The 72,089-nt window shown below is 38.4% G+C and overlaps 2 protein-coding genes and 1 pseudogene across 2 annotated transcripts; all 3 read right to left on the bottom strand.

Moving 5' to 3' along the window:
• Positions 1–149, bottom strand: part of LOC126719558 (probable beta-D-xylosidase 5) — a 9,916-nt pseudogene extending 9,767 nt beyond the window's left edge.
• A 25,214-nt stretch (positions 150–25,363) lies between these two features.
• On the bottom strand, positions 25,364–28,155 carry LOC126719556 (beta-D-xylosidase 4-like). Its single transcript, XM_050422091.1, has 6 exons — positions 27,919–28,155; positions 27,530–27,835; positions 27,265–27,434; positions 26,959–27,059; positions 26,088–26,861; positions 25,364–25,971 (listed from the first exon to the last, which is right to left on the bottom strand). Exons 1-6 carry the CDS (start codon positions 28,138–28,140, stop codon positions 25,364–25,366), a joined length of 2,181 nt encoding a protein of 726 aa, XP_050278048.1. The 5' UTR covers positions 28,141–28,155.
• A 34,607-nt stretch (positions 28,156–62,762) lies between these two features.
• On the bottom strand, positions 62,763–65,554 carry LOC126719555 (beta-D-xylosidase 4-like). The gene is made up of 6 exons (XM_050422090.1): positions 65,318–65,554; positions 64,929–65,234; positions 64,664–64,833; positions 64,358–64,458; positions 63,487–64,260; positions 62,763–63,370 (listed from the first exon to the last, which is right to left on the bottom strand). Exons 1-6 carry the CDS (start codon positions 65,537–65,539, stop codon positions 62,763–62,765), a joined length of 2,181 nt encoding a protein of 726 aa, XP_050278047.1. The 5' UTR covers positions 65,540–65,554.
• Between the last annotated feature and the right edge of the window lie 6,535 nt (positions 65,555–72,089).

The raw sequence follows: 72,089 nt of genomic DNA, 5'->3' as shown, positions 1-72,089 counted from the left end.
CGCCCTTAGCGGGTTTGTGGTTGTGTGGTTACGTCCGATGCCCATGAGGCCTTGTTTGGATGTAACCATTTAGGACACATCGCGATGATGCCGGTTGTTTCGTACATACCTTTCCCCTTTTCCATCCCATGCGATGATATGCTTGCCATGCTTGTTTGTGCCACCTGTTCGCTTTCTATGCATCTTTACACTCTTACTTACATGTTCATGCATGAGTCTTACTTGCTAGTGTGTCGTCCATGCTTCAACACAATGAAGTTATGGACATTTGATCCAAACCTATATTTGTCCCTCAAAGACACCACCTTTTGTTCGTTTTCTTGCTTGTTTGTCTTCTTGCTCACTTGCTTGCTTTCTTGATTCTTTGCTTGCCAAGCCTATCATGCTTGTTCACTTTATGCCTTTTCATATGCTCTTTGCATCTTTTCCTTCCATTGCTTGTCTGTTGGTTTCTTGTCTTTGCCTTTGCATGTACACACATAGAGTGAGGACGTATGGAGCTAGGGCACAATTTCCCAAGTGCAAGCAAAAAGGGCACGGATGCGAGCATGTAGATATAGGCCAAGTGGCAAGGTTTAGTAGATTTAGGAGTTTAGTTTTCCATTTTGGTTTTGTAATCTTCAAGACCCCTTCCTTCCTCCCCCCTCTCTCTCTTAGATGGGTTGTATTAGGTATATCATGCCATGTACCATTCATCCTCATCTCTAGAGCATGGTGACCCCTGTTTACTTTCCTGTACCTATATTTTGGGGCATGCTTTAGGGATGTAGGCATTTACTTTCCTGCTCTATGCGATTTCATCTTGCATGATGTATGTGTGTATATATATATATATATATATATCTGCTTGCCCCTTTTGGTGTGATTGTCACAGTCCATGTCACCTAAAGTAAAGCAACACCTAATTTCTGCCGCGAAAATAAGGTGACATGTCGTAGAATTTTTTCCGTGGAAATCTAGTACTTTGCCAAATGCCTTAGGAAAGCATAGATTGGGACCACACCCATTCAAAAGCCAAACCTCAAAGCCCTCTCATGCATGCAAAGCCCCGAAAGCCAATGCCAAAACCATGTTTTACTGCCAATCTTTGAAAATTAAGGTTTTATCAAAACAAAGGACTGCGCTTGGATAGGCGTTGTGTGGTGCTTAACACGTTTCCCACACGTAACCAAACTTTCGGACCTAAGAATCAAGATTTTTTGTTATCCATATTAGATTAGGAAAAATCCCCTTTTTGTTAACCTAGGATTGGTAATTAAATCAACTAGAAACAAGTGACCAATCACACCTTAGAAAAACCCAATAATTGGTGGCGACCTCACTTACCTTTGGTAATCTCTTAAAAGTTGGCCCAAAATCCCGCCCTAATGCCAAAGATAGACCTACCTTCCTCCATCGAGAGAGAGAGAGCACCCGAAGCCCCGTGCAAACCATGCCACATACTACACATGCGCACACACGCAATTACCATTGAGAAGGACCTTTGCGCGTGTGGGAGCGTCGCCATGGCAGGTGGTTGAATGAAGGCCCGTGAGGAAGACGGCGGTTTTCTGCTACCCCGTTCCGATAAAGGCTGGGCATCGACAGACTAACAACTCCACTAGGGATCGATGAGAGTTTAGCCTTTAGAGCTTTCGATAAAACCATAATCTTTGGACATTGGCTTTCAAAAACACAGATATTGGCATTGGCCTCCAAGGCTTTCCTTTTTGAAAAAGGCTTCTACTATATCTTGGTAGACTATTTTCAAAAGAGCAAAAAACGTTTTCCAAAAAGAGGTGAGGTATTTTCATGGGGCTTTACAACTTTCTTCATATGCTTTACCGCTTTCCTTACATGTTTTACAGCTTTCTTTTACATGCAAACATAGGGTAGCAAAATTTAATTTCCGCTACACCCTTATTTGCTTTCATATATATATATATATATATATATATCTATTGTGTTTTGAAAAAGTCTTTCCCCTTTATTTAGGATTGCATGACATATATACCTTTTTTTTGAGCCAAACCTGGGCTCCACACTGCTGGCATAGTCACATCTCTTTGGGGATTTCATCACCCCATCTACAAATGCCCAGACACAAACATCGATAGTGTTACCCATAGTTAGATCTGGGGTTGACTTTGTAGGCACGTCTGGGTCCATAAGTGGACAGGTGTAGCTAAAGAGGCCCTTTCAATCCTTCCTGCCCCACAACTTCTGTGAAGGAAGGGGTATGGCAATTGAGTCCCCCTAAGATAGGAACAACCTACCAGTTAAGCCTTTAGATATAGTTGGCCTAGTTATGTCAAACCTGTGAGGACTAGATCAATCCCAGAGCCCATTAGGACTAGGTGAAGCCCAAAGAGTGAACATCCATGCCTAGGACTAGAGGTTAGGGGAAAGTGTTTTGTAATAGGTGCGCCCTTTTTGCTTACGCTAAAGAAATTGTGCTCTACTCAGGTTCTTTCTATCCTACTTGCATAGCATCCATGAATAAACCCCTTAGGAAAGCAATCCTGTTGCTTATACATGTTAGATCACACCCTATCCCTAAGGGTTTACAACCCAACAAGGGCATTCATGCATACACTAAATGGTCCTGTCACCTAACTGTGTAAAGATAAAATTTGTGGCAAGTAGCCGAAACTCCACTCAGGAGGAAATGCTGCCGAAAAACAGTCAAGGCTCACAAGACATCACAAGTTCAAGAATTCAAGGGCTCCCCCAAGAGATCCAAAGGTCTAAGAGATCCGTGCTATCCAAGTTACCAAGAGCTTCCCTGAGAAGTCCACATTGTCAGAAGCTGAGCTCTTCCTCATAATCGTATTTACCTGTGTTGTAAAAGGCTCACTATTGGAGTCAATGAACCCAGCATTGTAAAAGCAAATGTTGTAATCAAAAGAAGGGTCTTTCCTGCATTGTTGTGCATGTCATGAAAGTTTCAGTTACTTGCCAATCTCGTGCATTAATCTTTCATCATAGTAGAAAGTTGCTATGATAAATACTCGATCAAAGGTGCAAAGCCAAATTTTTCTGAAAATGGTAGGTGCATGTTAAATAGCAAGGGCATAAACTAACTTGATTTTGGTGTTGTGTTTCCACATTGTCAATGCACCCCGTTTCTTTCACCTCCCATTATTTCTTAGGGTCAAAAGATTGCTAAAACGAAATAGGCTAAGCTACTGCCACACTATGATCCCATCGTCACTAGGTCTCGTGCAAGAGAGATGTCTACTAGCAGTACTTCTCCCCATGAGGAAAATGCTCAAGAAATTGCTCTTCTGAAGGAGCAAATGGTAGAAATGATGCGTATGATGCAACAACTAGTTGTAAGAGGAGGAAAGAACTCCTCTAGCCATAGTTAGGGAGGTCCCTGAACCGAGAGTGAAAATCAACTCCCATCAGTACAAGATCAAGGCCACAATGTACCGCCCCAGGGCAATGACTAGGAAACAGATCCTTCTAAGGACAAGAACCCCAAATCATAAAGGGCTCTAGCACTCATGGAAGCGTTGGTCTAGACAATCTAACCAACTTCCTTCAGGTCATTATGCCTCCCAAGTTCAAGGCACAAGAGTTTGTCAAATACGATGGTACTAGAGACCTTTGCGCACACTTGCGCATTATTTGTAGGAAGATGGCTCCCTATAGGGATAATCACCCTTTGCTTTGCTAGATTTTCCTTGATAGTTTGATTGACCCCACGGCCACATGGTATGCGAGATTGGAAAAGACCTCTAGCTGGAGAGAAATGGCCAATTATTTCTTGGAATACTACAAGTTCAACACCGAGATAGCTCCCGAACGCACAGTCCTTATAAGAACAGAGAAGAAAAGTGGGGAGTCTTTCCAAGAATATGCCTAGAGGTGGCATAAGCTAGCCCCACAAGTGCAACCCCCCATGATGGAAAATGAGGTGATCAAATGGTTCATTGACAACCTCAAGCCTCTTTATTACGAAAAGATGATCATCACCCAGGTCACTCATTTTGCTAGCCTCATCCCTATTGGGGAGCGCATTGATGAGGATATTAGGAGCAAGAAGATCATGGATACCGAGTCTTTGAGTTCCATGATCGAACAACAGGTTAAAAAAATGACCGGCCGTAAGACTAAGGAAGCCGATGTTTATATGGTCAATAATGCATCAGAAAGGCCTAGCAGTGTTGCTTTTGCATATGCTACCCCAGTTGCTAGACCTTACCAGCAACAGGCTCAGTCTACTCAAGCACCTAACCGAGCCTTCAATCAGAGAGGGAGGCTAGACCCACCTCGTCCCCTTAAGAGGGAAAACTGAAAGTACACTCCGTTACCCATGCCCATGGCAGATCTCTATGCTTACCTACTAGAAAGGAAGCTAGAGACCTTGATGTTTTATAGGCCTAGAGAAGGCCCTCCATCACCTGGTTTTTATCCATCCAAGAAGTATGAACACCATTTTAGGGCTGAAGGGCATACCCTTGAAGAATGTTACCATTTAAGGGAGCGTGTCCAGGATCTCATTAACAACAAGCTAATACAGTTCGATAATGTAGCCGCTCCAATATCATCACTAGCCCTTTGCCTTCCCATCAGGAAAGGAATGTGAATGCCATCATCACTGTAGAAGAAAGGGTTTCGAATTTCTCCTCATCGTCATTCCATGGAAGGCTATGCTCTGAGCCTTGATCCAAGAGAGCCACCTTGATCTTAAGGGTATAGGAACCCCGGGATTTGATTGGGGAAGCTGCTCATTCTGCGACAATGAAGATAGTCATGCCCTGTTTGATTGTAAAGTTCTCCAAGCATAGGTGTAGAGTCTAGCCAAACATGGTATCATCTGGATTGAAAGGGAAATAATGCGAAGAGGTGATTGCATGGCAGCCAACCTATGTCCTCTAGTTACCCAGTCAGGAGCCAGTTGCAATGCTATATCAGTTGGGTTAAGGAAGGATTAGGACAAATATCTATAGAAATGCCTTGGTAAGGTTACTTTAGCACCTCCCTCTTCAGTAGTCATTAAGGAGATAATAGAATCACCTGCATATTCAGGGTCATCAAATTCAGGAAAAAGGCAGGCCTCACCAACCATCGAGGGATTCACTCCTCTAGTTCTTGCATTGCCTGCAGTCACAGGGCCAACTTCATCATCAATTCAGGAGGGAACCGCTATTGCCCCTGCTATCTGAGGTTTTGATCCTTTCATTCTACCAAAGCCTGCCTCAGGAATCTCTGGGGTATTCGGCTTAAAGGCCCTTGAGGCCATTCTACTAAGGCCAATGGTCATTAGTCCAAAGACGTTCTCTATAGCACCCAATTTGCAAACTTAGGAGGGTGTTATCATTTGCATGTTGAAGTCATTCCCTTATGAAGATAGCCATCATGTGCCTTGGAAATACGATGTGTCGTCCCTTACGAAGAGGAGGTCTGCTCCAATATCTCTTTGGGTTTGTTTAGCCAAACCCGTCAAGAACAAGGTCACAACTAAAGAAGCCAAGGAATTCTGGAAAATTATCAGAAACTTAGAGTACAGCATGATTCAGCAGCTAAACAAGTCACCAGCTTAGATCTCCATCTTGGCGCTATTGCTATCCTCTGATGTCCACCGCAAAGCTCCCTTGAAAGTCTTGAAAGAGACATGTGTTCCTACAAGTGCCACAGAATCTTCCTTTGAGGATATGGTCTCGACGGTGTTGGCCACCAACCAGATTTCCTTTACAGATGATGAGCTACCACCAAAAGGTAGAGAGCATACTTTGCCCATGCACATTATGGTAAAGTGTGAAGATATGATCGTCGCTAGAGTACTGATTGATAATGGATCATCCCTGAATGTTTTCTCGATGCCTACTATAAAGCATTTGAATGTGGACACCTCTCTTATCCGCCCTACCATCATGATCATTAAAGCCTTCGATTTCACTTTCCAAGAAATGAAAGGCAAGATTGAATTAGCAATTGGAACTGGCCCCATGTTTTTCATGGTCAACTTCCAAGTCATCAAGGTGGATTCCCCATATAATATGCTCCTAGGGAGGCCTTGGCTACATGCAACAGGTCCAGTTGCTTATACCCTTCATCGGAGATCAAGTTCCCATCCAAGGGTTCTTTGATCACTATTATGGTTGAAAAACCCCTGACTTTCTTCAAGGAGACTTTTGTCCCCTATATTGGTGCTAATGCCTTTCTGGAGGTAACTTTTCATAGTTTCGAGCTAGTCTCCATGATTTCCAGAGCTTTAAAACTCAAGTGGGTATAGCCCTCCGCTACTATAATGGCTGCCAAAGAGATGCTCAAATTTGGCTATTAGTTAGGCCAAGGCCTCGATGCTGTAGGACATAGGAAGGCTTCTTTAATTGAACTCTTGGACAATAAAGGAGGTTTCGGTCTGGGCTACAACCCCTCCAATGAAAAAATTTTCCAGGCTTCCAGAGGAAAGAAAAGGAGGTGCATTAACCAAGGGATGTATATTCCCCACATCAGGGTTACTTTCCGGCTCCAGCCGAGGTCATCAAATCAAAAATGGCATAGGAATCATGCGAGGAGGAATCAGAGCTAGCTTGTCTCATCCGCTTATGCCATAATGTCCCTTGGGGATGATCTGACTTCTACCATTTGGCCCTGTGTGCTAGGCAAGATAGTAGGCCATTGGACCATCAAGCCTACTTTATGGTTGCACCGGCTGAGTAAGGAGTATTCCATCATCGTGTGGTTGGGGTCCTCTAATTGCCCGAAAGAGTTGGAATAGCATATCTAGTTTGTTTTGCATATTTATTTCCTATTTCCTACATTCCTTGTTTGCATTTTCCCAGTTTATTTTTTATTTTTTTTTATAAAAGTTTCCATTTTTATCATTATCAGGCATGAACTTTGTTATCCCCCTATCTATAATCCATTAATGAAATTATCTAGCATATGATTTAGGAAATCCTTGCATTTATCTCTTTAGTTGCTTTCCTATAAATATGTGTGTGCAAATTGTCTTATGTTTCTCTGTATATGTTCCGTTCTATAGGATCTATTCTAATTCCCAAGCAGGTACATTGTCCTGTTGCCATAACGAGGATATTGATGACATGAATGAGACAATAGAGTTGGAGCATGATATTGAAGGATTAGAGGAAATTCCGAGTTTGCCTCATGATATTTGGAAGCTTTGAACAGAGAGAGCGAAAGGTCCAAGCCCAACATAGAAGAGATAGAAGTGGTTAACCCTGCCGACAAAGGCATGAATGAAAAGCCCGTCAAGATTGGGGTAAACTTTCCTAAAGAATTGAAACATAAGCTTATAGCGCTACTTAAGGAATTTAGAGAGATCTTCGCTTGGCCCTACCAAGATATGCCAAGGTTGGATACTGAGATTGTCGTGCACAGAATTCCAGTTAAGCCATAATGCCCTCTAGTGCGGCAAGCCCTTTGAAGGATGAAATTTGAGATTGTTTTGAAGATTAAAGAAGAAGTAGAAAAACAATTGAAAGCTAGTTTCCTTACTGTGATAGCCTACTCAGATTGGGTCGCCAACATTGTTCTTATGCCTAAAAAAGATAGGAAAGTATGCATGTGCGTCGACTATAGGGATTTGAACCAAGCCAACCCCAAGGATAACTTTCCATTGCCACATATTGATACCCTGATCAATAATATTGCTACTAACGTGTTCTTCTCCTTCATGGACAGGTTCTCAGGCCATAATCAAATGAAAATGGCCGAGGAAGACAAAGCTAAGACAACATTCACCACTCATTGGGGAACCTATGCATATGATGTCATGCCATTCAACATAAAGAATGCTGGTGCTACTTATCAACAGCCATGGTAACCATGTTTCACAATATGATGCAGAAAGGGATTGAAGTCTACGTGGACGACATGATCATGAAATCCCACACTGCTAAGGATCATTTGGTGGATTTGAGAAAGCTGTTCAAGTGCCTATCAAGTACAGGTTGAGACTAAACCCTAACAAATGCGTCTTTGGAGCTAGTTCAGGGAAATTGCTTGGCTTCATAGTTAGCCAAAGAGGAATTGAAGTGGACCCAGAAAATGTCCAAGCCATCCAAGATATGTTGACACCGTAAACTGAGAAATAGATTTGTAGCTTCTTAGGCAAAGTCAATTACATAGCTCGCTTCATAGCACAATTGACTGCCACATGTGATCCATTGTTCAAGCTCTTGAAGAAAGACACAACGATAGAATGGACAGATGAGTGCCAAGTGGCCTTCGACAAGATTAAGCAGTAGTTGTTGAACTTTTTGGTTTTGATTCCCCCGACCCTAGGATATCCTTTAATCCTTTACCTAGTGGTATAAGAAACCTCTATGGGCTGCATGTTAGGCCAAGTGGCTGAGCTTGGCTAGAGAGAAAGGGCAATTTACTACCTAAGCAAGAAGTTCACTAGTTGTGAGACCAACTACATTGCCATTGAAAAGATGTGTTGCACCCTAGCGTGGGCATCATGCAAGTTGCGGCAGTATATGCTCTACTACACCACGTGGCCATTTCCCGCATGGATCCCATTAAGTACATCTTTGAAAAGCTAGCTCTTACAGGGAAGATCTCCCATTGGCAAATGTTGCTCTCTGAATTCGACATTGTATTTGTGACAAGAAAGGCCATCAAGGGCCAGGTCATAGCCGATTACCTAGCGGACCAGCCACTGAATGATCCAAAAATTTCAAAATCCCTCTTCCTTGATGAGGATGTCATGGCACTAGAGCTAAAACCAAACAGTGTGGAATCGTGGCGTTGGAAGCTTTATTTCGATGGAGCTGCCAATTCTTCTGAAAATGGAGTGGGATCAGTCTTAGTTTCCCCCAAGGGCCAGCAAATCCCTATTTTAGTCAAGCTGAATTTTGATTGCACCAACAATGTCACAGAATACGAAGCATACATAGTTGGCCTGCAAGTGGCACTAGAGTTCGGCGCCTATGACTTAAGTCTTTGGAGATTCCTTGTTGATCATCTCCCAAATAGAAGGAAAATGGCAAGCCCAAGATACCAAGTTGATTCCTTATTAGAAATGTGTCAATTGCTTGATTCCGAAATTTTGAAACATCACATTTGCTTATATTCCCCAAGCACACAACCAATACGCAGACGCCTTGGCAACATTGGCTAGCATGGTTAAGTTATCAGAAGGAGATGATATGTGGCAATTGTGCATAGAAGTTCGTGGCATTCCAACCTATCACATGAACATCGAAGAATGCATGAGTGTCGAAGTTGAAGCTGACGGAAAGCCATGGTACCATGATATCAAGGCTTATATCAAGAATAGTGAATACCCGTTCGATGCAATAGACAGTGAAAAGAAGTTTATCCAGCGCCTGGCCTACCAATTTTTCCTGAATGGAGAAGTCCTGTACAAAAGGAACCACGATTCTACCTTTCTTTGATGCATAGATGCCTCTGAGGCTAATCATCTGCTGGAAGAGATGCATAAGGCTTACTCAGAGCTTATACCAGTGGGCCCATGTTAGCCCACAAGATTATGAGAGTTGGTTACTACTGGCTCACCATGGAAAATGATTGCATTAAACATGTGAGGACATGCCACCGTTGCCAAGCCTATCAAGACAGGAAGAACACTCATCCTCAGCCATTGCACTCTTTAGCAACACCACGGCCCTTCTCAACTGGGGTATGGATGTCATCACGCCCGTGAGTCCGAAAGCTTCAAATGGTCATGAGTACATCTTAGTGGCCATTGATTCATGAGTACAGCATCAAATGGGTGTAAGATGTTTCGTACAAAAGCCTCACTTAAGTTGTGGTAGCTCAATTCTTGAAACATAACATTATTTGCTGTTACGACGTGCCAAGAGAGTTCATTACAAATAATGGGTCAAACCTAAATGGGAAAATGATCCACAACTCTGCCAGCAGTTCAAGATCGAGCATAGAAATTCGGTTACCTATTGCCCTTAGATGAATGGTGCAGTGGAAGCCACTAACAAGAACATAAAGAAAATCTTAGTGAAGATGACAGACACATACAAGGATTGGCAAGAGTACGTGTCGTTTGCTTTATGCACGTACCGCACTTCTATTCGTACTTCCACAGGTGCGACCCCATATTCATTAGTATATGGCATGAAGGCCATCCTCCCCGCAGAGGTAGAGATCCCGTCTCTCAAGATTTTGTCTTAGAAAGAGCTGTCAAAAGTTGAATGGGCTCGATCCCAATATGACCAACTGAACATGATAGATGAAAAGCGCATGACCACAATGTGCCATGGACAGTTGTACCAACGCCGCATCAAGCGAGTGTTCAACAATAAAGCTAGACCCAGGGTCTTCGAAGAAGGCGATCTAGTCTTAAAGAAGCGCAAACTAGGCCATGCCTGATCATAGAGGGAAGTTTGCCCCAACTTACGAGGGCCTGTATGTGGTAAAGAAGGCTTTTTTCTAGAGGAGCCTTGATTCTACCCGACATGGACGAGCATGACTTCAATATATCCATCGATTTTGATGACATCATACTGTACTTTACATGAAAAATCCTCTCAGTGCGCCTCATTCCTATATTTTGATGTCAAAAAAAAAAAAAAAAAAAAAAAAAAAAAAGAACAAAAAATGTGTAAAAAGGTAGATTGAAAACCTGAAAGGGCGGCCTACGCAAAAGGAGAGCCAAAAGAAAGTAAGCGTGAGAAAATATAAAAGGTAGATTGAAAACCCGAAAGGGCGGTCTACACAACAAGAGAGCAAAAGAAAGAGTGTGAGAGAGTCTGCTAGATTGAAAATCCGAAAAAGCGGTCTAGGCAAAAATTAAGGCAATTAAAAAGTCAATTGAACTACATGATGAGCTGATCCTTCCTAGTGGAGGTACGTAGGCAGACGTCTTGGTTCGGTCACATCTTAAAAGAAAAATCAGTTAGCTTGGCCTACTTGAACTTCTGCTCAAGATCAGAAAATTAGATGGATCCAGTGTCCAAGACAAGATATGAAGACACCTCCGAGATCGCTCTCTGTCCACAATACTGCCACGACCCTGTGGTCTACTCAAGATGTTCTAGCTCATGCCAATGGGAAATGTACCTCAATGGGAAAAGAAAAAGATCCATCTAGAACAAGATGTATCCTTGGAAAAATAAGATATTGATATGCATGGATTTTACATCTATCACTTATTTGTATAATCTAGCATTTTCAAAGCATTTGCCTGCATAATCATTAACATGCCTGTATTGTGCCATTCCATTTCTTCCATACATTTTGGTATCAAAACATGAAATCTCATCTCATAAATATATCTCATGAACATCATCATAAACATCTCTCTCCACCATCTCTCATTTTCTAAGCATGCCTAACAGACTAGACTATGCTTTAAGAACTCAAACAAAAAGAGGAAGGCCTTACACAATTGCCTAGCAATTTACGAAGGACCTTTCATACATGGTGGGATACTAACTACATAGCTCATGTGCAGAAACAAAATAAGTAGAAAAGAACACCAACAAGTCAAACATGGCCCAAGCGATTAGACACGGCCTGGAACAATCTCCGACTGCATCAAAGCCCAAGTCTCTAGCAATCTCTCTAAGTCTGTCATGTGAATGTTGAAGACAAACCAACTCCCTCTCCATCGTGGAATCAGAAATAGAGCCCTGTCTCTCAGTCTCTAGCAAAGCCCGCAAGGTGCCCACCTCTGTAGTAGCAATTCTCAAAGCCTTCTCCCTCTCAACTAGCTCAGTTTGAAGGTGACAAAAGGCCAACTGCGACTCACTAGACTCATCGCCCTCTCGCCTATACTCCATCCTCAAAGTGGAATGAACGTAGGCCCTCACTTGTACTAGCTCCAATGCTAAGCCATCAGCCTTGCTACTAGCCTCAGCCCTGCCTACCTCCAATGTGACCCTTTCCAAAGTGGCAAACCTCCGAGTAAGGTTCGCAAGCTCACCCTCCAAACCCGCAACCCAGGATTTCAACTGAACACACTCCACCTTTGTGCCAAAAGAGGGGTTGGCCCCCTCCGATCAAGCTCTGCCCTAAAAGTAGCAAACTCACTCTCATGTACACTGCTCATCTCCTCAATATCCTCCATAAGAGTATCAGCCAGCTCCCAGTAGCAATTTCTATCCCTGACAGCCTCCCTCGGACACTCCTTCAGATCTATAAAGGCCCTTCTTAACCCTGATCTTAAACTCCAAGCTGGGATTGGTGATGATAAGTCAAATACAAAGCTGGGATCACTGGTGTCTCGCTACACTTTAAAATCAGTAGAAAACCACTCCCGGTCATCCCTAAAACAAAGAGGGAAGTCAACGTTCGACTGGCACATTTCCTAGAACTTAGATGCATGCCCTATCACTGCTACATTGATATCCACGAGCCTGTACTCACAAGTGACAATAGAGAGATCACTAAGTTGGGGGATATGCTAGATACCCCCAAACTACCACATGGCCATACCCGGGAAGTACCCCGTGCACCCTCAGATACCCACCAAGGGAATGCTAAGTAAACCGACACAATGGGTTTGCCCTTGACATCTAGTGATACCCCACTTGACTTTTTAGGTCCAGTTAGTGGGACTCAGGCTACACAAGTATCTCAACCAACCCTCAGTATCCTAGAAAAAGGAAGATCAAGAGTTACAGTAGCCAGGACTCTATTCCTACTCACAAAGCCCACAGGTTGATCCCTAGCAATAGCACTCAAATGGCTACAGAACCATAACTGTAACATATGAACATAGCAACCTAGCCTACCCCTACCGGTCTCTCGACATAAAGATAAGGAACTCATGGTCTCAGAAAGTAGAACAGGAATGAAAAAGGTACCATGAGAAAGGGCACTCACCAGAGGGAGAATGGAAAAACTAACAACTCCTGATGGTGAAGGAAACAACATCACTCCAAAAAAGGTCACCATGAAGGCCTGACACTAGCAAGATGTCCACCGCTCCTCTAAGTCCACAAAGTCATCTCAGTAAACAACAGGGCACTCCAATGAGTGGATCCGATCATACAGGAAATTAAAGGACATGCTCCCTCCTATCCCGTTGCCATACCAAGTCAGCGCCTCCACAATGGGCCTCTTAAGCCCAACAGATCAGTGAGTCTCTTGCGGTAGTGTGGCTACACTGGTGGAACAAAAATGGTGCTCAAGGGGGTGGAAACAGAAAGAAAATGATCATACTCATCCAAGGTAGGTACCAAATCAACGTCTCCAATGGCGACGCATCTCAAAACAGGGTCCTAACAAGAGGTGATGACCTCCAACAAATACCAATCTAGTGTGGTGTGAAGAAGAGCAGTAGCATCTCCAAGAAGTCACCAAATGAATGCCCAGTCACCACAAGAAAAGGAGATCCACCACCTCCTAAGCTTCTTCTCTAAGTAAGACTCCCTCTTAAGCTCGACCAAAGTGTCATAGGAGTAAGCAACAAGAGCATCCATGAATGGATCCTACTGAATCTAATGATCTAATGAGAATCTACATGAAAAATGATGAAAGATAATGTTTTCTACATGTTTTGGATGAAGAAAAGGGTAGGAGAAGACCCCAAAAAATCATAGATCAAGAATAAGCTAGGGCTGGGTTGAACCCAGCTTTTATGGACGCAAACCAAGGCAACCCTCAGGACATGTGCCAGGGCTTTTCAGCCCCCCAGGCATAAACCCGACTATATTCTGAGTATTTCCCCCTTATTTATCGTGTTTCTGACCACCTTGGAGTGAAGATTCCCTCATCTTAGGACCCGTTGTAATGCGTGGTTAGCTCGACAGTAAACCGGATTGTTAGAAAATCTCTCTTGTGCATCTGAGACCACACAAATTGTACACTAGGACAGTTTATCTTTGTGCATCTCATTCAGCACCTTTAAATGTCTTGAACCTCATTTTCTAAAACCCAGTTCACCTAGTTCAGGGGTCGATTCAACCCTGGTAATTAGAATTTACAATAGAAATACGCTAAAGTCTGTTCTCAGCCACACGGCAGCTTTTTCAGCTTATTTTGAGGACAAGGGGAGTTGTTTCTCATGCGGTCACCCCAAGGAACTCATCTTTGAATTAATAGCTGGCTCGGGTAATGACGAGGGCAACCAATGCATACTGCCTCATAGCGTGTCTAAGGAGATCTCATTCAGACTATACGCATTCATTACCAGCATTTGGTATGGTCTATGAAGTCTAGGCCATTTTCAGCCAAGCTACAAGTTTGGAACCTCGTAAAAGCCTAAACTAGGGTAGTTTATTTTACGTAATTCCCTCTAGCTTGTCCAACATACGAGAATGGGTCCATCCCACTGAGGATGTGTCCCTCATGTCAAGAATTGTATGAAACCCTAAACTTGGGTAGTTTATTTCATGGGATCTCTCTATTCCCTCTCCCTCCAACGAGACAATCATTGTTAAAATCCACTGATAGACCCATGAAATTGTGGTGCAATACAAACAAGTGTGATAAAAACTAGTTCAAAACCACCATTTATGATGAAAATGCGATAGTGCATACATATAACAGCAGCCCTTTGAAAGGCGACATCCAAAATCATACATGTGAGTCCTACCCAGAGGCATTGTTTCATGCATACATTAATAGCCCTTTTAAAGGTGACATCCAGAATCATACATGTAAACCCTACCTAGAGGCATTGTTTCTCACACATGTTAGCAGCCCTCTCAAAGGCGATTTATAGATTTATACATATAAGTCCTACCTAGAGGCATTATTTTTCACACACATCGGTAGCCCTTTCAAAGGCGATTTACAGATTTATACATGTAAGTCCTAACAAGAGGCATTGTTCCATACATACACCATGAAGTAAGGAGATAATATCATACATCAAGGCCCACTTAGGGCAATACAATACACAATTGTCCAGACCAACCAAGAGGCAATGAATAATATATATATATATATATATATATACATAATTGGCACATCATGGGGCAATGTCTACAAGATACATGGAAAAATGCATGCCCACGCAGGGGCTACATCATGCTACAACAAATGGCTAACCCTAATAAGAATCATCGTCGCCTGCAAAAGGGCTGGTGGAAGGACCCACGTCTGAAGTGCCTAGAGTGTACCCTGGGTCTTGGGAAGGCCCCAAAGTTTGAGCAAAAGAGTCCTAACCACTCGACGGACCTAGAGGAGTTGGTATATACCCGGCCTCATACAAAGGAATAATGGGCCCCCGACCTAGAATATGAGAGAAGGCGGAACAAGAATACTAGCTACTCGTAACTTTCATACCAAAATCTTGGTATACTTTGAAGCTGGCTCTGCTCTCTCTTTGCCATGGTAGCTTAGGCCTCCCTATCTCTTTGCCAGAGCTCCTCTCCTGAGCTAATGCCCGAGCAGTCTCCTCCTGCATGTGTACCTCCCTAGCGCCAGTGGTGGCCTCCAGCTCTGTCACCCTAGCCTACAGGGCCTCTGCACGCACTTTACACTTTGCTCTAAAGGCCACCTAAGTGCGAACGATGCCCCCTAGCTGGTACCCATATGGCATAATCTCGGCTGGTATCCATGTAGGTGTCAAAAGAACCCGTTGCGTAAGTTGGGTCGTCCAGGACAATGGACTCGAATGACAATCCAAGAAAAGGCAGATCTCTAGGTACTCCATAGACCGGCATGACCTGATGCAAGGTCCTCTTTGCCAAAAAGAACTCCCAACTCGATATGGCCCAAAACCAGTGTCGTATCCTCAATTGGCCCATAGCGATAATGAGCTCCCGCCTCCTTAATAGTGAACCATCATAGGGGCAAACTACCATCTCACCCTAGGTGACACAGTTTAAAGCCACAGAGATAGTGACCAGATGTACCACGACATCCCTAGTGATCGCACAAAGAGCCCACGCATATGCTCGAGGATACACTATCACTGACAAGCCCGTATACCATGGTCGCAAAGCTAGGATGTACTCATACGCCCATCACATCAAAATTTGCCAACATCCCTCCAGACTCCTGAAATCCTGTTGAGAAGCTCACCTCAGGAAAGAGATGAAAAAGCCGTAAGTGACAGACCCCCAGTCATATCTCCCAATGTCAAAGACTGCTCTCATGGCCCACAATAGCTAGCAGGATAACACCGAGAAAGCACAGGAAGAACCGTCAAAGGTGAATGTTGGTTGATGCCACACCCTAGGGAATGCTACCCTACAGCCATTCAATACAAATCTATGGTGACACAGTGGGCCTAAAATATCCTTTCGTGTCTGTAGTCAATGGGAAAAGGGATGACCAAGAGCTCGCAGGCCATCTCGAAGCTCATGTCATCGGTCAGAATTAAGTATCCACCAAATCTGATACCTAAGATGGCTATCCAATCAAGAGGGGGGATCGCATACTCCCCACAGCTCAAGTGAAAGGTGCCTGTCTCGGCATGAAACCACCGCACCAAAGCCTCCCCAATCCCGTGCTTCATGGTGTATAGGGGGATCCGTAGGAAATCCTCAAATCCCTGCTCCCTTAGAAAATCTGCATACCTCCGGTGGGTCCCAAGAGCAAACAGCAGCCGAAGAAAGGTGGACTGAGCACCCCAACCCTGGATCTTGTCAGCCCCCTGCATTCAGAATCAGAAGCTATCCATTAGCACATGCATATAACAGGAATCTGAATGACAAAGGAAGAAATACAGCATACCTCTCCCTTCCGTGCTTGAACAGAAGGATGATCCTTTAGCCCACGCTGAAGGTTAGTGTCTATGATGCCTCTGTCTATAGCTCCAGTACGAGCATCGGCCCTAGCCTGACATGGCGGGAACCTCAACTACAAACTGTACCTTCGAGCGCCAAAGTCCGGATGGATCTCATCCCAAAAAAGTCAGCCTCTATGTCATTGAAGAGATCTTCAACTCACGTCACTCCTCTAGTGGCCCCTCTCCTTGTAGTTGGCCTATGCTGTGAGGAAGCCCCACTAGAAATAGTACGGGACTTAGAGGAGACGCTGGCTGTCTTGACTAAATGACACCTCCTAGAACGAGTCTCCAAAGGTATACCGTCAGCAGGCTTAGGGTCATCACCCCCGCAGTCAAAGTGGCTCTGCAGAACCCGAGCCATCTACTCACCAGCCAAAGCGGTCTCATCATTAGAAGAGTCGTCCCCATGGGACGTAGCGTAAACGGGGGCCTTCCCTCGGTCTCATTTGGAACTTGCCCTCCGAGACATGATCTACAAAACAACCAGAAATTCAGACACAAGTGGTAAGCCCATGAAACAAGTGGCAATACAGATGAATTAACACTTTTTCCTAAACATGTTATGCAGGTTCATGTCAAACATATCTTCTCACAAGAAAGCAGGTTCTTACAAGAATTCTCTAGTGGACTAACTAGTGGCCGCACTATATGCTTGCATCTTCTTTGGAGGCTATCTGGCGGTTGTGTCGTACATCTCTACATTGGGTTAACTAGTAGCCGTGCCATACGCCTCGCCATCACACAGCTATCAAGTCACTCAAAAGTTCAAGTTCTTGACCTATAGTGGGTTAATTAGTGGCCACACCATACGCCTCACCATCAGACAACAACCAAGTCACTCAAAAGTTCAAATTTCTAATTTACAGTGAGTAAACTAGCGGCCGCACCCTAGGCTCATATTTCCACTATTCCCAACTACCAAGTAAGTCCCCTTACCCATATCCCGCATTTTACTTTCAGCATTTAATTTCCCACATATTTATACACTCATATATCAAAAACAAAAAATATATATATGCGCATTTTCCTAAGATAGCATAGCATAAATTATGGCAAAAAAATATATGCCTATGAAAATGCCAAAAATAAAATAAGCACTAACATGCATCCTTAGTAGTATTGCTACTAACATTTTGCAGAAAAAAAAAGAAGAGAATAAGAAAAAATAGACACTGACCTCAAGTGCAGAAAAGACTGAAACAGCAGACTGAAGCAGAAAAGATGGACCCACTAAGCTCGAGATCACTCCAGAAAAGTTTTTAGAAGTGGAAAGTCAAGGAAAATAGTGAAATGAGGCCAAAAATGAGCAAGAGGGGGCATTTATAGGCCTTTAGGGTAGCCTGGCTGCTTGGCGCAACTTGTTAGGTTGCCAAGCAGTGTTGACCAAGTCAACGTTTACTCGGTCAAACCCCTAAAATAAGGAGGGTGGGGGGGAGGGAAAGGGGGGTCTTTTCCTTTCCCAGAGTTCAAAGACGTGTTCATAAAATATTTTAGAAGTAGCTGTAGTAGATCAGTTCAGTCAGGTAAAGTCCGATCTCGATCCATGAATAGTCTCTAAATGCAAATTTGGGGGCAACAAAATTTGAAATCACGTTCTTTATCCAACATATCTCATTGCACTCAAGATGTCAGATAAAGAAGGGGCAGCTATTGATATCGTATTTTCTCCACCCACGATTTGCGTGCCAGACCCCGAAAAATCCAAAAATATTATTTTCTCAACATAGGGCCACGAGAACATTCAGAATGACATAACGCAATATGTTCGGGCATCAGAGCACCCAAAATGCTTCTTTTAGCTAAAATGACCAAAGTGCCCCTGGTCAACCCTAGGCTTGACCGAAGGTCAAACAAGGTCAAAACACTCACAAAACAACATTTTCCATAGTTTTACATCAAACCCAAGCTTTTTAGAGATTTTTAAGAACTTTGACCAAATTTGACTTGAAGTCGATCTTGGGTAGGCCTAAAAACCCTAATTTTGATCTGGCTGTTAGAACGGGTTGAAACCAATGCCATTGCGAAAATTATCACATTCTTATTCCAAAAACTGTTCATGGGTCAAAATCAGAGCTAGAACGGTCGAGATGTCACGAAAACCGGGATAATGCACCGATCGATGCACCGTTAAATTCCAGGAGCCATAACTTTTGATATGACCGTTGGATTTTCAAGTTCCATACCTTTTTAGAAACAAGAAGTCAAGTTCCATACCTTGAAGGGCCGCCTCCTCAAAATTTGTGCCAAGGCTATTAAAAGCCCCAAGCACCCTTCAGACTAGAGGAGACCATATTTTTTTTTGCTAAGTTTGTCCTCTGCCTAGCTTTTCTACACGTTTTTCCCCTCTTCCAAACACACACACACACACACACACACACACACACACACACAAAACATCAAAGTTTCTTGATTCTTCTCTCTTCACCAAAAATACAAGGTATTGTTCTTATACCCAATCTTCTTTTCCTTGGTTCTACACTTTGGATTTAGGGTTTAGGGGTGTGGATGTAGCTTTTTTTAGCTATCATCCACACCCCTAACCTTCTAAATATTTTTCTAGCTTTTTATCCTTTCTTGTTGCTTGAATAACATGATTTGTTGCTTTCTTTAGCATGTTTCTTGCTTCATTTGTGTTTCTAGCTTAAATCATTTTGCTTTTATACCTTATGCCATGTTTTATACTTAGATCTACATCCTTACATGCCTTTATGTTTAGATCTACATGCTTTAGGCTTTATGCCATGTTTTCCTATGTTTTGTGCCTCTTTTGTTCTAGGTTGATGTTAGGGTTACGTGCTCACATACTTGTATGATGTTGTTGGTTATGCCTTACTTGGATCTATGTGTTTTATGTGTTTATTTCCATGCTATATGGTTAGATCCCTGTCTTCACATGCTTATATGCTTGGATCTGTGTTCTTCCATGTCTATGTGTTAGGTTTCTATATGTTTACATGTATGTTTCTATGCCTATATGACTAGATCTATGTTTTCACATGCCTATGTACTTCGATCTATGTTCTCTACATGCTTTATACTATCTCCCATGTGTTCGTGCGCTCTATGCCATGTTTGTGTGCCTAGACCTAGGCTATGTTTGTCATAACATGTTCTATTGTAGTCCTTTTTTCACTTTGTTCTTCTTTCTTGTGTTTTGGCCTATTGGTTTAGACCCGATCTAGACCAATCTTCTTTATCACTGTCCGTACAACTTGGCCCACATCAAAGGGTTTGGATCATCCTTATTTGCATGTCTATGCTTGCTTGCTTCTATGCTTTATGCTTGTGATAGCCTTTCTTGTTCTAGGCTTTGCCACGCTTGATGCCCTTAGCGGGTTTGTGGTTGTGTGGTTACGTCTGATGCCATTGAGGCCTTGTTTAGATGTAACCATTTAGAACGCATCGCCATGATGCCGATTGCTTCGTGCATACCTTTCCCCTTTTCCACCCCATGCGATGATATGCTTGCCATGCTTGTTTGTGCCACCCACTGGCTTTCTATGCATCTTTACACGCTTCCTTACATGTTCATGCATGAGTCTTTCTTGCTTGTGTGTCTTCCATGCTTCAACACAATGAAGTTATGGACATTTGATCCAAACCTACATTTGTCCCTCACGGACACCAGCTTTTGTTCGTTTTCTTGCTTGTTTGTTTTCTTGCTTGTTTGCTTGCTTGCTTGCTTCTTTACTTGCCATGCTTATTACGCTTGTTTGCTTTATGCCTTTTTATATGCTCTTTGCATCTTTTCCTTCCATTGCTTGTCTGTTGGTTTCTTGTCTTTGTCTTTGCTTGTACAAACATGGAGCAAGGATGTATGGAGCTAGGGCACGATTTCCCAGAGCTAAGTAGAAAGGGTGTAGATGCGAGTCTGTAGATATAAGCCAAGCAACAAGGTTCAGTAGATTTAGGAGTTTAGTCTTTCCCTTTTGGTTTTGTACTCTTTAAAACCCCTTCCTTCCTTCTCCCTTTCTCTCTTAGATGGGTTGTATTAGGTATATCATGCCATGTACCATTCGCCCTCATCTCTAGAGCATGGCAACCCCTGTTTACTTTCTTATACCTATATTTTGGGCCATGCTCTAGGGATGTGCATGATGTATGTATATATATACATGCTCGCCCCTATCAATGTGATTGCCATAGTCCATGTCACCTAAGGCAAAGTGATGCCTAATTTTTGCTGCGAAAGTAAGGTGACATCTCGCCGGATTTTTGCTGTGGAAATCTGGTACTTTGCCAAATGCCTTAGGAAAGCATAGATTTGGACCACACCCATTCAAAAGCCAAACCTCAAAGCCCCTCATGCATGCAAAGCCCTGTAAGCCAATGCCAAAACCATGTTTTACTTCCAATCTTTGAAAATTAAGGTTTTATTAAAACAAAGGATTGTCCTTGGATAGGCATTGTGGAATGCCTAACACCTTTCCGACATATAACCAAACTTCCGGATCTAAGAATCAAGAATTTTGCCATCCATATTAGATTAGGAAAAATGCCATTTTTCTTAACCTAGGATTGGTAATAAAATCAACTAGAAACAGGTGACCAATCACACCTTAGAAAAACCCAATGATTGGTGACTCCATTTACCTTTGGTAAATTCTTAAAATTTGGCCCAAAATCCTGCCTCAATGCCAAAGGTAGACCTACCTTCCTCCACCAAGAGAGAGTGCACACAAAGCCCCATGCGAACCACACCACACACTACACACGCTCACACACGCAATTGCCATCGAGAGGGGCTTCCAATGGGCCCCCACGTGCATGGCAGCGTTGCCACAGCAGGGGGTCGAATGAAGGCCCATGACGACAACGGCGGTGGTTTTCCGTCGCCTCGTTCTAATCGAGGCCAAGCATCGACAGGTTGCGGTGGGTGTTTGTGAGTTGTGGTTGTTGATGGTGGCAATGGTTTCTGGTGGGTGATGGTGGAAGTGGGTTGCAATGGGTGTTTGTGGGTTGTGGTTAATAGTGGCAATGGGTTGAGGTGGGTGTTTGTGGGTTATGGTTGATAGTGGCAGTGGGTTGTTAAAGTTGATGGTGGTTGTGAGTTATGGATTATTATTTTATTTTATTAATTTGTTTATGTTATTTTAATGTGGTATATGTTAAAATAGAAGACTTGATGTCGGGTGTATTGTAAAGTGTGTTGCTAAAATGGATAAAGTAAGTTTTTGAGTTGTTAAAAGCTAAATTTTTTAGCTCTCTTACTGTGAATTCTCTTATCAAACATAAATGAATATATATATATATATATATATATTATTTATGAATTATGTTATAATGTATAATATACAATATATATTTGTTAATAGTGATTTGAAATAAAAAAATTTCCTTTGGTGGTAGTGTTTACACTTCATTGTTCACATTTCACATTCCATAATTTTGTTTAATAAAAAAAAAAAAAATCTATATAATTACTTTATAAATTTTAATATTTAAGGTTCAATAGATAAGTAATTTATCTATATTATAAAAAAGGAAGTAATTTATGAGAAATTATCTACATTTGACATATTTTAAGAGAAAAGGTGTTTATTATTTGCAAATTGCATTGCTATTTTGTCCTTTATTTCAAATGTTGAAACTTTATGTATTAAACCCTCTAAAAATAATTAAAGATCTACTAGAAATCTCTTCCTATCACAATAGTAACCATAAAAATATACATTTTCAACCAAGAAGTTTGTCAAAACATGCTGAAAAATTTTATTTAAGAATATTGTTACTTTTAGCTTGCCTCCTAAAAAAGTTTTATGGTTCTAGCCACAACTACAATGATTATATTCATATATATCTGAAGTTTCAAGCTTTCAATCTGAAGTTTGGATGCTTAAAGAAGTCTCAAGATTTCAATCTTGCCTCATTAAATCAAGGGATGGCAAAATGTACCCGACCCTAATAGGGTGGGTTTTACCCAACCCACGAAATAATAGGATCGAGTTTGGGTTTTAAAAATAAAACCAGAAACAGGTTTGGGTCGGGTACGTGTTTTAGTGAAACCTGCCTTGAACCCGAACTCGGACCCAACTTGATTAAAAATAAAATTACCAAAAACCCCAAATACACACACACACACACACACACACACACTTATAACCTATTCTAACCCTAACTCTCCTCTCATATCCTTTTCTTTGGTCTCAGCTGACCACCCACACTCACTTACTCACACAAGTCATCGCTGGCCCTCAAGCTCATGCCTTACCATTTTGTCCGCTAGCCACAAGCTTTGTCACGCCTTAGCTACTCTCACACAGCCACCCTCTGTGATTTTTATTTTTTTCATTTCTTCTGTCATTGTTGTTTCTTTGTTTGTGCTTGTGATTTTTGTGTTTGTGTTTGTGTTTTTTATTTTTGAAAAGGAAAATCATAAATCTGAAACTTTTGTGTTTGTGTTTGTGTTAGGATTTTTGTGTTTGTGTTTTTTGTTTTGAAAGGGAAAATCTAAAATTTTTATGTTTGTGAAATCTATGTTTGTGTTTGTGTTAGGATTTGTGTTTATGTTTGTGATTTTGAAAGCAAAATCTGAAATTTTTGTGTTTTTGATTTTTGTGATTGTGTTTAGGATTTGTGTTTGTGTTTGTGATATTGGGCCAAGCATGAAGGGAAGGGGCTCACAGGGCCTGTCAAGGCAGGTTTGGGGGTTGAAAAAAATCCATTTATTAAATGGGACGAGTTCGGGTAACGGGGGTAGGCTTGCGGGTTAGGTTCGAGCATAAAGAAACCCAACTTGTTGCCATTCCTAATTAAATCAAATCTTAATGGAAAAGTACTTTATATTTTTTTTCAATGAATCCATCGATACCCTTCAACCCCTTTTTATATTTTGGTGGGCCTAAATTAGGGGTGGTAAAATCTGACACAATCTGCAAACACGACACAACGTGACATGAAATTAACAAATTATGAGTTGAGGCTTAATAGGGTCGTGTCATATTCAAGTTAATACAATTGACCCATTTAGTAAACATGTTATGTTCGTATCCAACCCACAAAACTTGTTCGACCCATCTGACCTTTTTAATTAAATGTCATATTAATATACCATTCAAAACGCTAGGTATATAAACTCTTATTAATTGTTGTGGTTATTTTCTTTGACATATTGTGATTAATTATTTGTGATATTGAGATATGTTCTAGTTTTGAAGGATTATTTTTTATGCAATTACTCATTAGTTTTGAATTTTATATTTAAAAAATATTTTTACTTTTGTTTTTCATAGTTCATATCAATTTAGTTAATACTAGGAAAAAAAAAAATTTCTTGCTTTGATAAAATATGATAAATGGGTTGACTCATTTAATAATCACATTGTGTTATGGTTGGAAAATCTTGACCTATTTAATAAACATATTGGGTTAGTGTCGAACCATATAGTCAAATACTTATAAGTCAATACAACACAACTCAACATGCAAACACGAATTACCACCCATAGGCAAGTTGAAGTTTTATGTGATAGGGTATGTGAGATAGCTCATTTTGAAGAGAAATGTTATATCCACAACATTTTTACAATAAATCATAAGTGAAAAATTGCTATTGGTGGGCAAAAAAGTAATTTGAATTGTGAATTCAAATTAGAACCAATAACAACTTACCACTTATGATATGTTGTGAAAATGTAATGGACGTAGCATCTCTATTTTGAATATTGCAAAATTGTATCATTAATTATGTGTCTGTTATCTAATAGCATAATTAAATCACTCAAAAAAAAAAAAAAAAAAAAAAAAAAAAAAAAAAAAACCTTTCATTTCCAAAAAAAATCACTCTTAAAATAGTTTTATTATTATTATTATTATTATTTATTATTTATTTAGTAGACTCTTAAAATAGCTCTTTAAAACATGCAAACATTTTTTATCAAAAAAAAAAAATTAAAAAATTCAAAGGTCAATGCAAGTGTAACACTGAATAATGATTACCATTTGAATTTAAGGTTTACCATATTTAAATACTCAACGAAAAAAAAAAATTTGTTTTATAGTCACTGACTTTTTTACTTTAAAAAAAAAAAAAAGTCAGTTTTTTTTTTTTTTTTTTCAAAAGTTATACAGTGAAGGTTTCAAATATTTAAAGAAAATATTTTGTAGCATAATAATATTCAATCTCTTTTTCGGTAATAATATAAATCCATGCACAAAATTTTAATAAAAAATTTCACCTAAAACATTTCATCAAATAAGGAAGCTAGTCATCAGTCATTATGTATATGGAAGTTATTGATTGCTTTAAAGTAAATTTTTTGTTGGTCATGTTAACAGTTGTCCTTAGTGCAATTATTAACAAATCATTTTAAGAAATTTTTAACACAACTTTTCTGGAAAATAGAAAAAGTTGTTAAAACATTAATTAATTTTTTTTTCCCATAAAACCTTTCTTAAAATGATTTATAAACAAATTCCTTTAAGACATCTGTTATATATCTATTCTTTAATTGCAGTTAGATAGAAACATACTTTCTTTGAAATCAAAATTAAAAATAATGATTGCATCTTTTAGTGTTTAGTGACTATTTTGCTCTTTTGCTATTTCTATTTACAAATCATTCGCATTTAACTTGTGCAAATGTATAAAGTCAACACGCATTAGTAAATCTAAATCACAATGAGTGATGTAATAAAATAGACTTGCAAGTTACTACAAGTTACAACAACAATAATAATACAATTAAAAGTATCATTCCTCACAAGGTCACGGTCACGGTCACCGTCACAGCTCTAACGATATGTTAATTGAATTGGAAAAACAATTGCACCATCACCGACAATAATTGTGTGCGCACCAGATGGCAAGAGAGCATTACCATTGGAGTCTACAATGCCCAAGCCCTGGCAAGTATTTATGGCAAACTGAATAGTCTTACTCGTCCCAGCTGCAACAAAAACCTTCTGGAACGCAAACAGATTCTTAATATGAGTTCCAACAATACCAACTGGGGGCTGTGAGTAAACCAAAACAACTTCATCCCCATCTCTGTTGCCCACATTTTTAACTTCAACTGCAAGTTTAAATTTTTTATTACATCTCAAGTCATCTATTGCAATTGCCGGGCAGCTGGGCTTGAAGGTTCCATTTTTATATGGTAGGTCACGGCAGTGTTGAAATTTTGTCAATTTTATTTGCACTCTATTTGTCGCGGCTTTTAGTGTATAGTTGAATTTTGTGTAGCTGAGGCCATAACCAAAGGGGAAGACAGTGGGGCCATCAAAGAACTTATATGTTCGACCTGGGTAGCCATTGCTATCATCTGGCCTTAATTGCATGGATGTTAGTGGTAGCTTGTCAACGTAATCGGCTTGATACCAAGTAACGGGTAATCTTCCTCCTGGAAAAAAAAAATAATAATAATATAGAAGAATATGTATGTATTAATATGTATGTACAAATGAAATTAACCAAGGTGGATATGCATTGGCATACGGAATTAAAGTTGGATGTTACCTGGATTGTATTTTCCAAAAATAATATCCGCAATGGCTTGACCACCTTCCTCTCCAGGATATCCAGACCACAAGATGGCATGGATTTTGGGGTTATTCTTAGCAAAGGAGATATCAACACCTCCGGCCGACATGATTACAAGAACTACGGGGCCTTTTGAAGCATTAGCAACCTGGTTGATAAGATCAGTTTGTTTTCCAGGAAGGAAGAGATCCAACCTGTCTCTGCTCTCTGCCTCAATTGATAAATCAATTCCGGCAACAATTATAGTGGCATCAGATGTTGTGGCGACTTGCACGGCTGGGCCAATCAAGCTCCCATCGGGGCATTTAACATTTGAACATCCTGCTGCATAGTTCACTCTTCCATAACTGGAGAAGCCATTAAGTGGGGTTATATATCGACATGGAGTACCTTTATTCCATGGGTCAAATGCATAGTTTCCAATCATGGCAGTGGAAGCATTAGCATGTGGTCCAACCACTGCTAGGGAAGGGTACTTTCCAGTTGCCAATGGCAAAATTCCATTATCATTCTTCAAAAGAACAATTCCCTCCCTCGCTGCTTCTGCCGCTAACTCGATGTGCTCGTTAGAGCACACATCATTTATTCCAAGAGAATTGTATTGTGAGTGTCCATCAAATATTCCTAGCCTCATAAGCACAACATAGAGGTATTGTAGTGACCGGTCTACAAGTGCCTCCCTAACCTTCCCATGTTTCACAGCATTTTCAACATTATTGGTGTAGTAAACTCCACAATCCAAATCCAAACCTAAACCAAGAAGAAATTAAATGTCAGTGAACAAAAAAGCAAAACGAGGAAAAAAAGAGAGAAAGAAATGAATAGGAAAGGCACATAATTAACTAGCCTGCTTGTAGTGTGTATGAAACTGCAGTCTCATTGTCAACGTTTAGCCATTTGTGGTTCTTAATCATTACTTCAATAGAATCACAATCTGCAACTATATATCTGGCAAAAATTGTAATATTAGTCTTAATTACAAAAATAGCATCCTAATTAAAATTTAGGGTCTATTTAAATTGAGGAGTGGGAGGGAGTAAAGTAGAGTTAACTTAAAAAAGGTTAATTTTTGGCCAATTCTACTCCCCCTCCCTCTACCTCAATTCAAATGGACCATAGTATTTTGATATTGAGATTAGAATTTAGATTGTACCCATGAAGATTCCAATCTTCTCTAACGGTTTGCTTCAAGAGTTTGGGATCAGCACAAGCAGGTATGCCATTAACACGGTTATAAGAACACATGACACTACTAACATCACCATTTTCAACACACATTTGGAAGGGTCGGTTAAATGTCTCTGCCAAATCTTGTTCTGTCACCTTCAAATAAAAATCAATAAATACTTTGCTTTAATTTGTTTTTGAATCATAGTAGTATATCAACTTTAGAATTAGGATTTTCATAGAGTAGTTACCTTGGCATCAAAACTGTAACGCTCAACTCCTTTCCAATTGTCAACATCATAAGCAGTAAAGTGCTTGCAACATGCAGAAACTTTAAGCGGTCTAGAGTTTAAATCCTTATAGTGCTCTGTTCCCTCAACATCCTGCAAGCCTCTCACGTAATTCGCAGCATAGGTGCCAACTACAAATGGATCTTCACCAGGTGTCTCAATGATTCTTCCCCATCTTGGATCTCTTGCTACGTTAATGGTTGGACTCCAAAATGTTAATCCAGCATGCCCTAAATTGTACAATGCTCGTGCTTCTGTGGAAACAGCCTGTATCCAGCAAGGAATTTTAGCATATTTATTAAAAACGAATACTTTAATCTTTAAATACAACTGAACGGGTTAAATTTTACCTTCCCAATTGTGTTCCACAATGACTCGTTGAATGAAGCTGTTGTGAGAATCGGCGTGGGAAAGCTAGTTGCATGTGCTACTGAATCATCGAAAAAGGTACCTGGACCGACATTGGACAAACCATGGAGCGCCTCAGACCACCACTCGTATTCAGGCAGGCCTATTCTTGGGGCTCCGTAAGCACGATTTCCTAGCTGTCGCACCTTTTCATACAACGTCATTTGACTCACCAAATCTCTTGCTCGGACTTGGTAGGAAAGTTTCTTGTTACAAAAGGGGAATGATTTGATATCCAATCCAAGTTGGGCATACCTGGCTGGATCACATATATAGGTGAAGTTACTTCGGCCAGGGGTCACAGCATCACGGCCTATTTTTGTGACTCTTTTTCTTGCATCAGTGTATATGACACAGAAAGCCAAAGTGAGATAGATGCAAAGCAGAAAAGTAAGTAGTGTTCTCGCCATGGCTTGTAATTGCTTTGCATGCATGTAATACTACTCGCCCATTAAGGCTCTTATATATAGAGGAAGGAAGATCTCATATCCAAAATAATAAAAAATAAAAAATTAGACTTGTGAGTTGGCGTATCTCTTTATTGTGAGGATAAGCTTACTTCTCGATTGGTATTTTATGTAGACTTCTGGTTTCGACGCTTGATAGTATATTTGTTTATTTAACAACCTAAACATAACAAAGTAATGGTATCTGTTATACTGGATTTAGTTTTCCCGCCATAGGATTTTATGTGTTTATCTATATATATAACTACCTTTTTGTTTTCTGAATTGAACGACCTAAATCTAACCAAATAATGTTTGTTGATGCCTACTTTTGACAAAGTACCCAGCAGTAGAAGAAGCCCAACAATATAAAGAAAATGAAAAAGAAATAGTAAAGAATGCCCAACAGGCCCACAAGAATAAAAAGAGGTAATGAGAGCGTAAGTAGGCTGAGGAAGCCTAATAAATGAAGTAGTAAACTCATAGGAATAGTAAGAGGTAGAGAGAGAGAGAGAGAGAGTAATTGGGCCGATGAAACCCATGAAATGAGTTAGTAAACTCAATGGGTTGGCTTAAAGGCCAATAAGCCCAAGAAGTAAAGAGAAGTAAAGATGTGGTAATTGGGCCGAGGAAGCCCAAAGAATCTAGCAAAAAGCCTATGGGAGTAAAAGAGGTAAAGAGGTAGTAAGTGAGCCAAGGAAGCCCGAGGAATAAAATGATGAAATGGGCTAATGCAGCAGAAATGTTGACCAATGAAACCCAAGAGAGTCAAAAATGTGAAAAGTGGGCTTGGGAAGCCTTGAGCAGAAAATTGACAAGGAAGTGGGCTGACACGGCAGCCCACAAGCCCACGATGTAACACGAAGCGAAAGGAGGGTAAAGCTATAGTAGGCACGATGAAATGATATGGGAAAGCAATAGCCAAGAGGCCTACAGATGCAAGGAAGAAAAATATGGGCTCAGAAGGAAGATGATGGCTCCTGCCCAAGTAATACCCAGTTCAAAGAGGAGATGGCAGTGAACATGAGCCCAAAAGCCCATACGTCCTTCACGCTGCAAGAGATAAATACCAACCAGAACGTACAGCAGAATCAGGCAAACACGAAAGCAACAAAAATGGTGTGAAGGCCAGAAAGAAACAAATTAAGATGGAACTGGAGCATGCACAAAGGGCCAAGACGCCACCTATTTGTACCTAGCCAATACATTGGGAGGTGAGCCACAGGTCAAGGGTATCAGAGAGTGTGGTCTAGCGGTGGGAAGAAAGAAGGGGTCTATTTTGGAGTCCCTGCTCAAACTTCTTTATGGAGAAATGTGCTACTGGGATAACATCTCTCCCAAAAGAAGTATGAGCTGAGACCACTTGATGCATGCCATAGAGGTAGGTGGGGAGAGACTTAATCCATATACAAATGAGAGTAGTGAAAACAGAAAGTTAAGAAACAAGACAAGCCATTTTGTCTGAGAATGAGGAGTGGTGCAACCAACACATTTAGAGCAATGGTAGTAACTGAGTAGCTGGCAAACCAGTGGGCAGTCTTGGAAGGACACCCATAAGGAGCCAAAAGCAGTTGAGGGTAAAAATGGCAAATCTCATCATGGTAAACAGTATAAAAGGTGGTAACTATGAACAATAAAGATAACGGGAAAAGGGAGGAAAAAAGAGATGTGAAAAAAAGAAGAATAGGTAGAGCGAGGAAGAAAAAAAAGAGAAAATAAAAGAAAACTCAAAAATAAGAGAGAAGCATGAGTGGTGGGAATAGAGGCATGCATCAATAGATTGCCCATTTAGGTCATTTACCCATCAATAGACCCATTCTTTGAGAAAACAGAAGATTGAATTTAAAACCATTTAGGTCATTTTTCCAAAGTGCATAACTTCTACGGTAGAAGCCTTCTTTGAGGTTACCCACATTGGAGATCGATTCCCTTCTTGACACTACAACAAAATGCATTTTCAGTGACGAAAATATTTGTCACTAAAAGTCCAGTTTTTTATCGTCAAGTACCTTTAGCGGCGAAATCTACTATTTAGCAATGAAATTCATTTTGTCACTAATACCCTGTCGCTAAAGGTCTTAGCGATGAAAAATTTATTAACTAAAGGTTTGATTATTTTGTCGCTAAATTTTTTTTCTTACCAAAAACACTATTCAACAACAAAAATATTTTGTCGCCAAAAACACTTTATTTTATTAAATCATATTTAGTGATGAAAAATTCTGTCGCTAATACTATTTTTAAGAAAATTCAGGTACATAGAGTGACGAAAAAGTTCGTCACTAAAACTATTTTTAAGAAACTTCAGGCACATATAGCGATTAAAATTTTCGTCACTAAAACTATTTCTTAAAAATTTTTACTACATTTAGCAACGAGATATTTCATCACTAAAACAAATTTTTTTTTTTTTTTGGGCCATATTTGGTGACGGAAAAATTCGGCGCTAAAACTAATTTTTTGTTTTTATTTTTTATGTTTTTGATATTAACCTGTAACCTATCATTACATTATTAAAACCTCACGTTTGAATAACACATTTATTTCAACAACACATTTATAAGAAAACGATCCATACATTCCACAAGTAAAAAATAAAACAAATATCCAATTTAATCCATCCATACAAATTGTTTGCAACACATACAATAACACAAGATGTTTTATAACAATACAAAAAGTTTAGCATAATATAATTAGGACCAAAAGAAGATGTCCTCAAATATCTTCAAGTAGTGCCAAAAGAAAATGACCTAAAAGCCACCAATAAGAAATCTGCACAAATATAAAAACAATACTACATTAAAATCGTAAAGTAAAAACATTAATTATGTTATAAAAAACATTTCTAACAATGCATTAAGAGTAGCCACACCTTAAAATCACAACTCCTAATATGTATAAGTTGTAGAAAGCAAATATAGATTTTCAAGTGTAATGTAATACAATTAGTTTCAAATAATGTATTAAAAAAAGTAATCACACCATGTAGTGCGGCTCAATTGCTAAAATAAAGTATTAACCAATAAGTCTTTTAACTTGAAGACAAACTACCCTCATAGGTAAGAGTGTCATCATAACCCTTGCTCCTCAAAAAGTTAAGGATATTCTTTTGCACCTCTTCTTGCTTAGCTTGAGCCTCTTGGTCCCTAGCTCTTGCCTCTTTGAGCTCAATTATCTCACTTTCTAGACAATGGACATATTCTACCAAGGAACTAGATAAGACGGTGGTTATAAGAGAAGGTGAAGGTCTCATGCCAAGTCTTTTTACAATACCAGATTTCTTCTTAAAAGCCATGTTTGATATCTCCACTTGGGTAAGGGGAATTGCATTAAGATCTTGACAATGCTCCTCTTGTACTTTCAAATTAGTTTCCTATCATTTCAAATTAGTTTCCTATCATTTGAAACAATCATAACATTAATACAACATGATAGGGATGGAGTGATACACATACATATTTCACTTCATCCTCAAGGTGTATCCACATATTTGTCTTTGGATTGAAATGAACATCTTTAAAAAAATTTGCCAATTCAGGAACTTTACCACCATTATTATTTGTCTGATTAATTAACATTCGAGTGTTAGATAGATACAACTAATTAATCACAACATGTAATTCACTAAGATTTAAGAAAATGAAAAAACACGCACCTCCTCATCTACCGTAATAGCAAGTGTCTTTGTCTCGCATCTATGTTTGCTTGAAGTTTTTTTTCCTATTTTCAGAGTTTTTTTTTTTCTGATTTTTCCTAATAAATAACATTCAAGATATTTATTAGATCATGACTCTTACACTATACATTTACTTCATCTAATTATTAATCTAATTATTTGACAATATAATGTAGTAAACATTGGATAATAATAATATACGCATAAATATTTACCAGTCATTCCTTGTTGGGCCATTTCCCATCAATGAGTCCAGTCCACTGCTCAAATGTGGCATTCTATTGCAGGTGGCTTCTTGCATAGTTAGAACCATGAGATTCTACGAGCTTTTTATAAGCCTGATGCAACTTGTTGGAGCTGCTACTCAATAATCGTCCACATTTTGTATTCAATGTTTTTGTTACCAAGTTGGAATCTCCTTGTACGTAATTCAAACTGATCCTATGAAATAAAGTGAATATGTATTATAAAAGAATTATTATATGAATTTAATATGCTTAGTGACAACAAAGATGAGTTAGACGTCATCAATGTAAATTTATTGCGACATTTTGAAACATCACATCTCTAGTAGCAACATCAACATTTTTCTAATTTTTCACTTTGTAACTGGACATATTACTTCACATTTGTACGCCAATTTCATTGACAAGCTTGCATGCATTCTTCCTAATAGGAGCAACATATTCTGCAGCTATACATACTAGCAACTTAACACCTTTCTCAACAAGTGCCCGTACTGCTATACCACATGTTGTTTCACAGGTATTTTTGCTAGTAAATCCTATTTAGATATTATCAATGTTAAAAAATTATACATTCCATGTACATTATAGCTAAATTAAGTGAAGTATAATCTCAAAAGTAAAGACAGGATTTGCTTCAGGAGGTGTTCCCGTAGATTGGACCATTAGAAAAGATACCTCGCCTCGCGAGCGTGTAAGTCGTCTTGATGCCATCTATAACTAACAAACATACATATAATGGAACAAAAAAGTCATTACAAATAATGGAACAACAAAGTTATTATCTAATATAATAATTCTAATAACAATAACATCTATTATAGCAAACAAGACATCACATTTATAGTACCTTTTGGATTAAAGAATTAGATGACTCATCATCATTGTTATCGTCACCAATAGGTGGTACATTCATCATCATCTACCACAACATTAACTCTATTTTTTTCCCTTTTGCACAATTGGACTAAGTGGAATCCTTTAGAGAAGTTGAGATGTGCTTCAATCCCAAAGCATTAATTTTCTCTTGGTTTTGCCACGTTCTATCCAATCTTGTCATCTCATACTTCGGTATATTAAGTGTATTTGGCCTTTTTGGGTATTTTTTGAAACTATGTGAAAGCTCGAAAATATGTTAAAAAACACAAGAGCTGTTTAGACCCCCAAATTAAAGTTACGGATCGAAAGATTTTACACTAACCTAATTCTAAGTGTGGAATAGTGTAAATGCGAGTGGATAAACAAACAAGCTAATCTAATCCATAATCAAGACAACACAACAGTAAAATGGAATGTAAAAGATTAGGGAAGAGAGATGCAAATACAAGATAACACGCCGATATGTTATCGAAGAGAAAACCAAAGAACTCGGCGAAAAACCTCTCCGCCGTCCTCCAAGCGGTAATCGATCCACTAGACAATCAGTTGGGATGCATGGGTTAGCAAGAGACCCTCCGAGCCTAATCTACCTGATGTACCTAAGCCTTCCAAGCTCCTACTCCAACAAGACTTCTTGGAACCGTGTCTTGTCTAGCTTTCTGGATCTCGTAACAAGCTCCATGTTACATCTGCCATCTTTGGCTTCTTCTAATACTTCCCAGAAGCACCAAACTATCACTTGACACTTTGAAAGGGTGTGGTAAGTGTTTGGGTTATCAACCTCTCAATGGTATGGAAATAGAGAGGTAGGAGTTGAGGAAATCCACAAGCATATGTGTAGAGATATATGGGTATGATAATCTCTAACTCTCAAGGTTTGAGGCTAGGGTTTTCTCTCAGAAGTACTCCTCAACATTTGTGGGCAATGTGGGTATATATAGTGTGGGTACAGAAAATGTGTATCAAATAGCACAGTTTGGCAAAACAGTATATTTCGTGGGTGTCTCGCGAGAAGGCCTTACCTGCGAGATACTTGCGAAACACAGCTGTCTCCATCTATACTGACTCTTCGCATTCCAGTCATGTGTAAGGCACATTTACGGGATGCTTAGTCGCGAGATACCCGCGAGCACTTTTTTGGCTTTAATTGCTTGAGTCTTCACACTCTCTCTCTCTAACACACAACCCTTACAATCAAACCCCACAATATATACAGGGTACAAAAGATTGAATATAATTACAATCAAATTTGGCACGGAATAAAAGCCAACAAGATTCATATTTGTAAATCACAACTTTACAATCTCCCCCTTTGGCTATTCCGTGACAAAACCCCTAAAACAGACTCTAGACTTAAACATGAGTTTGGGAACATTGGCAAAACTCACTTACACCTAATCTAGAAACTGTGAAGCACTTACACGTTTATACCTGTAACCTGAAACACTCGCACACAAACAAAAACTTTCATTAAGCTTATGATGAGTTGAATGCAAGGTATGTACACGAGCAAGCATAGTGCGATCAAGTTTGTAAACATTAGATATCATGTACACAAAAAACTTGATCAAGCAAGTTCAGTCATTAAAGAATGACTACAATGAACATTTAGCAAGTAAGTGTTCATCTGGACATGCAAGTAAATAGCAATCACTTATGATTACTTGTATGTCCAACACACGACCAATGCACAATACATGAAGTATATGCATCTAGGAACAAGATCCTACTAGGGCACAAGTGTGAGGTACTCAAGACATATTATCAATATCTAAAAGTGCTAAAAAATGCTACAAAACAGTAAGGTAAAAAACACAATATTTTAAATAGCTAAGCATAATCATGAACTATGAGCAAAGCAAACATAGTTAATGTAGCACAAAGCTCTTTCTCTCTTTCTCCCCCTATCATGAATCTTAGGAGCTATGATGAACTTGGAACATATATACATGTAACCTGAAACACTTGTACAAAACACATTAGACCCTCAAGGTAAAGCAAGTAATAAAAGGATAAGAATAATGTAATAAGTAAATTGCGATCAAGTAAACATGATGTGAAACAAATGAGCAACTTGATCATACACCAAAACAGTTATATAGAAATGACTACAATAACCACATAGCAAAGCAAATGATCATCCGAACAAGCATAAGGATGTATGCATATTCAAAACATAAATACGATGCGATGAGAGCAATAAAGCATAGAACACAAAGCACCATAAAACACTAAGAAAACAAGCATAAGGTAAAACAAGGTTTTCTCATAAAAGAATGTCTTCTCGCCCTTAATATATGCATCTCCCCTATGGATTTCTCCCCCTACGAATGTGCACGAGGTAGAATTACTCCCCCTAAAAGCGTGCACATGAGTCACATAGAAATGACAATACAAACCGGTATACTCTCCCCCTTTTTGTCACGAATAGACAAATGAATCAAGAGGAAGGAGGGAAAGAAAAGGAGATATGAACAAGGACAAGATGCATGAGGGGTGCAAGATGAATGAGAAAATGAAGCTCAATCGAAAGACAAAAAAAATCCCTTTTAAAAAATGCTACAAAGCATAAAGAACATGATATGCTAAGGATGATGGAACATGATATAAACCTAGGTATGATATAGACACAAGAATATGTTATATGTGCTAAAAGGTCTAAAAAGATTTAACTAGCATGAGTAATTGCAAAACGTGTCCAGTGTTAAAGTGTGTGCAGCAAAGGTGCATCTAGAGTGCATCTAGTGTGTATGTGAGATGCATAACCAATGCATGAGTAAGCACTCACGGGGCAAGATGTACAAAACACACAACTAATGATTAAAACATGATAAACATGAATAATTATGGTGATCTCTAAAGTTTGGTACTCATCAGAGTCCAAAACAACGAGAAAATTCCATTTGGGCATTTTATCAAACACATAAAATGCACACACTACACATGTACGTTAAACAATGCATGAACAAATGAAAATCTTGCCTAAATACATGTTATTTTTGCCACAAGAGGCCAACATCCAAAGCAAATCATCATTTAAAACAAAGCCTAATAAAAAAGATTGTCAAAAGTTAAGTTTTCCAACTCCCATTTGAGAAAATCCCAACTATGAACATAAAACCCCCCAAAAACATAATCTAAGGATAAAAAACAATGAAAAACATTAAACTTGTGTGTTGTGTGTGTGAATCAAGTATGGAATAATCCTTAGACCAGAGTGAAGCTTCAATGATCAATTCAATCAAGTCATACACAACTAGTACTAAATCAAGTGGTCTATCTCAATTATAGAAATGAACATATATGACCTCCCACAAAAAAATGATTACATATCTTTAAAGCTTTTCATTTGACTTCTTTACAAATTATAACATTTGATCTTTTTTGAACAATACATCTCATTTTGAGATCGGTGCTTGAAATTTTTTAAATTTCAATATTGAGAATAAGCCTTTGGCTTTTTGAGCACCATACATTTCAATACAAGAGCCGCTTTCCCTTTTTCTTGGTTAAATACTAATATGTGCGACAGGCTTTTGCAGCTCATAATCTTTTTTCATTTTGAGATTTACATTTGGTGAGCTCTTTTGGCAAAAACATAAAAATAAAGTAGGAAGAAATATAGGTACAAGTCAATGCAAGGATCAAGACCATCAAGACTATTGACCAATCATTCATGACAAGGTTGAAGATTTATTTACAATAATCACACATAGTTTTCAAGATTTCTCCCACAAAGATATAAGTGCATACATAACAAGCTAAGCTTGTAAATGCACTATGCCATTAGTACGAAGGTACTAGGCCAAACTCACATGAGATATGTGCTCAAATATATACGATCAAACTTTTTGAATTTTTCACTTTTTATGTGGTTTTAGATTTTTTTTTTTTTTTAATCACACAAAACTAAAACATAAACGTAAGATCAAAAACAAAATTAATGCATACAAATAAATGCAAGATGCACAAAATGCATGAAGATATGACATTTAATGCATGAAGGGTCCTATAAAGATCGAAAGAATTAGATCAAGGACCAAAAGAGCAAAAGCTCAACTATAGGAACCCTTCCTCATCCAAACAGAATGATTGTTTGGAATGAGTGTCTCATGAGAAGTGAGACAAGGGTTGGAAGAATAAGAACCAGAGATGCACATCGACAAGGAGGTAAGAACATCAAAGACTTTTTCCAAAAACTTACCATTTTCCCCCAAAACCGGTTTAGCTTTCATAGCACACCTTTCAAACAGCTCAAGTTTAAGAGCTTAAAACTTAGAGCAATGAGGTCTTAGATGATTAAAGGTACCACAATGATGACAAACAATGGGTTTAGGTTCACTAGGCTTTTTAGGGAAGGATCTAGCACCATGGTTTTGTTCTTTCTTCAAAATGGGACACTGAGGTCTTATTGACCAATCACACCGCAATGGTGGCAAGTAGGAACAAACTTAGATCCACTTAATTCCCTAGGATGGGACCTAGACAGAGGCTTAGGCTTAAAAGTCTTTCTCTCCACTTTTGGATTTCTTTTGTGTGGAGGAATGTACACCGATTTGTCTTTTGAGGTAGAACACACAATAGGCACAAAATCAAGTACCACAACATGATTGCAACAGATGTTTTCATCATTTTTATCAATAGGTTTAGCAATCAAACACTTGACATGCATCTTAAGAGATTCATTTTCAAATTTAAGATCATCAACTAGTTTGTTAGACAAAACAAATTTAGCATCCAAGCCTATATTCAGACATTCAAACTCTTTCAGCTTTTCAAGAGAATTTTCAACAAGCTTCTTATATTTTTCAACCAATTTATTAGATTCATTGAGCTTAGCAATCAAATCATCATTTTCACAACGAAACTTGCTCAAATTCTTATGAAACTTCTTAGCTCCTTTCTTCAAAAGTTTGTCAACAACACTCATAGATTCAAGTAACATGTCATCACAATTATGAGGATTAATACTCATAGAGACATTTCACAAACACATAGCATGTTACAATCAACAATATCCATAAAAGCATACAAAGCATTATCCATGGCAAAACACACAAGGGATCAAGGATCACACTTAGATAATGAAACCAAAACAAGTGTACCCACTCTGATACCAATTGAAGCTCGAAAATGTATTAAAAAATACAAGAGCTATTTAGACCCCCAAATTAAAGTTACGGCTCAATAGATTTTACACTAACTTAATTCTAAGTGCGGAATAATGTAAATGCGGGCGGATAAACAAACAAGCTACTCTAATCCATAATCAAGACAACACAGCAATAAAATGGAATGTAAAAGAATAGGGGAGAGAGATGCAAACACAAAATAACATGCTGATATGTTATCGAAAAGGAAACCAAAGAACTAGGTGAAAACCCTCTCCACCGCCCTCCAAGCTATAATCAATCCACTAAACAATCAGATAGAATACATGGGTTAGCAAGAGACCCTCCAAGCATAATTTACCCGATGTACCTAAGCTCCCCAAGCCCTTACTCCAACAAGGCTTCTCAGAACTGTGTCTTGTCTAGCTCTCCGGATCCCGCAACAAGCTCCATGTTGCATCTACCATCTTTGGCTTCTTCCAATGCTTCCCAGCAACACCAAACTATCACTTGACACTCTGAAAGGGTGTGGTAAGTGTTTGGGCTATCAACCTCTCAATGGTATAGAAATGGAGAGGTAGGAGTTGAGGAAATTCACAAGCATATGTGTAGAGATATATGGGTATAATAATCTCTAACTCTCAAGGCTTGAGGCTAGGGTTTTCTCTCAGAAGTACCCCTCAACATTTGTAGGTAATGTGGATATATATTGTGTGGGTACAGAAAGTGTATATCAAATAGCACAGTTTGGCAAAACAATATGTTTCGCGGGTGTCACGCGGGAAGGCCTTACCCGCGAGATACTCGTGAAACACAGCTGTCTCCATCTATATTGACTCTTTGCATTCCAATCATGTGCAAGGCACATGCTTCACTTCACGAGATGCTTAGTCATGAAATACCCGCGAGAACTCTTCTAGTTTCAATTGCTTGAGTCTTCACACACTCTCTCTCTAACACACAACCCTTACAATCAAATCCCACAATAAATACAAGGTACAAAAGATTGAATATAATTACAATCAAATTTGGCACGGAATAAAAGCCAACAAAATACATATTTGTAAATCACAACTTTACATTATGTATTGACATGAAAAATAAGTACAATTACTACTAACTTTAGATATAATAATTTACACCATTATCCATATCAAGCCATTCACAAGTGCAAACTTTTAACACAATTGTTACTAACTCAATACAACAAATGACCACATCAATATCTATATCAAGTTCAAGATAAGTACAAAACTTTAAGAAATTGTTACAAACTTTACATAACATAATCCACATCATTATCCATATCAAAATCAAGACAAGGGCAAAGTACACAATTGTTACTAATATTCTACTCATTATAATCCACATCATTATCCATATTAAGTTCAAGATAAGCACAAAACTTTAAAACAATTGCTACTTAGATGACTCATCATAACCCACATCATTACCTATAAAGATTCAAAGAAGCATAAAACATTTAAAACAATTGTTATGAACTCTACATATCATAATCCATATCATGATCAACATCAAGTATGTCATGCTCTTCATTTTAATTAGTGTCTCTTGAAGTTCCACCTTCATGAACAACCTTAGCTTCAACATCACCCATACAATACTCAATATTGTCTTCAACATTGATAGGGACAATATCAACAATCGCTTCTTGTTGGAATGCATCACTATCTTCTATATTTTCATTGGATTCTCCACCCCCAACTTCTAGGACATTAAACACTCCCCTATGTTGGATGCATTGCACAATTTGCCAAGGTTCACCCAATTTGGTATCTTGATGGTAGAAAACTTGTTTCGTTTGACTAGGAAGTATAAAAATGGTCATTTTGATACCACCGACTTGTAACATCAATGCTTGTGCAATGTGCATCGGTTCTTATCGTTCTCCTTTGACCATTGTTTCTAGTATTATTCCAATACAACAACCCACTACAAAACCAATTTTCAACATTATAAGTATAGAGTTTTTTAAGTACTTAAACAAATTTTACTTACTATGCTCAAGAACAAATGTTACTTACTATGCTCAAGCAAAATGGACACCTTTAAGAAAAAAATCTAAAGTTATCACAAACAATGAGTATTTAACCTAGAAAAGAAAAGTCTAATTTATAAAGAGATTATCAATACACTTACTAGCTATATCATCACTACTAGCAATAGCATATAATACTCAGTGTTATAGCATAATGCTCAATATAAGTATTTAAGTAGAAAACATCTCAAAAAAGGACAACTCATGCAAAATGTATTCTAACATCTAAGTCTATAAGCTACTTAGATAAAGTCATTTCTCATTCATGAATGCTATTATCTATATTAATACTTAAACAAATATATATTGTACAATCAAATACTCCCAATATCAATTTATACCATCTTATAATACCATGCAAACCACCCGCTTGCTCTATTTCAATAATCCACCATAATACCAATCATCAACATTACAATATACAACATTTACAAGTATTGAAAAAAACATTAATATAATCATACAAAAGTAACTCAAAAATATCCATCCACAATTCCAAAAAATAAGAAACACTCCCAATATGATATTGAACCACCTTATATCACCATGCAAGCCACCCAATTGCTTCAACACAACAACCCACCACAATACCAATTCTCAACAAAACAATATATAATGCTTACAAATATTGAAAACAATTAAATAATATCCATCACATATAATTCAATAATATCCATTCAAAATTCCCAAAAAAAAAAAAAAAAAAAAACACTGCCAATATTATTTTAAACCACCTTATAACACCATGCAAGCCAACTGCTTGCTCCAACATAACAACCCACCACAAAACCAATTATCAACATCACAATATATAATGCTTTCAAGTATTGAAAATAATTAAATAATATTCATCACATATAAATCAACAATATTCATCCACAATTCCAAAAAATAAGAGACTCTCCCAATATAAATTTAAACCACCTTATAACACCATATAAGAATTCAATAATATCCATTTAAAATTCAAAAAAAAAAAAAAAAAAAAAAAAAAAAAAAAAAAAAAAAACACTTTCAATATGATTTTAAACCACCTTATAACACCATGCAAGCCAACCGCTTGCTTCAACATAACAACCCACCACAAAACCAATTATCACCATCACAATATATAATGCTTTCAAATATTGAAAATAATTAAATAATATCCATCACATATAAATCAACAATATTCATCCACAATTCCAAAAAATAAGAGACTCTCCCAATATAAATTTAAACCACCTTATAACACCATATAAGCCCCCGCTTGCTCCAATACAACAACCCACCACAAAACCAATCATCAACATCACAAGTATAAAGTTTTTTAAGTATTTAAACAAATTTTACTTAATATGCTCAAGCTGAGTGTACACCTTTAAGAAAAAATCTAAAGTCATCACAAACAATGAGTATTTAACCTGCAAAAGAAAAGTCTAATTTATAAAAAATGTATCAATAAACTTACTAGTTATATTATCACTACTAGCAATAGCATATAATGCATAGTATTATAGCATAATGCTCAATATAGGTATTTAAGCAGAAAACATCTTTAAAAAAAAAAAAATAAAATAAATAAATAAATAAATAAAAAACCTTTTTTTCAACAAATGGATAACAAGTTAGTAGCTTCACAAAAAAAAAAAAACAAAAAAACAAAAAAACAAAAACAAAAAAAAAAAACAAAAACAAACAAAAACAAACAAAAATATACATGACCAAGAACTAATAGAATCAAAGAATCCCAAGAGAAAATAAAATTACATACATCCAAAAGCCTGTTTCAACAAATGATAACAAATCTTAAAATTATAATGCTCAATAGCTTCACCACAAAACAAAAACAAACAAAAATATACATGACCAAGAACTATTAGAATCAAAGAATCGCAAAGAAAATAAAATTACACACATCCAAAAGCCTGCTTCAACAAATGATAACAAATCTTAAAATTATAATGCTCAGTAGCTTCACCACAAAACAAAAACAAACAAAAATATACCTAACCAAGAACAGTTAGAATCAAAGAATCCCCAAGAGAAAACCACTTTCTATCATCATCCAAACCTGACAAAACAAACAATAGAGAACTAAAATTTACAAAATTTAAAAAATGCACTCTAAAATCACACAAAAACCAACTACAAGTAACTAACACAAAAACCCATTAAAAGTAACTAAATACTATAAACTCATACTTACATTTACAGGAAAAAGACTCAAAACCCATATCATTTAATCAAATCCAAACCAAATTATAAAAAATAAATAATAATAAAAAATAAAAAATAAAACCTTACATAGTTGAAATCAGTGGAAGGAGAAGATAAGGGAAAGGGGGAGACAGAGGGAAGGAAGAGGGGAGGAAGTAGAGGAAAAGGGGGTGGAAAGGGGGAAAGAAGGGAGGAGCGGTGGTGGAGGAGAGAGGGAGGGGCGAATTAGCGGCCGCAGTTGTGAGGGAGGGAGTGAGAAGATAGTGGAGGAAAAAGGGGAAAGAGAGAGAGAGAGAGAGAGAGAGAGAGAGAGAGTAATATTGTTGAAGTGTTTGGTGGGAAGTGAAAAAAAAAGTGTTGAAATATGTTTAAAACCTTTAGTGATGACTTGTATTTCATCATTATTGGCTATCTTTAGCAACGGACTTAGATTTATCGCTGATAATGATATCAGTAACTAATATTTTTAGCGATGACTAGGTTTTCGTCGCCGATAATGATACTTGTTATTCATGATTTTTTTTAGCAATGACTTATTTTCGTCGCTATTTGTCAAATTCAGCGATGAAATGGATTTCGTCACTAATAGTGTTCCCAACAACCCCTTTAGTGACGAAATTTTTTGTCACAAAAAACTTAAACTTTTAGCGACGAAATAATTCATCGTTGTAGATTAATTTAGTTTCGCAACCACATTTTTGTTTGGTGCCCTTAATATAACACAACATATAGTGACAAAAGTATCATAGTTATTCTGTCATACTGTATTTCTTACTATAACATCTGTAACAGTTGTTCCTACCGTGGGCATACCATACACTCAATACTTCTGCCAAGACGTGTCCATATCGAGATGGCTCAACTTGTGCACAAACTGGCCTAAAGTGTGATTCATTTAGGCCAACCCCAACCCTCTTACCTTAGAATCATGGGTTGCGGTACAATAGAAGAACCCAAAGTCCAACAACATAAAAAGGCACACCACATTTAAATTGGCGACTCCACTGGGGAGTTAGGAAACGGATAGGGAAAGCAAGTAGATCCCTTACAAGTTATGCCCCCAAGATCAAAGGCAACACAAAATATGAGTGTCATGCCATCATAGGCGGGAGTAGAATGTCTTGCTGCAAAAGCCAGAGTCGACAAATCTTTCTTGCAAGACACCAATGAGATTACTTTTAACAAATGAAGACATGGAGGTGGGGTAATCACACCACAGAAGGCCCCTCTACTTAGCAGCCTCCATAAACCAAATCCCCATTAAGAGAGCTTTGGTTGATACAAGCACTTTAGTGAACCTCATCCCACTCAGCACACAACAAGCAGCAAGAATTCTAAAAGCAAGATTCAAAGATGCCCAATGGAAGTAACGGGATTCGGAGGAAGAGGCAAATATACCATGGGTCACATACAACTATGGTTGAAGGTGGGCTCGATAGCCTTTTTAGCCCATTTCCATGTAGTAAAGATAGAAGTTTCCTACTGCGTACTGCTGGGAAGGTCATGGCTACACAAACATTGCTTAATTCCATCTACCTATCACTAGTGCATGAAAGGGAGATTGAATGGCAGGATGATACAAATTGCAGTAAATCCATCCCCATTAAAGCAGGCAAAGGCCCATTTGGTCAAGACTATGTTTTACGTCGAATGGGCACCGTTTGGAGAAAGTTTGATATCCAAGCCGTAAGGCACCTTTGTCCCCATGTGGGAGGACATCCAAGACAACCTAGAGCCTAACTTAAGGGTGTTGCTGATGTAGAAGAAGAAAAGTAAAGAAACACCAACTTTGGAGCTAGACAATACGCCACGATGTGCCAAGGTCCAAACACTTGACAGCAGGATAGTATATAAATTATAAAGGTGTGCGAGGCCCACCTGCAGTATGCAAGGGGGTCCCGTAAGAAGGCCACAGCGTAAGAGCCTCTATGCTGTGTGGCCCAAGATGGTTCGGAGGAAGAAAGTGACATGGAAAGTGAAAGAGAGATTGTGGCAAAACAAGACATGCAAGTAACAGCGGAAGAAAAGTTAGATGAAATTGACTTGGGCACAGACCCACAAAATTCGAGACCGATTTCAATAAGCTCAAAGTTGTTGGAAGAAGGAAAGGTAGAATTAATCCTACTGTTAAAAGATTTCAAAGACATCTTTGAATGGGATTACAACGAGACGCCTGGGTTAGACCCAAGCTAGTAATACACACGCTTAATGCGGATCCTAAGGCCAAGCCAGTGGCTCAGCCTGCTAGGGTGTTTCACAATGAAATAGAGAAGCAAATAGTGAAGGGGGTGTAAAAATTATTAGCGGCTGGTTTCATCAAACCAATCCAACACCCATGGTGGTTGTTCAACATTGTCCTTATGAAAAAGAAAAATGGGCAGATACAATGCTGTGTTGATTTCAGAAATCTTAACCGGGTCTACCCCAAAGATAGGTTCCCATTACCCAACATGAATAGACTCTGCCATAGGAAATGCCATGTTTTCTTTCGTGGATAGGTTCAGTGGGTACAATCAGATTCGAATGGCATCGAAGGATGCCAAAAAAAAAAAAAAGTGTTTTTAGAATGTCTATCGAGAATTTTTATTGCACAGTGATTCCCTTCAAGCTAAAAAATGCTGGCACAACTAGTTAGTGCACAATGACCGCAATATTTCATGACATGATGCACCAAGAACTGGAGGACTTTATGGATGACATTGTGGTGAAATCAAGAAGGTAAGAAGATCTTGTCAAGGTGTTAAGAAAGGTATACGAAAGGTGCATAATTTTCAAGCTAAGAATGAACCCACTAAAATGCACCTTTGGAGTGTTTTTCGGGAAATTTCTAGGATTTCTGGTCCACAGCAGAGGGATAGTCAAAGATCTAGCCAAGGTAGCAGCAATAGCGACCATGAAGCTACCAACCATATTCAAGGAGTTGAAGAGTTTCTTAGGCAAAGTCTCCTACATCAGGAGGCTTATCCCTAGTTTAGAATCCATCACTTCGGCTTTTACGAAGTTACTAAAGAAAGGACAAGGCTTTGAGTGGGGGCAAACACAACAGACAGCTTTTCAAAAGCTACAACAGATTATCATGTACCTTCCTATGGGCAAGCCCCAGTTCGCAGGAAACCGTTACTGCTTTACCTAGCCTTAAGCTCATCTACCATTGGGGCTTTGATAGCCCAAAAGGATTGAGGTAGCATTGAACAACCAATGTACTACATAAGTTGTGCCTTGAGGGACGCAGAGACCCGTTATGCCATAGCAGAAAGGGTATTCTTGGCAATTATCTATGCATTGCAATGACTACACCATTACTTCCTAGCTTACAAGGTACATTTAATGATGAAATCTCATGCGATTAAAGCTCTTCTTCGACAACCCATTCTATTTGGCAGTATATCTCAATGGCAATTACAGTTATCACAGTATGGCCTGAAAGTGGGAATGACTAAAGTGGTGAAAAGCCAAGCCATAGTAGACCTGTTGGCTTAATTCCCAAGAGAAGAGGAATTCCTGCTAGATAATGAGGTACTGGGAGAAGTGGCTACAACAGAAGTGGCCAAAGAACAATGAGTCATGAAGTTTGATGGTTCCTCTACAGCAAACTCAGAAGGCGCAGAAGTGGTCCTTTATCATAATGGTGAAGAGACCGTGGCACTCTTATTCAAGTTAGAATTTTCATATTCAAACAATACAGCAAAATACGAGGCCTACCTAACGGGGTTGGCAATAGCCCTCGAGATTGGGATTAAACACTTAAAGGTGATAGGCAACTCCAATCTGGTAGTCTGCCAGGCTAAAGGGAGATTTTCTTTAAAGGAACCAAGTCTATCCCCGTATATTGGCCCAAAGGATGAAGGAAAAGTTTTACACATTTAAAATAGAGCATGCTCAGAGGAGCGAAAATCGATATGTGAATGCATTTGCTATGTTGGGCTTACAGATAGCCTTTGAAAGGAGCAGTATCAGATTTAAGATCAACAAGCGAAAGGAGTCCATAATTGCAATACTCCAGGAAAGGTTTCAAGAGAAGCAAAGATGCGAGGAGGCTTGGACGATTCCCATCAGGGAAGCCCTATTAAAGGAAGAAGACGTGGCAGAATTGAAGACATTAAAGGACTTTATCCTAATGAAAGGGGAGTTGTATCACAAAATGTCAGGAGGAATTCTGTCAAGATGCATAGGGCATGGAAAGGCACAAAGAAAGCTGAAGGAAGTGCATAGTAGGACTTGTGGGTTCTGCAGTAAGATCAGTCTATACCCAGATTGTGGGTTCTGCAGTGAGATCAGTCTATACCCAGATTGTAGAAAGCGTATTTCTATTGGCCAACGATGGGCAAAGATACAGACTTGACCCAAACCCAGTTCAAAGCTTGCCACCTAGCTATAGATAGGGAAGAGAGCTGTGTCGTATTTACCACAGAGGATTGGAGAAGCCCATTCATAGAATATTTGACAGAATGCGTCCTACCACAGAAGCATGGAAAAAGGTATAAACTCAGGAAGCTAGTAACCGGCTACTTTCTACATTAGGGAGATCTTTTTAAAAAGGGATATGATGGGGGCCCACTACGGTGTTTAGGTCTAGAAGAAGATGGCAATATGTCGAAGGAAGTGCATGCAGGAGAATGCGGAGAGCATCAAGGGAAGAAGTTGTATTGGTGCATACTACAAATAGGCTACTGTTGGCCCACTATAAAGAAGGATACAGTAGAATTTGTGAAAAAGTGCCACAATTGCCAAGTGCAAGCCAATTTGATCCATACTCACCCATAAAACTTACATAGTATGGTCACTCCATGGGCCTTTCACAATTAAGGGCTTGATTTGGTAGGACCAGTCAATCCACCTTCCCATGATTACATATGGATCCTCATGGCCACAAAATATTTGACTAAATGGGCAACGGCAATACCACTCTGTAAAGCCACCGGAGGTGTTATGGCAAATTTCATTAAAGAAAACATAATTGTTTGATTTGGTAAAGCATCACCGGTCATCGCCTTATTACCCGCAAGGGAATAGGTAGACAGAAGCAACGAACAAAACCCTCATCAGGATCATTAGCAAGATAAGCCAGGACAAAGGAGATTAGGAAACGCATCTGCCAGACACACTTTGAGCTTATTGAAGCTCGCCCAAATCTACCACATGATTCTCTCCCATCTCCTTAGTGTATGGAATAGAAGTGGTGAGCCCAAAAGAAGTAATAATACATTCTTTAAGGGTTATGCAAACACAAAGGAAGGAAAAGGAAAAGGAAGTCTTTATGGTAAAAAGGTGCGAGGACCTAGAAGGGTTGGACAAAAAGAAGGAGGAAGCCCAAGTGCGTAGCCGTAGATATAGGCAAAGGATGACTGAAACTTATGGCAGGACAATTAAAGATAGAATGTTCATAGAATGATAGCTCATATTAAGGATAGCAGACCATGTCAGGTGAGGTATGGCAAAACCATCAAAATTCTCACCAAAATGGGAAAGACCCTTTGTGGTCAGGGGAGCACATGTGGGTACTATCTTTTAGCCTAGATGGATGGAAAAGATTTAATGGACCTCATTAATGGCAAGTGGCTGAAACGTTATTATGCATAGGAAATATTATGTAATCATGCCTTTTCTTTTTTGTTTTTGTTTTTTTCCTCCAAGTGACCACCCTTGCAAAGGATAATGTCACAAGAAAGCATTGTAGCACATTTTACTTATAATTCATGATTAAAAGCAAAAGGAAAAAGTAATGAAGATCATGAAGTATTAGCAAAATATAATGTATCCTAAAGCATAATAGTAGCTATAACAGATGTAGCATGATAGATTACAAACTCAAATATATAAGTCATATCAAACTTATCAAAATAAGTGCTAGAGAAATAAAGTGTACTGTGTGGAGAGAAAAGGGGGAAAGAAATAAATATGGGGGAAGGAAATAAAGCTACATAATGGATGAAAGTTCAATCAAAGGCCTAAAATAAGAGTCTGATCCTCGAAACAGCTAGAGCCAATAACAACAGAAAGAAGACGCTCACAACGCGCCTTTAAGTCTGCCACCTACTTCTTCAAACTCTCAATGTGAGCATCAATGGCATTCACAATAGGCTAGACCTTCTTCATGAAGAGGGCCCGAGCAATCTTTCGCAAGTGATCCACCTAAAACTCTACAGTGAATCCAACCCTGATCAACTCCTGATTTAAAGCCCTCCACTACATGATCCACTCCACAGACACGGTGTCGATGAAGTTATACACAATATCGTTCATCACCCTCCCCAACTTAAGGAAGTGTTCCCTCGTGGAACGACCGAAAAGGAATCCCTACATAAAATCTCTATTATTGCTATAGACCACCTTTAAATAGGTACCTAGAAGCCATGAAAATCAACATAGAGAGATCTAACGCCCTGGAAGTCTGCAGGGTCAAGGTCATTAATCTCAGCCTAGTTGAATCGGGTAAAGTAGGAAGAGGCCTTACTCACAGGATCAGGAATGGTGGCAAAACTACTACCAACCTCAAACTGAGAGGTCATAGCCACTTTAACAAGAGACAAACCTAAAAGAGAACACAAGGTAGAGAATAAGCTTGTAAGGAATAAACGAAGTAACGAAATAAATGAAATGATGAAGGCTTTAATTGAAGAAGGTACGAAGGTGAGGAAATTACTAGGACCCATAGGAATGGGGGCTGCAGGTATTACAGAAACAGGGGTTGTAGGCATCGTGGGGTCTGCGGCAGTCTTGGGCTCCTCAGGCATGTTCGTGACTACAAGGCAAGAATAACATGCAAAGTGAATAAAGGGATATATTGAGAAATAACAGGGTCAAGGTCATTAGTCTCAACTTGGTCGAATCGGGTAAAGAAGGCAGCAACCTTACTCATAGGATCAGGAATGGTGGCAGAACTGCTACCAACCTCAAACCGAAAGGTTGGAGCCACCTAAACGGGAGGCAAACCTGAAAGAGAGTACAAGGTACATCATAAGCCCATAAGGAATAAACAAAGTAAAGAAATAAACGCAACGATGAAGGCTTTAATTGAAGAAGGTACGAAGGTGAGGAAATTACCAGGACCCACAAGAGTGGGAGCTGTGGGTACTATAGAAACAGGGGCTACAGGCATTGTGGGGTCTACAGCAGTCTTGAGCTCCTCAGGCATGTCCGTGACTGCAAGGCAAGAATAACATGTGAAGTGAATAAGGGTATATGTTGAGAAATAACAAGAAGAGATGAAAAAGAAGACTTAGTAAGAATGAAGGACACATACTCATAGCCTTGGCCTCCTACTCATCACCATCACTATCCTCGTTGGAATTAGAAACTCGTGTCTTCATGACGGGTTCATCCTCGGAGTCCTCAAGGACCTCCTCCGACCCCTCATCTGAAGACAAGTCTGCATCAGGTCCTCGAGTGGTAGAAGTGGGGATAGAAGATGTGGTGACCACCAAGAAAGAACCATCCTTCATTGCCTGGAAAGGGCAATGAAGGGATCGCTAATAGATATGACATGAGGGGTAGCAGGAAAGGTGCTCTCAATTTGGGATGCTCCTATGGGAGTAACTTCCTTTTGAGGAGTGAGGCTCTCAGCAGGTATAGGAGTAGACTCACCACTAACAACTCTCACAGCCTAGGTACTCTCCTTAGCAGGAATAGGCTCAGATGGAGGGACTAAAGCCTCAGTAGGAGCTCCCTGTACAGCAACAGCAAAAGTAGAAGCTATAGCCTCAGCCACGGCAACTACCCCGTCAAAGAAAGGGGAACCTCCTCACTCGTAGGGTGATAAATAGAGAGTGGTTCAGGATCAACCTAAAGGAAAAGTATTAAAGCAGAGAAAGTGATAAACAAACATGCAAAAAAAAAAAAAAAAAAAAAAAAAAAAGGAAAGAGAGAAGAAAAGAGAAAGTATATGGCAATATGTGATGGTGAAAGAAAATGAAGATGCATGTATAAATAAGGCAAAGGAAAGAAGTGTACCTCAAACTCAAGCTCAACAAGTAGTATAGGGCGAATGGTTGAAGTTTCCTCCTTGTGTTTAGATTGCAAAAGAAGAAAAAAAAAAACATGTGTATAGAGTTAGCCATAGGAAATCTTCATAAATAACTAAAATAAAGAAAGAATAAAATTTAGAGATAACATACTCTCCCCTCGGCAGTAGCAAATGGGGCTAGGGGAGATTTCTTCCATTTACTGCCATGGGTCCTGCTAGAAGGAGGAGCATCCACGGATGGCCTTGAAGCAAAATCCTTAGGCTTACTTACCATAGAACGTCTACTGAAACGGGTACGAGTAGAAGAAGGGGGAGAGCTTTCGAGAACTATGTTGCCAATAAAAGGAAGACCTCCCTTATATGGAACAAGATTAGAACAAGTCTCAGAAGAGTCATCACCTCTCTTAGCAGACTTAGGCTAAGCAGTCCAAGACACCAAGCCCTTCTTCGTAGGTGTAGGAAGGTTCACCACCTTCACCTTCTTCTCTCAACCCAGAGGAAACTCACCAACATACAAGTACCATCCTTCCTTTTTCTCTTGCCACTCAAATATAGCAGACAAACTCTACTTCCTAGCATATGCCACCACAAACTTAATGGGAAGCAACAACTATGGGTTGGTAGAAATAACAGTATGAAGACCCTTAAAAGGGATAAGGGAAAACCCACAGCCATCTAACAACTCTCGGCTAAAAGAAGTCATCATGGCCTGCCAATACTCATGCATCTAAGTAGTGCAAAGGCCCTCCCTCTGGGAACTCAGAAATACTAACTGCTGTGAAGTGCCTACTCAAAAACTTAAAGGCACAAGGGCACAAGAAAGGCCAAACAAAAGTAGTAGACTCCAAGATAGCAGTGAAGTCATTGGGTATGTCCCGATCAAGCCCAAACTGCCTCCTCACTCTATTAGTAGAATTAATGAACATAGTGAATGCCCTCATCAGCCAGGTAAGGCAACCACCCAACATTAGTGGCTGCCAAGTATGTAATCCCCCTCTCATCAAAAGCAATCAATGGGGTGGTGGTCCCAGTAGTAGCCATAAAGAAGCCCATGGCCGAATCAACACAAGTGAATCTACTACTTAAGTCTCTATAAACTCTCCAAGAAAAGACAACTCCCTTATCAAAGAACTCTATAGTAGGGTACCCAAATGGCTTCAATGAAAAATCAAAAGCAAAACGCCACAAAAATCAGTAATCACCTTCGGACAAGAATGGTGCTTCTCCTTGGCAAAACGAACTGACTTGCACTTAGCCAAATGCCTGGAACAACGCTCCCACAGCAAGTGCTACAATATGGTACTGTGGGGGGAGGTAGTAACTATATGGCAGGAACCTGCCTGCCTCTCATCACTCTGCAAAATATCCAGCTGTACATACAAATGATCCAGAAACATAGGGGCCAATGGCAAACTCACCCCAGCAGAAATCTTTACTACTAACCAAAAATAAAGGGGTTTTACAACATAATAGGGATGAGAACCAAAGATAAACTTACAAAGCCAAAAAATGACGAAGGCTACACTGTGGATAGTAGTGGAAGCCTTGGAGAAGGCCCTAACCTAGTGAGACAACTTTGCATTCCCACTCATCCCTTTCCTCAACTCAACCTCCACAGCCTCCTCCTCGGTAGAAAGCTCAATATCGGTCGGGTCTATATCACTAAGGATGTGTAGCAATAATTGGTTCAACACATCCTCTAAGGACACAGTGTTCTTACCGCAAGAAAGGAAAAAGGTATGGGTGGGACTACACATTGACAAACTTGGTAGAGGTTGAACAAATCCTGATAGTTGGACAAACATCGGGAAGAAATGATGGCCTTCAACATGCTAGCTTGTTGTAACACCGCCATGAAACCCATATCGGACAACTCCGTGTCCATCCATTCTTTCCAACCCAAATATGTACCTGACCCAAATTCGTAGAGAATAGGCATGGGTAGTGAGGTTCCTTGGCGGATATCAAGGTCGGGATGGTAGAAGCCAAAAAGGCCCAAGAAACTTCTGTGTCATGGCAGCAAATGGAAAGCCACGCACAGCCTGACGGCAGAGGTGAGTAATCACTGGGTACTACCGGGAAGTGGATGTAAGTGTCATACCATGGGTCAATGAGAGGAAGGCACTCACTACCCGGATCGCGACCCCCTTCCTCCTCCTCAAAATGGTCCGATTCAGAGTGAGAAGCCTCCCCACCCACTATTTTGGCAGGCAGATCATTGGCAACAACCTCTTTCCTTTTACGGCAGGAAGAATTATCACCTTGTGATGGCGACATTGTAGATGGTATAAACGGAAAAGGTAATGGTAATGAGGTTTTAGGAAGATGAGACAGTAAAGGGAAAGGAAAAGAGCACATTATGAAGGAATGATGAGGAAAATAAAAATAAAGAGACTAAGGACAATAAAAGTGACGTGAAAAGAAGCAACGGGTCAACTATCAAAAGAAGCATCATATTAATGAAGTGAAGGTTGTGTTCCAAAATAACTGCTAAACTGGGGAATTTGAAGAGAGATGTCTATTCATGGCTAGAAAGGAAATAAGGTGGGGTCCACTATTTAAAAAACCTGTGAAAAAGAAATATAATAATAAATAAATAATAACAAGCATTCGCATATGAATTGCAGGAGCAATCCATATGCTTAAGGGGCTGAATGTTGATGCCCACTTTTGACAAAGGGCCTAACAGCAAACGAAGACCAACAATATGAAGAAAGTGAGAAAAGGAAATAGTAAAGCAAGTCTAGCAGGCCGAAATGGCAGGATTGATGGCTAGCAGGCCCACAAGAATAAAAAGAGGTAAAGAGGGAGTAAGTGGGCCGAGAAAGCCCATGGAATGAAGTAGTAAGCTCATGGGAATAGTAAGAGGTAGAGAGAGAGAGTAAATGGGCTGAGGAAACCTAGGAAATAAGTTAATAAACTCGATGGGTCGGCTTAAAGGCCAATAAGCCTAAGAAGTAATGAGAAGTAGAGATGTAGTAATTGGGCCGAGGAAGCCCAAAGGATCTAGCAAAAATCCCATGGAAGTAAAAGAGGTGAAGAGGTAGTAAATGGGCCAAGGAAGCCTGAAGAATAAAATGATGAAATGGGCTGGCACAGCAAGAATGTTGGCCAACAAAACCCAAGAGAGGTAAAGATGTAAAATGTGGGCCTGGGAAGCCTTGAGCAAAAAATTGACAAGGAAATGGGTTGAGACAACAACCCATGATGTAACACGAAGTGAAAGGATGGTAAAACTATAGCAGGCACGATGAAATGGTATGGTAGGATTAATAGCCTAAGGGCCCATAGACGCAAGGAAGAAAAATATGGGCTCAGAAGGAAGATGATGACTCCTGCCCAAGTAATGCCTAGTCCAAAGAAAAGATGAAAGGCAGGCAACATGAGCCCAAAAGCCCATTCATCCTTAACACCACAAAAGATAAACAACAACCAAAACATACAATAGAATCAAACAAACACAGAGGCAACAGAAATGGTGTGTAGGCCAGAAAGAAACAAATTTAGACGAAAATGGAGCATGCATAGTACCCAGCCAATACATGGGAGGTGGGCCACGGGTCAAGGGTATCAGAGAGTGTGGTTTGGTGGTGGGGAGAAAAAAGGGGTCTATTTTGGAGTTCCCACTCAAACTTCTTTGGAGAGAAATGTCCTGCTGGGATAGCATCTCACCCAAAAGAAGTAAGTATGAGCTAGGACCACTTGATGCATGCCATAGAGGTAGGTGAAGGAGAGGCTTAATCCTTGTCCAGATGAGAGTAGTGAAAGCAGAGAGGCAAAAAACAAGACAAGTCATTTTGTCTGGGAGTGAGGAGTGGTGCAACTAACACATTCAGAGCAATGGTAGTGGCTGAGTAGTTGAGGTGTAAAAATGGCAAATCTCATCATGACAGGTAGTATAAAAGGTGGTAACTATGAATAGTAAAGATAACAAAAAAAGAGAGGAAAAAAGAGAGGTGAAAAAAATAAGAAGAGGTAAAGCAAGGAAGAAAAAAAAAGGGAAAAGAAAAGAAAACACAAAAATCAAAGAAAAGCATGAGTGGTAGGAATAAAGACATGCATTAATAGACTACACAATTTCTCTCCCTCTTGATAGGCCAACTCTCTAAGAAAACGGAGGATTGAAGTTTAAACCATTTAGGTCCTTTTTCCAAAGTGCATAACTTCTATGGTAGAAGCCTTCTTTGAGGTTACCCACATTGGAGATCGGTTCCCTTCTTGGACTCATGTTTGCTGAGAAGTTAAGACATTTCCTTGGCAGACAAGTTTTTCTTTTATGACTGATGAACGATTAGTCCATTATTCTATTATTGAATTGTCTGCTGTAGTGTTGTTTTCATAGTTGTATTACTCTGCCATAACCTTATTAGATCTCTCTTTCCCTTTATTTAGGCTTTAATGTTATTTGTCTAATGTCATATTTATTCTACCATACTATATTTCCTGCTATAACATCTGCAACAGTTGTTCCTGCCATGGGCAAACTGTACACTCAATACTTCTGCCAAAACTCATCCATATCAAGATGGCTCAACTTGTGCACAAATTGGCCTAAAGTGTGTTTCATTTCGGCTAGCACTCCAACCTTCTTACCTCGGAACCATAGTCCACGGTACAATAGAAGAACCCAAAATCTAACAACGCAAAAAGGCCCACCACATTTAAATTGGCAACTCCCCTTGGGAGTTGGAAAACTGACAAGGAAAGTAAGTAGATCCCTCACAAGTTCCCCAAGATCAAAGGCGATGCAAAATATGAGTGCCATGCTATCACAGGTAGAATCAAGGCCAACCATGCCACACCAACCCAATGAAGCAAAGGATGCTAATGGTGCGGGGTTGGACCACAGTGGTAACAAAGGAACCCCACTAATAACACTAACTTTTTCATTAAAGTATTGCACTCCGTATAGCATTCCCAACAACAGCTAGTGAAGGAAATACGCCAGCTGAAGGCAGACAAGAGTAAGGAAAAAGGGAGCCAACATGAACCCGAACACGTAACAGACAAGGAAGAAACCCCTATGGGCGGTGGCCCAAAGAACACAGAGTAGTATTTCATCACATTGGCTAACGTCGCAGCACTGTTAGAGCAAGAAAGGGCTAAAATGCCCAGTAAGAGATTCTATGCATGAAGACCTCTGTATCCCTTAAGGATACTCAACAAGCCATATTCCAAGAGATATAAGCCACAAACCTTCGCACAATACGATGGCAAAGGGGGAAGTGCTATCGAGCACGTAAGTAAGTTTGTTGACACCTTTGGTCCTTATGCAACAGATGAGGACCTTTGCCTCCGAGAATTTTCAAAATCCTTATGTAATCGGGCATATACCTGGTTCATATTCTGCACCAAGTATTTCCACGGAGAAGAAACAGTAATGCTTGCAACTTTGCAAGGTACTAAACAGAAAAACGGTGAAGACCTGATGGAGTACATCAAAAGGTTCAGGGACATAGCCCTCAATTGCTATGACAACTATGAGGAGAAGACGCAGGAGGAAATGTGCATGGGCAATATGATCATGGAATATAGAGCCGTCTTGGAAAACTTGGAAATTTCACAGTTTGTGCAGTTATTGCAAAAGGCTAGGAAGACCGCCCAATCAGTCAGGCCCAACTCTGGCAAGCCCAAGGAGCAAAGATCCACACTGTAGGCCATGACAGTGTCCACTAGCAAGAAGAAAAGGAAGTTAGAAGGAAGGGAATAAAAGAGCCCTCCGCCAATACCATGCACACTAAAGGAGCTAGATGTGCTCCTAGACAAATGGATTGCGGATGGAGTTTTCAAACCCAATCAAGTCTCCAGAGAACCCACTAAAGAAGAATGGAAGGACCCACATTTTTGCCGTTTGCATAATTATGTGTAGCACGCCACCACAGAATGCTGGGCACTTCGCAAGCTAGTACGCCACAGAATCAAGGAGGGAACCCCTGAGTTGTCCCAACCAGAAGTACAAAGAAGCCTACTCCCCAATCATAAAGGTAAGGGGTAGCAACAGTTGTCATTTGCGCAGATTCAGTAGAGGATGAAGAAGAAAGGCTAGCTCTGCCTGCCGCAGCCATTATTACCTTACAGAAGAGCTCTCAGTTCAAAAACTTGTTTAACCAACTAGAGCTCATAGCAAATGAAAGAAGGATGGTCATGAAGGCTTTGGTAAGCATTGCCTTAGGAGCTGGAGTAGAATGTTTTGCTACAGAAGCCAGAGTCGACAAAGCTTTCTTGTATGACACCAATGTGATTACTTTCAGCGATGAGTTCAACAACTTGTTTAACCAACTAGAGCTCATAGCAAATGTAAGAAGGATGGTCACGAAGGCTTTGGTAAGCATTGCCTTAGGAGCGGGAGTAGAATGTTTTGCTACATAAGCCAAAGTTGACAAAGCTCTCTTGTATGACACCAATGAGATTACTTTCAGCGATGAAGACATGGAGGTAGGGTACTCAAACCACAGAAGGCCCCTCTACTTAACAACCTCCATAAACCAAATCCTCATTAAGAGAGCCCTGGTTAATATGGTGCTTCAGTGAACCTCATCCCACTCAGCACGCTGCAAGCAACAAGAATTCCAAAAAGCAAGATTCAAGGATGCCCAATGGAAGTAATGGGGTTTGGAGAAAGAGGCGAGTACACCGCGGGTCACGTACAGCTATGGCTAAAGATGAGCCCGATAGCCTCTTTAGCTCGTTTCCATGTGGTAAAGACAAAAGTTTCCTACCACGTACTGTTGGGAAGGCCATGGCTACACAAGCATCGCCAAATTCCATCTACCTATCATCAATGCATGAAAAGGAGATTGAATGGCAGGAAATATAGAACCCTTTCTCTCCCTTGACAAATCCCTTTTTACCAATATAAAAAAGGGGATAATTACAATTTACTCACCTGTAGTTTGGCTGAAATTTAAGTTGCTTACTTGTGCTTTGAAATTTGTCACTTTGCCCATCTAAGGTTAGCTCAGTTTGGGTTCTGTTACCCACATCTATTACAAATGAGGCTAAATACGTAATTTTGCTTTCTTTTATGTCTCTCTCCTCTCAAAACATAAAAAACATAAATGATTATGAGAAAGCAAGATCAAAAAGTTAGGATTTTATAAAAATTAAGAACAAACATTGCCACTACCATATATAGCTTCTGTCAAGAATTATCTACCACTATTGTTTAGTTTTTATTTTTCCTACCTTTGTTCTTTTAAATTTTAGTATCTATTTTGAAAATGCTGGAACTCAATTAGTCTAATTATTGTTGTCAAAGAACTATTTCTTGCAATCTTAGGCACTAAAATCCAATGTCAAGAGACTTGGGCATCATCCCATGAATACAGCAAAAATTTAAAGTTGATCAGTATTGTGTTTTTGCCAAGTTCCGTGACTATACAAAATAAGTACAAATCCAACTAGGCCTAAGTTTTCCTTCAGTAAAAACTCCTCACTCAAACCCACCATTAACGAACCCCAAAAACCAAACACACAAACCCTGCCTTCTTCTTATATGAGCTATGGAGTTGCAACAAATTTGAAGTATGAATTTATTGATGGGTATTTTTTGGGTGGTTTTGGTTTTCCTTTGAATTATTATTATATATTACGTTCTTCTAGAGGATTGTAAACTTCACGATGAATTAGGTATATAAATTCAAATGAACAAGATTATATTGAAATTTTTAACATGCAGGATCCAACCACCACATCAAGATTATCGGCCAAAACAATTATGTATTAATGAGTTCTAACTTCTACATTTAGTCATAAATTAAAGATACCACTTATGCGGTTGACATTGTTAAACCAAATGTTTTAGAAAATATTGGAAAGGTCTTCTATGGTGTTGGTAATGTTTGTTCTTAACTTTTATAAAACCCCTTACTTTTTTATCTTGTTTTTTTAACTTCTTTTAAAAAAAAAATTATTTTTTTTATGCTTTAAGAGGAGAGAGACATAAAAGAAAACAAAAATACATATTTGGCCCCATTATTAACAATGGTGGGTTACGAAATCTTAGCTAAGTTAACACTAGATGGGTATAGTGCCAAATTTCAAACCACGGATAAACAACTTAAATTTCGGCCAAACCATAGATGAGTAAGTTGTAATTAACCAAATTAAATTAAAAAATTAAAAAAAAAAAACTAAATAAATCTATCTTCTTTAAGAAATTCCTAATTACCAATATTTATATTTATGGAAAAAAGAACAAATATATCTTACATTAACTGGCTGTGCTGCGAGTCACTACTTGTTGTCCAACCTCCATTCCTCTCTACTATATCAGAGACCATTGTTAATTCTCTCTCTCTCTCTCTCTCTCTCTCTCTCTCTCTCTCTCTCTCTCTCTCTCTCTCTCTCTCTCTCTCTCTCTCTCTCTCTCTCTCTCTCTCTCTCTCTCTCTCTCTCTCTCTCTCTCTGTGTGTGTGTGTGTGTTAAAATTTCACAACTTACAAGTTTTAAGTTGCTAGAGTGAAAGACCTTTTTGTTGAAGTACTAAAGGGTACCTTGGTCTTTGTGTATAATTATGTGTAATATACAAAATATATATGTATATATATATATATATATATTTGTTAATAGTGATTTGAAATAAAAAAAATTGCTTTGGTGGTAGTGTTTACACTTCATTGTTCACATTTCATATTCCATAATTTTTTTTATATAAAAAAATCTATATAAATATAATTACTTTATAAAATTTAATCTTTAATGTTCAAAATATAAGTAATTTATCTATATTATAAAAAAAAAAAAGTAAGTAATTTATGAGAAATCATCTACATTTGACACATTTTAATAGAAAAAGACAAAAAGTGTTTATGATTTGCAAATTGCATTGCTATTTTCAAATGCTGAAACTTGATGTATTGAACCCTCTAAAGATACTTAAAGATCTACTAGAAATCTCTTCCTATCATAACAGTAACCACAAAAATATATATTTTCAACCAAGAAGCTTGTCAAAATATGCAAGAAAATTTTATAGAAGAATATTGTTACTTTTAGCTTGCCTCCTGAAAAAGTTTTATAGCTCGAGCCACAACCACAACCACAATGATCAGAGGCGGAGGCACGTTATGCCTTGGCCCCCCCAAAATTTTTTAAAACCCCTATAATAGTAGGAAGAAATAGGTCTCACACTTTCTCATTTAAGAGCTGGCCCCCCTATGAGAAAAACTTGGCCCCTCCTCCAATACGTAGCCATAAAAATGCCCCACCCCAAATTCCTACTTTTCATCTTTTTGACTTTTCCTTTCATTCTCTAAGACATGTCAGCCATATCCCACATTTTTTTTCTTGAGTGAGGCTATGTCCCATAGCTATTCAAAGTCCTGGTGTGGGAATTATCATTAGAGAGTAGAGAGAGGATACAGTATTAGAATATTAGTAGGAATGAAATTGATTTTGAATTTAGTTGAGATGAATGAAATTGATTTTGAATTTATTTTTGACCATAGTAGTCTAATTTGGTTGAGTTTAACTGCTATGTATTTTATAGTTGCTTATAGTGACTTTGTTATATTTAATTTCTATAAATATTATTTCTTGTAAATGTAGTCTAATTTTCATTAGATTTTATGTTTTTTTTTCTACAACTAATGCAGGAAGATATGTATATATGTATATATGTCATACTTTGTATTTTTCTTGAATTGCAAATCAATATGATAATATTACTTCGACCCCCTCAACCAAAAATTTCTGGCTACGCCCCTGACAATGATTATATTCATATATATCTTAAGTTTCAAGCGCTAGTGTTTGGATGCTTAGAGAAGTCTCAAGATTTCAATCTTGCCTCATTAAATCAAATCTTGATGGAAAAGTACTTTATATTTTTTTTCAATAAATCCATGGGTACTAAAGTTTTACACCCTTCAACCCCTTTTTATATTGTAGTGGGTCAAAATTAGAGGTGGCAAAATCTGACACTATCTACAAACACAATACAACATGACATGAAATTAGCAGATTATAGGTTGAAATTTAACAAGTTTGTGTCATATTTAGGTTAATACAATTGACCCATTTAATAAACATGTCATGTTCATGTCCATTCCACAAAATGTTATATCAATATACCATTCAAAACTCTAGGTATAATTTAATCCAAAAAATAAAAATAAAAAATAAAAAAGCTCTAGGTATATAAACTTATTAATTGTTGTGGTTATTTTCTTCGACATATTGTTAATTATTTGTGATATTGAAATATGTTTTAGTTTTGAATGATTATTTTTTATGTAGTTACTTATTAGTTTTGAATTTTATATTTAAAAAATCTTTTTATTTTTGTTTTTCATATTTCATATCAATTTAATTAATATTAAAATATTTTTTTTCTTGCTTTGATAAAATATGATAAATGGGTTGAGCCGTTTAATAATCAGGTTGTGCTATGATTGGGAAATATTAGCTTGTTTAATAAACGTGTTGGGTTAGTGTCGAATCGTATAATCAAATACTTATAAATCAATATAACACAATTCAACATGCAAATACGAATTGCCACCCCTAGGTGAGTTGAAATTTATGTGAGAGGGTATGTGAGATAGCTTATTTTGAAGAGAAATATTATATCCACAATATTTTCACAACAAATCATAAGTAACAAGTTGTTATTGGTGGGAAAAAAAAAAGTAATTTGAATTGTGGGTTTAAATTAGAACCAATAACAACTAACCACCAATGATATGTTGTAAAAATGTTGAAAAAATATTATGGACGTAGCATCTCTATTTTAAATAATGCAAGATTGTATCATTAATTATGTGTTAGTTATCTACTAGCATAATTAAACCACTCCCAAAAAAAAAAAATCTTTCATTTCCAAAAAAAAAAAAAATACTCTTAAAATAGCTTCTTCCTTTTTCTTTTTCTTTTTCTTTTTTCTTTTTTAGTATTCTTAAAATAGCTCTTTAAACATGCAAACATTTTAAAAAATATTACAAACATTCAAAGGACAATGCAAGTGTAACTCTCAATAATGATTACCATTTGAATTTAAGGTTTACCATATTTAATTACTCAACGAAAAAATAATTTTTTATAATTAAACGTCAGCTGTTTTTTTTTCTTTCAAAAGTTAGATAATGAAGGTTTCAATTATTTAAAGAAAAGATTTTGTAGTGTTATAATATCCAATCTCTTATTTCGGTAATAATATAAATCCATGCACAAAATTTTAATAAAATATTTCACCTAAGACATTTCATCAAGTAAGGAAGCTAGTCATCAGTTAATCATTATGTACATGGAAGTTATCGGTTGCTTTAAAGTAATTTTTGTTTTGATCATGTTAACGGGTGTCCATAGAGCAACCATTAACAAATCATTTTAAGAAGTTTTTAACATAACTTTTATGAGAAACATAATTTTTTTTTTTTTTTTATATATATACAAGATTGAAATTCTACTCTACCCTAATCTAAATGTATGTGTGTAAAATTTCCTCTTGAAAATTTCAACCCCGGCTCTTACTCCCCACACCCCACAAACACTTATATTTGTGGAGTGATTATTACACCGAAGGTGTGCGGTGGTGAAAAAGTTGTTAAAACATTAATTGTTTTTTCTTTTTTCTTTTTTCCTATAAAACTTTTCTTAAAATGATTTATTAACAAATGTCCAGATTATAAAGTGTGAGAAAGACTGAATAGTCTGTATATTGATGTGTATAGAACAATGTACAATAGAGAGCCTTATATAGGCTAGATATGTGTGCAGTACAAGTAAAAAGAGTAAACTACAAGTACAGTATACTGGGCTAAGCCCAATGGGCTAAACTAGTCTAAGCTATACACTAACACATAGGACACATCAGTTAACATTTCCCTTTTTTTTGTTTATATGTATTTGATTTCAGTTTTCTCTATATTTTAACCCTTATATATCTATTCTTTAATTGCAGTTAGATAGAAACATACTTTCTTTGAAATAAAATTAAAAATAATGATTGCATCGTTTAGTGTTTAAGTGACTATTGTGCTCTTTTCCTATTTCTATTGACAAATCATTCACATTTTACTTGTGCAAATACATAAACACAACACGCATTAGTAAATCTAAATCACAATGAGTGATGTAGGAGGGAAAGAAAATTATATTATTAACTATGAAAATCGTAAATAAAATAGGCTTGCAAGTTACTACAAGTTACAACAATAATAATACAATTAAAAGTATCATTCCTCACACGGTCACCGTCACAGCTCTAACGATATGTTAATTGAATTGGAAAAACAATTGCACCATCACCGACAATAATTGTGTGCGCACCAGATGGCAAGAGAGCATTACCATTGGAGTCTACAATGCCCAAGCCCTGGCAAGTATTTATGGCAAACTGAATAGTCTTACTCGTCCCAGCTGCAACAAAAACCTTCTGGAACGCAAACAGATTCTTAATATGAGTTCCAACAATACCAACTGGGGGCTGTGAGTAAACCAAAACAACTTCATCCCCATCTCTGTTGCCCACATTTTTAACTTCAACTGCAAGTTTAAATTTTTTATTACATCTCAAGTCATCTATTGCAATTGCCGGGCAGCTGGGCTTGAAGGTTCCATTTTTATATGGTAGGTCACGGCAGTGTTGAAATTTTGTCAATTTTATTTGCACTCTATTTGTCGCGGCTTTTAGTGTATAGTTGAATTTTGTGTAGCTGAGGCCATAACCAAAGGGGAAGACAGTGGGGCCATCAAAGAACTTATATGTTCGACCTGGGTAGCCATTGCTATCATCTGGCCTTAATTGCATGGATGTTAGTGGTAGCTTGTCAACGTAATCGGCTTGATACCAAGTAACGGGTAATCTTCCTCCTGGAAAAAAAAAATAATAATAATATAGAAGAATATGTATGTATTAATATGTATGTACAAATGAAATTAACCAAGGTGGATATGCATTGGCATACGGAATTAAAGTTGGATGTTACCTGGATTGTATTTTCCAAAAATAATATCCGCAATGGCTTGACCACCTTCCTCTCCAGGATATCCAGACCACAAGATGGCATGGATTTTGGGGTTATTCTTAGCAAAGGAGATATCAACACCTCCGGCCGACATGATTACAAGAACTACGGGGCCTTTTGAAGCATTAGCAACCTGGTTGATAAGATCAGTTTGTTTTCCAGGAAGGAAGAGATCCAACCTGTCTCTGCTCTCTGCCTCAATTGATAAATCAATTCCGGCAACAATTATAGTGGCATCAGATGTTGTGGCGACTTGCACGGCTGGGCCAATCAAGCTCCCATCGGGGCATTTAACATTTGAACATCCTGCTGCATAGTTCACTCTTCCATAACTGGAGAAGCCATTAAGTGGGGTTATATATCGACATGGAGTACCTTTATTCCATGGGTCAAATGCATAGTTTCCAATCATGGCAGTGGAAGCATTAGCATGTGGTCCAACCACTGCTAGGGAAGGGTACTTTCCAGTTGCCAATGGCAAAATTCCATTATCATTCTTCAAAAGAACAATTCCCTCCCTCGCTGCTTCTGCCGCTAACTCGATGTGCTCGTTAGAGCACACATCATTTATTCCAAGAGAATTGTATTGTGAGTGTCCATCAAATATTCCTAGCCTCATAAGCACAACATAGAGGTATTGTAGTGACCGGTCTACAAGTGCCTCCCTAACCTTCCCATGTTTCACAGCATTTTCAACATTATTGGTGTAGTAAACTCCACAATCCAAATCCAAACCTAAACCAAGAAGAAATTAAATGTCAGTGAACAAAAAAGCAAAACGAGGAAAAAAAGAGAGAAAGAAATGAATAGGAAAGGCACATAATTAACTAGCCTGCTTGTAGTGTGTATGAAACTGCAGTCTCATTGTCAACGTTTAGCCATTTGTGGTTCTTAATCATTACTTCAATAGAATCACAATCTGCAACTATATATCTGGCAAAAATTGTAATATTAGTCTTAATTACAAAAATAGCATCCTAATTAAAATTTAGGGTCTATTTAAATTGAGGAGTGGGAGGGAGTAAAGTAGAGTTAACTTAAAAAAGGTTAATTTTTGGCCAATTCTACTCCCCCTCCCTCTACCTCAATTCAAATGGACCATAGTATTTTGATATTGAGATTAGAATTTAGATTGTACCCATGAAGATTCCAATCTTCTCTAACGGTTTGCTTCAAGAGTTTGGGATCAGCACAAGCAGGTATGCCATTAACACGGTTATAAGAACACATGACACTACTAACATCACCATTTTCAACACACATTTGGAAGGGTCGGTTAAATGTCTCTGCCAAATCTTGTTCTGTCACCTTCAAATAAAAATCAATAAATACTTTGCTTTAATTTGTTTTTGAATCATAGTAGTATATCAACTTTAGAATTAGGATTTTCATAGAGTAGTTACCTTGGCATCAAAACTGTAACGCTCAACTCCTTTCCAATTGTCAACATCATAAGCAGTAAAGTGCTTGCAACATGCAGAAACTTTAAGCGGTCTAGAGTTTAAATCCTTATAGTGCTCTGTTCCCTCAACATCCTGCAAGCCTCTCACGTAATTCGCAGCATAGGTGCCAACTACAAATGGATCTTCACCAGGTGTCTCAATGATTCTTCCCCATCTTGGATCTCTTGCTACGTTAATGGTTGGACTCCAAAATGTTAATCCAGCATGCCCTAAATTGTACAATGCTCGTGCTTCTGTGGAAACAGCCTGTATCCAGCAAGGAATTTTAGCATATTTATTAAAAACGAATACTTTAATCTTTAAATACAACTGAACGGGTTAAATTTTACCTTCCCAATTGTGTTCCACAATGACTCGTTGAATGAAGCTGTTGTGAGAATCGGCGTGGGAAAGCTAGTTGCATGTGCTACTGAATCATCGAAAAAGGTACCTGGACCGACATTGGACAAACCATGGAGCGCCTCAGACCACCACTCGTATTCAGGCAGGCCTATTCTTGGGGCTCCGTAAGCACGATTTCCTAGCTGTCGCACCTTTTCATACAACGTCATTTGACTCACCAAATCTCTTGCTCGGACTTGGTAGGAAAGTTTCTTGTTACAAAAGGGGAATGATTTGATATCCAATCCAAGTTGGGCATACCTGGCTGGATCACATATATAGGTGAAGTTACTTCGGCCAGGGGTCACAGCATCACGGCCTATTTTTGTGACTCTTTTTCTTGCATCAGTGTATATGACACAGAAAGCCAAAGTGAGATAGATGCAAAGCAGAAAAGTAAGTAGTGTTCTCGCCATGGCTTGTAATTGCTTTGCATGCATGTAATACTACTCGCCCATTAAGGCTCTTATATATAGAGGAAGGAAGATCTCATATCCAAAATAATAAAAAATAAAAAATTAGACTTGTGAGTTGGCGTATCTCTTTATTGTGAGGATAAGCTTACTTCTCGATTGGTATTTTATGTAGACTTCTGGTTTCGACGCTTGATAGTATATTTGTTTATTTAACAACCTAAACATAACAAAGTAATGGTATCTGTTATACTGGATTTAGTTTTCCCGCCATAGGATTTTATGTGTTTATCTATATATATAACTACCTTTTTGTTTTCTGAATTGAACGACCTAAATCTAACCAAATAATGTTTGTTGATGCCTACTTTTGACAAAGTACCCAGCAGTAGAAGAAGCCCAACAATATAAAGAAAATGAAAAAGAAATAGTAAAGAATGCCCAACAGGCCCACAAGAATAAAAAGAGGTAATGAGAGCGTAAGTAGGCTGAGGAAGCCTAATAAATGAAGTAGTAAACTCATAGGAATAGTAAGAGGTAGAGAGAGAGAGAGAGAGAGTAATTGGGCCGATGAAACCCATGAAATGAGTTAGTAAACTCAATGGGTTGGCTTAAAGGCCAATAAGCCCAAGAAGTAAAGAGAAGTAAAGATGTGGTAATTGGGCCGAGGAAGCCCAAAGAATCTAGCAAAAAGCCTATGGGAGTAAAAGAGGTAAAGAGGTAGTAAGTGAGCCAAGGAAGCCCGAGGAATAAAATGATGAAATGGGCTAATGCAGCAGAAATGTTGACCAATGAAACCCAAGAGAGTCAAAAATGTGAAAAGTGGGCTTGGGAAGCCTTGAGCAGAAAATTGACAAGGAAGTGGGCTGACACGGCAGCCCACAAGCCCACGATGTAACACGAAGCGAAAGGAGGGTAAAGCTATAGTAGGCACGATGAAATGATATGGGAAAGCAATAGCCAAGAGGCCTACGGATGCAAGGAAGAAAAATATGGGCTCAGAAGGAAGATGATGACTCCTGCCCAAGTAATACCCAGTTCAAAGAGGAGATGAAAGGCAGTGAACATGAGCCCAAAAGCCCATACGTCCTTCACGCTGCAAGAGATAAATACCAACCAGAACGTACAGCAGAATCAGGCAAACACGAAAGCAACAAAAATGGTGTGAAGGCCAGAAAGAAACAAATTAAGATGGAACTGGAGCATGCATAAAGGGCCAAGACGCCACCTATTTGTACCTAGCCAATACATGGGAGGTGAGCCACAGGTCAAGGGTATCAGAGAGTGTGGTCTAGCGGTGGGAAGAAAGAAGGGGTCTATTTTGGAGTCCCTGCTCAAACTTCTTTATGGAGAAATGTGCTACTGGGATAACATCTCTCCCAAAAGAAGTATGAGCTAAGACCACTTGATGCATGCCATGGAGGTAGGTGGGGAGAGACTTAATCCATATACAAATGAGAGTAGTGAAAACAGAAAGTTAAGAAACAAGACAAGCCATTTTGTCTGAGAATGAGGAGTGGTGCAACCAACACATTTAGAGCAATGGTAGTAACTGAGTAGCTGGCAAACCAGTGGGCAGTCTTGGAAGGACACCCATAAGGAGCCAAAAGCAGTTGAGGGTAAAAATGGCAAATCTCATCATGGTAAACAGTATAAAAGGTGGTAACTATGAACAATAAAGATAACGGGAAAAGGGAGGAAAAAAGAGATGTGAAAAAAAGAAGAATAGGTAGAGCGAGGAAGAAAAAAAAGAGAAAATAAAAGAAAACTCAAAAATAAGAGAGAAGCATGAGTGGTGGGAATAGAGGCATGCATCAATAGATTGCCCATTTAGGTCATTTACCCATCAATAGACCCATTCTTTGAGAAAACAGAGGATTGAATTTAAAACCATTTAGGTCATTTTTCCAAAGTGCATAACTTCTACGGTAGAAGCCTTCTTTGAGGTTACCCACATTGGAGATCGATTCCCTTCTTGACACTACAACAAAATGCATTTTCAGTGACGAAAATATTTGTCACTAAAAGTCTAGTTTTTTATCGTCAAGTACCTTTAGCGGCGAAATCTACTATTTAGCAATGAAATTAATTTTGTCACTAATACCCTGTCGCAAAAGGTCTTAGCGATGAAAAATTTCTTAACTAAAGGTTCGATTATTTAAAAAATAAAAACTTTAGCGACGAAAACATTTCGTCGCTAAATTTTTTTTCTCACCAAAAACACTATTCAACAACAAAAATATTTTGTCGCCAAAAACACTTTATTTTATTAAATCATATTTAGTGATGAAAAATTCTGTCGCTAATACTATTTTTAAGAAAATTCAGGTACATAGAGTGACGAAAAAGTTCGTCACTAAAACTATTTTTAAGAAAATTCAGGCACATATAGCGATTAAAATTTTCGTCACTAAAACTATTTCTTAAAAAATTTTACTACATTTAGCAACGAAATATTTCATCACTAAAACAATTTTTTTTTTTTTTTGGGCTACATTTGGTGACGGAAAAATTCGGCGCTAAAACTAATTTTTTGTTTTTATTTTTTATGTTTTTGATATTAACCTGTAACCTATCATTACATTATTAAAACCTCACGTTTGAATAACACATTTATTTCAACAACACATTTATAAGAAAACGATCCATACATTCCACAAGTAAAAAATAAAACAAATATCCAATTTAATCCATCCATACAAATTGTTTGCAACACATACAATAACACAAGATGTTTTATAGCAATACAAAAAGTTTAGCATGATATAATTAGGACCAAAAGAAGATGTCCTCAAATATCTTCAAGTAGTGCCAAAAGAAAATGACCTAAAAGCCACCAATAAGAAATCTGCACAAATATAAAAACAATACTACATTAAAATCGTAAAGTAAAAACATTAATTATGTTATAAAAAACATTTCTAACAATGCATTAAGAGTAGCCACACCTTAAAATCACAACTCCTAATATATATAAGTTGTAGAAAGCAAATATAGATTTTCAAGTGTAATGTAATACAATTAGTTTCAAATAATGTATTAAAAAAAGTAATCACACCATGTAGTGCGGCTCAATTGCTAAAATAAAGTATTAACCAATAAGTCTTTTAACTTGAAGACAAACTACCCTCATAGGTAAGAGTGTCATCATAACCCTTGCTCCTCAAAAAGTTAAGGATATTCTTTTGCACCTCTTCTTGCTTAGCTTGAGCCTCTTGGTCCCTAGCTCTTGCCTCTTTGAGCTCAATTATCTCACTTTCTAGACAATGGACATATTCTACCAAGGAACTAGATAAGACGGTGGTTATAAGAGAAGGTGAAGGTCTCATGCCAAGTCTTTTTACAATACCAGATTTCTTCTTAAAAGCCATGTTTGATATCTCCACTTGGGTAAGGGGAATTGCATTAAGATCTTGACAATGCTCCTCTTGTACTTTCAAATTAGTTTCCTATCATTTCAAATTAGTTTCCTATCATTTGAAACAATCATAACATTAATACAACATGATAGGGATGGAGTGATACACATACATATTTCACTTCATCCTCAAGGTGTATCCACATATTTGTCTTTGGATTGAAATGAACATCTTTAAAAAAATTTGCCAATTCAGGAACTTTACCACCATTATTATTTGTCTGATTAAATAACATTCGAGTGTTAGATAGATACAGCTAATTAATCACAACATGTAATTCACTAAGATTTAAGAAAATGAAAAAACACGCACCTCCTCATCTACCGTAATAGCAAGTGTCTTTGTCTCGCATCTATGTTTGCTTGAAGTTTTTTTTCCTATTTTCAGAGTTTTTTTTTTTCTGATTTTTCCTAATAAATAACATTCAAGATATTTATTAGATCATGACTCTTACACTATACATTTACTTCATCTAATTATTAATCTAATTATTTGACAATATAATGTAGTAAACATTGGATAATAATAATATACGCATAAATATTTACCAGTCATTCCTTGTTGGGCCATTTCCCATCAATGAGTCCAGTCCACTGCTCCAATGTGGCATTCTATTGCAGGTGGCTTCTTGCATAGTTAGAACCATGAGATTCTACGAGCTTTTTATAAGCCTGATGCAACTTGTTGGAGCTGCTACTCAATAATCGTCCACATTTTGTATTCAATGTTTTTGTTACCAAGTTGGAATCTCCTTGTACGTAATTCAAACTGATCCTATGAAATAAAGTGAATATGTATTATAAAAGAATTATTATATGAATTTAATATGCTTAGTGACAACAAAGATGAGTTAGACGTCATCAATGTAAATTTATTGCGACATTTTGAAACATCACATCTCTAGTAGCAACATCAACATTTTTCTAATTTTTCACTTTGTAACTGGACATATTACTTCACATTTGTATGCCAATTTCATTGACAAGCTTGCATGCATTCTTCCTAATAGGAGCAACATATTCTGCAGCTATACATACTAGCAACTTAACACCTTTCTCAACAAGTGCCCGTACTGCTATAGCACATGTTGTTTCACAGGTATTTTTGCTAGTAAATCCTATTTAGATATTATCAATGTTAAAAAATTATACATTCCATGTACATTATAGCTAAATTAAGTGAAGTATAATCTCAAAAGTAAAGACAGGATTTGCTTCAGGAGGTGTTCCCGTAGATTGGACCATTGGAAAAGATACCTCGTCTCGCGAGCGTGTAAGTCGTCTTGATGCCATCTATAACTAACAAACATACATATAATGGAACAAAAAAGTCATTACAAATAATGGAACAACAAAGTTATTATCTAATATAATAATTCTAATAACAATAACATCTATTATAGCAAACAAGACATCACATTTATAGTACCTTTTGGATTAAAGAATTAGATGACTCATCATCATTGTTATCGTCACCAATAGGTGGTACATAATCATCATCATCTACCACAACATTAACTCTATTTCTTTTCCCTTTTGCACAATTGGACTAAGTGGAATCCTTTAGAGAAGTTGAGATGTGCTTCAATCCCAAAGCATTAATTTTCTCTTGGTTTTGCCTCGTTCTATCCAATCTTGTCATCTCATACTTCGGTATATTAAGTGTATTTGGCCTTTTTGGGTATTTTTTGAAACTATGTGAAAGCTCGAAAATGTGTTAAAAAACACAAGAGCTATTTAGACCTCCAAATTAAAGTTACGGATCGAAAGATTTTACACTAACCTAATTCTAAGTGTGGAATAGTGTAAATGCGAGCGGATAAACAAACAAGCTAATCTAATCCATAATCAAGACAACACAACAGTAAAATGGAAAGTAAAAGATTACGGAAGAGAGATGCAAATACAAGATACACACGCCGATATGTTATCGAAGAGGAAACCGAAGAACTCGGCGAAAAACCTCTCCGCCGTCCTCCAAGCGGTAATCGATCCACTAGACAATCAGTTGGGATGCATGGGTTAACAAGAGACCCTCCGAGCCTAATCTACCTGATGTACCTAAGCCTTCCAAGCTCCTACTCCAACAAGACTTCTTGGAACCGTGTCTTGTCTAGCTTTCTGGATCTTGCAACAAGCTCCATGTTACATCTGCCATCTTTGGCTTCTTCTAATACTTCCCAGAAGCACCAAACTATCACTTGACACTTTGAAAGGGTGTGGTAAGTGTTTGGGCTATCAACCTCTCAATGGTATGGAAATGGAGAGGTAGGAGTTGAGGAAATCCACAAGCATATGTGTAGAGATATATGGGTATGATAATCTCTAACTCTCAAGGTTTGAGGCTAGGGTTTTCTCTCAGAAGTACTCCTCAACATTTGTGGGCAATGTGGGTATATATAGTGTGGGTACAGAAAATGTGTATCAAATAGCACAGTTTGGCAAAACAGTATATTTCGTGGGTGTCTCGCGAGAAGGCCTTACCCGCGAGATACTTGCGAAACACAGCTGTCTCCATCTATACTGACTCTTTGCATTCCAGTCATGTGCAAGGCACATTTACGGGATGCTTAGTCGCGAGATACCCGCGAGCACTTTTTTGGCTTTAATTGCTTGAGTCTTCACACTCTCTCTCTCTAACACACAACCCTTACAATCAAACCCCACAATATATACAGGGTACAAAAGATTGAATATAATTACAATCAAATTTGGCACGGAATAAAAGCCAACAAGATTCATATTTGTAAATCACAACTTTACAATCTCCCCCTTTGGCTATTCCGTGACAAAACCCCTAAAACAGACTCTAGACTTAAACATGAGTTTGGGAACATTGGCAAAACTCACTTACACCTAATCTAGAAACTGTGAAGCACTTACACGTTT

Source organism: Quercus robur, chromosome 3 (genome assembly GCF_932294415.1).
Source record: "Quercus robur chromosome 3, dhQueRobu3.1, whole genome shotgun sequence".
NCBI lineage: Eukaryota > Viridiplantae > Streptophyta > Magnoliopsida > Fagales > Fagaceae > Quercus > Quercus robur.
This window is presented reverse-complemented; position numbering and strand designations above follow the sequence as displayed.

What these genes read in the sequence shown, in the direction of transcription:
- LOC126719555 (XM_050422090.1), bottom strand. Translation starts at nt 65,539, where the DNA reads ATGACGTTGTATGAAAAGGTGCGACAGCTAGGAAATCGTGCTTACGGA. An exon ending in GAAGATTGGAATCTTCATGG is followed by an intron (nt 64,459 to 64,663) that starts GTACAATCTAAA and finishes AATTTTTGCCAG; the next exon opens with ATATATAGTTGCAGATTGTG. An exon ending in TTCATACACACTACAAGCAG is followed by an intron (nt 64,261 to 64,357) that starts GCTAGTTAATTA and finishes TTCTTGGTTTAG; the next exon opens with GTTTGGATTTGGATTGTGGA.
- LOC126719556 (XM_050422091.1), bottom strand. Translation starts at nt 28,140, where the DNA reads ATGACGTTGTATGAAAAGGTGCGACAGCTAGGAAATCGTGCTTACGGA. An exon ending in GTTACAGTTTTGATGCCAAG is followed by an intron (nt 27,435 to 27,529) that starts GTAACTACTCTA and finishes TTTTATTTGAAG; the next exon opens with GTGACAGAACAAGATTTGGC. An exon ending in TTTTGGAAAATACAATCCAG is followed by an intron (nt 25,972 to 26,087) that starts GTAACATCCAAC and finishes TTTTTTTTCCAG; the next exon opens with GAGGAAGATTACCCGTTACT.